This window comes from Amblyomma americanum, chromosome 2 (genome assembly GCF_052857255.1).
Source record: "Amblyomma americanum isolate KBUSLIRL-KWMA chromosome 2, ASM5285725v1, whole genome shotgun sequence".
NCBI classification, from domain to species: Eukaryota; Metazoa; Arthropoda; class Arachnida; order Ixodida; family Ixodidae; genus Amblyomma; species Amblyomma americanum.
In genome coordinates, this window is record NC_135498.1 from 83081542 (window position 1) to 83142489 (window position 60948).

Below are 60948 nucleotides of genomic sequence, written 5' to 3' on the forward strand. Positions count from 1 at the left end.
AGCGCATAGCAGCAGGTGCGCTACATACCGGAATCGTTTAAAGTTCGAAAGTGAAATTCTTTGAACGCCTTCAAACTTTGCTGGCTCAATGGCTAGCGCGCTCGGCTACTTATCAGGAGTTCCCGGGTTGCGAACCCGACCGCGTGGGCTGCGTTTTTATGGAGGAAAAACGCTAAGGCACCCGTGTGCTGTTCGATATCAGTGCATGTTAAAGATCCCAAGGTGGTCGAAGTTATTCCGGAGCCCTCCACTACGGCACCTGTTTCTTCCTTTCTTCTTTAACTCCCTCCTTTATCTCTTCCCATACTGTGCGGTTCAGGTGTCCAGCGATGTATGAGACAGATACTGCGCCATTTCCTTTCCCCAAAAACCACTTATTATTATTATTGAACGCCTTCAGGAACTTTCCGATACGAAAAGAAAAAAGGCTGGAAACACCATAATCAGTACTTCCTGCGTCGTTTCTGAGGCTCAGATCCACTATTATCAAAGCCTTTGATATTGCCGCCAATCATTGTACTTACAGTTTGTTTGTTCATTCTTAAAAGCTGTTGGCACGCGGCTTTATCGCTTTGGATGTGATTCATGACGTGACCTGATTTATCTGGATTGATCCTATCCTGGCGGAGACGATTGTACGTTGTTCTAGGATGTTACGGTAATTTGGCACGCCGTATCTCGAATGTTCGCTATCAGCATTAAATTGAGCACGACTTAGAGGATCCGGCATTCTGTTCGATGACTGCCGAGCAAGCTTGTTGCTACGCCACCGCCTAATCATTCAATTCTTTGCGGGCGCAAGTCACCCCAAAGCAGGGGGCGGTAGATGAAAGAGGAGAATCCCTTCCCTCTATGGTCGGGGATAATCCCTTCCCTCTATGGTCGGGGATTTTTCCCTCTCTTCGTTGTGGCGCCGCTCCCTGCAATGTCACGCTAGCAGGGTCATGAGAAAGGTTTGGTTTGGTTTATGAGGGTTTAACATCCCAATGCTACTCAGGCTATGAGAGACGCCGTAGTGAAGGGCTCCGGAAATTTCGACCGCCTGGGGTTCTTTAACGTGGACTGACATCGCACAGTGCAAGAACCTCTAGAATTTCGCCTCCGTCGAAATTCAACCGCCGCGGCCGCGATCGGACCCGCGCTTTTCGGGCCAGCAGCCGAGCGCCATAACCACTCAGCCACCGCGGCGGCTTGGTCATAGGAATCGGCTGACGCAATTGGCTGGAGGGGGTCCTTTGACAGGGAAAAGCCGCTGCGTTCTTGAGTTGTATTTGACTATATACTACTTTAAAGCTATTGTAAACTGTGCTGTGAGAAGAATGTGGGGTAGCTTAATCTCTCTTTTCTGTATACTACGAGCGCAGCCCTGTGCCCATAATGGCGGCGCCCATGGACCTCTTTTTGCAAAGGTCCGATACAACTCAAGAATAAACCGGCAAATGCCCTCCTAAAACAAGCCTCTGCAGCCAATGGATTGCACTCACTCTCCCTCTGATCGATTCTTCGTTTCTCCCCGTTGATCGCTATCCTTTGACGGAATGTCACAATCGCACGGGATGGCAGATGAATGGGGAACAACTATGGCTATAATCGGATTAACTGCGGCATCATGAAACATGATCACAATAAGAGAGACATTTGGGGCAGCCGAATTGTTCAGGAGAGCGGTCTGATGGCACATCTAGCGCAAAAAACTTCGTCGCCCGCCTCTAAATCGCACTGTGAAAAAGCCATTCCAAGTTTTTCGTTTAAGCGGCCCGTGGGTCGAAACCTCGCCTCACATAGTAGTGACATAATAAGTGCGACCTAAACCTTCCGTCTTAAGTACGGATTGTTTTGTTAGGACAGGATTCAATGGAATACAAGGTAATTGGAGAGACATGGGAGAGGCCTTTGCCCTGCTGTGGACGTAGGCAGGCTGATGATGATGTTTTTTAAGCAAGCTTAAGCGGTCAACAGCCTATAGCAGCAGGTGGTTCATACCCAAATGCTTCAAACCAAAGTTAAAAACAGATTTCATAGACCCCCATCGGGAATTTACCAAAACAAAGAGAAAAAAGGCTCGGTCTACCATTATCTCTGCTCCCTCTGTCATTTCTCGGTCTCAAAACTGCTATGACGAAAGGCTGTGCTACCAGCACTAAAAGGATTAGGGATCACAAGCGAGGAAGCAATGCGTCTTCAGGTCATGAATCACGTGGCGATAACGTGTTTTCCCACGTGTTTGGGGGTAATAGGAAGGCAGGTAGCACATGTCTACAGGTTGTAGGAAATTCTCGCCGTGGGGACGCTCAGTCGGAGCGGGTTTCACAAGCAGAACCTTAGAACCAGACCCAGTCTAGCCTTAACCTCGGTTGGACATATTACTATGAAAGTTTCATCCGGACCCAAAAATCGATATATTTTGTTACTTTTTTCCGTTCATCCCAAATTAATGAATGACTTTGTCGTGTATACTTCTCGTTGTGGATGTCGGCTTTGGCGTTTGTGAATGTCTGGTTGGGTGTGTTTACTGAAGCAGAACATCTGTTTTGCAATTCCCTCGATTGCGTCTCACGCCAATGTGAAAGACGCAGCTTTCGCGTCCAACAGACTCCGTCCAACAGTAACTGGACCCCACTCAAAGCGTTTTGTTAGGGTAAGTGCTGGCCGTGGATCTTCTAACTTGCAGAATTTTCCCAGCTAGCAAATTGAGCACCTTTCACGAGAGGCCTTCATTTAAGACAGGCGAACTGAATTTTTATGAATTCAACTTTTCCTACTATTAGCAGGGCTCTAATTGGAACAAACTAATTTTTCAGTTCTGGCCATAACGGCAACCAATCCGGCAATGAGCTGAAATTTACGAGGGTCGGAGACCACTTGCAGCCACAATCACAGAATGAATGAGGATGAGCCCTAGGGAATATTTAAATTTTTCTCTCAATATTTTCATATTTTTTTATCCGCATACTGATCCAATGATTGGGCGGTTTTAACGGCAAGCAAGACCGCATAGTTGGCGAAGCACAGCTCCAGCCTCCTTCATATGAAGTAAAGACACTTCAAGATGGATAAGGCTGAACCCTTTAAATCGAGCGGTGGTTTAAGCCACCTGGCCACGAGTTGTGAAATTTTACTCCTGTCTTGATTTCAGCCACCATTCAGACAACCTTCGCTTGGTTACTTCTACCCTCTTAAAATCTTCTTTCCCTTCACTGTCCCCAAACCCCAATGCCTTGGATAAATCAGCCCCGCTGCTTTCCACTGTAGGGTGAAGCCCTTTGCAGAAAAGTATCAAGTGTTCAGCCGTTTCCTCCTCTTCTTCGCACGCAGCGCACAACGTGTCTATCTCGTGGTACCTGGCTCTATATGTCTTAATCAGCAAAACTCCCGTCCTGGCCTCAAACAACAAAGAGCTTCCCCTGCAATTATCATAGAAATTTTCTTTGCAAATTTCCTCCTTTAACATCCTGGACGTTACCAGTGCCGATTTCGTCAGCATCCCTGTTTTCCACAGAGCTCTCGCTGTTTCTTTAACCTTTTTCTTAACTGATGATTGCTGATTTGCCCCAATCGGCCCGCTTCCGGTCTCGTAACGGTGCATCTGTCATTTTTCTTTCCATGGATATATACCAATATTTTTGAAAACAATGTTACAAACAGAAATTGACTACTTCAAGACATTAACAAAACGAAGACAAAAAATTAGAGGACGCTTAAGCTTCGCCTTGAAGAGTGGAACACGACAGCGTATAGCGGCGCTGTCAGGGAGTCCACGGAACGCCATCTACCGTTCAGCGCGACGCATTGCCCGTAAGAGAAATCGCTGTGCTATATACGGTGAAACGCACGCGCGGATCGGCAAACAACGTAGAAGCGCTGCCAGGCGCCTTGCCGAAACGCGCCCGGTACTCAAGTTGCAGTGGTAGTTAGTCGGCACATCGTTCTCGACAAACCCGATGCCACGAACGCCAGCATAGCTTCCGCGCCGAACGAACGGGCAGGAAGCCGCAAGCTTCGCGGTGAACGAGGCTTGGATGAGCGCTGCGTAGTTCGCCGCTAACCGCGTGATTCCTGCCTGCCCGAACAGCCCCACTGCGCCCGAACGAGACGAGCGGGAGGAGCTGCCTTCGCGCGCTATCTTTTGGGGCAGTGGCGTGCATTGCGAGGAGGAGGAGGGATTGGTTTTAGTGGGCGCCGCCTTCCTACTCGGTTTTATTTATTAATGCTTCTGGGATATTTCGCTCACGGCCGACGCCGACGACACCTTGCTTTTTCTGCCACACGTGGTACTTAACGCTATCGCGTTAAAAATGCTTCGACCGCAATTATCCGTGCTCCCTTGGCCATCTGTAGCTCAAAACTGCTATTATGAAAAGCTTTGCTATCAACACCCCGTTGATTAAGCATTAGATGCCAGGGAGCAAAGCGCCTTTCCGGCATGAATTACAAGAATGTGGTAATAACATATTTTCCACGTAGTTGAGGGGAAGAGAGAGAGTCGTCAGCACAGATTGACAGGGTGTGTGTAGTAATGGAGAGGGGACATTAAGTGGGAGGGGGTTTCACAACCGGGACATTAGAACCAAACGCGGTCCAGCCTTCACCGCTGTCGAGCTTATTTATTTCCAAGACAGATTAATCCAGACAGCGCTCAAGAAAATGTGATGAGCTAACATTTTGGCCATGTCGACACGGGAGGTGGAAAGTTGACAAAAGGAGGTTGTGGTATAATTATTGTGTATCAATATCGTCGTTCAAAACTCAAGAACTACAAGGCGAAATTTCCTCAAAATATGTGGGTGCCATAAGTACACAGGCATCTGAAATCGAGGGAAACTTTAAACTATCTTTCTTTGACTTCGGTCAGCAATACTAAAAAACATATGAAAACAGGCTAAGACGACAATAACATGCTTTATCTCCCATTTCTGGCCCAGAGAATAGTGAAGTTAGAAGTTTTACTTGGAAACTGCACTTTATTTAGGGAGTGGCAAAAGGGGGGCGGGGGGGGGGCGCTTCTGGGAAGTTACAGAAGACCTCAAATAGAATTTAAAGACCGGAAATGACTGGCTTGAAGCTGTTCAGCTGCTAGTAGCTTAATCCGGAGAACTATCAACAAAAGGTGGCGATAACGCTTTTGTATGAGCGGAGGAGGGGAAGGGGAAGCTGATGGAAGGAGGTTGCAGGGCTAGGGTGTGGACTGCCGAGAGAGGGGCTTTTGGCGAGAGAGAGGGGATTGCCAACCACTGCGCGCTAACCAGACGACGCTCAGCTGTCACATCAGTGACACGTGTTTCCTAGGTCGTATTCCTGCTGCCCAGCCGTGGTCATGAAGCCCACCGTGGATGCTAGCCAGCCTCGCCCCGTGGATGTCGCCACGAGACGTAGACGCCGCCGCGTTCGCTTTACGCTCCCAAATGGGCACATCGTCTGCCCGCGGAGAGTCGAGTTGGCCCTGCGTGAACCCCAATTACGCCTATATGGAGCAGCAGTGGAAGAAAAGCACAGAGCTGAAGAAGGCGACATTGCTCTGTTTGAACCGAAAGATCTACGGAAGGTTGTCATCAGGGGTGGTGAGTTGCTCCGTTTATTATCGTGCAGCGCTTCTTCTTGCCCAATGATGTTTCCAAAGATACAGTGGAAACTTGGAGTACTGACCGAGAGTTTCCCCCGTGTTTTTCTCGCAGGTATTCCGCTGAGACGTTTCAAGAGGTTCCACTGCATCGACGTACCGAGCCTTCTCTCCGACTCCGCAAGCCACACGGCGTTGGTATCCGGGGATTCTAGTTCAGGTGCAGATCTCCGCTCGCCCTCTGGCCACGACGCCCCGAGCCCGGACAGCGGCACCGAACCGTGTCCTGATGGCTTCATGGACGAACTGCTAAACGCTATGGAAGACGAATTTTGACTTATGAGGAGTTCCCAATCAGCTCGCATGACGCCTTCCTAGGGAAAATTTTCAACTTTTCCAAAAGAGCGGCTGGTTAGTGAAAGCCGTGCTAAGGAAGGGCTCGATCCACGGCGTTGGTTTTGAGACCGAAAAGAAGATTTTCGCTCTCTTTGTAGCGCTTGCAGGCGCGGCAACATTCTTTGTATTACGTTTTTCCTTTCGTCCGAATTAGTGAGTGTCCTTCTCGTGTACATCCCCTCTGTTGATGTCGGCTTTTGAGTTTCTGAGTGTACACTTTGTCATGTTTACCGCAGCAATACATGTGCTCTGCGATTTCCTGGCTTATGCCTCACGTCGGTCTGACGTACGCAGTGTTCGCGTCCCACAGTTTCTGTCCAGTAAACTCTGGACCCGACATGAAAAGTTTTCCTTAGACCACTGTCGCCCACGGAAATCATAAACTGCAACAATTGCACAGCTGATGACTTCATTGGTTAAGAGAGGTCCTCCTTTAAGAGAGAGCCGCCGCGGTGGCTGAGTGGTTACGGCGCTCGGCTGCTGGCCCGAAAGACGCGGGTTCGATCCAGGCCGCGGCGGTCGAATTTCGATGGAGGTGAAAATCTAGAGGCCCGTGTGCTATGCGATGTCAGTGCACGTTAAAGCACCCCAGGTGGTCGAAATTTCCGGAGCCCTTCACTACGGCGTCTCTCATAGCCTGAGTCGCTTTGGGACGGTAAACCCCCATCAACCAACCAACCCTTTAAGAGAGCTTCCAGGACGAAATTTTGACCACTGTGGGAGTTTGTTGAGGTGTACAATATTTTTTTACCTCTGTACTGTGTACCTGCAGGTCGATATTATTCGTATTTACATATGTCCAATCTAACGTCTGCACTTAGTAAAGTTCTCTCGTTGGCTGTTGGCGTTTGTGTATATGCACTTTGGCATGTTTACCGAAGCAATAAATGCGTTTCTCGATTCCCTCGCTTGTGTCTCACGAACGTCTGACAGACGCAGTTTTCTTGTTCCATGAATTCCGTGCAGCGGAGACAGGACCTCTCTTCAAACACTTTTTTAAGATAAGTGTTGGCAATGGATGTCCTAAACTGCTGAAATTACACCGCTGGCAAATGTAGCATTGTTGAGCAAAGGCCTTCGTTTAACAAAGCCGGCAACTGAACTTTTTCGAATGCACCTTTTCGTACCCTGAGCGAAGGCTCTCATTAGAACTGTCTAATTTTTCAGTTATTGCCAGAATGCCTACCAATCAGGAAATGAGCTGAACAGTATAGGGGTCGGTGACCACTTCCAGCCACAAGCGGAAAGTGAGTGAGGCTGAGCCCTAGCTTAGTTTTTTTTTTGTTGTTGTCAGGATTTTTGATCGCAGGAGGGGTATCTTAGCTTTGTTACACGTGGTGCGTAGTTTTTTATGTTAACTGATATTCTCACAACAACAGCGTCTCATTGGTACTGAGTTCTTCTTGTGTCGTATTAGTACTGCTGTTGTGCTCATTTGCATACTCAGAAATGCAGCGCCATGATGCCCCGAATTATGTCTTCGGGGGGTAATCGTTCTTCGGCATAATTTTAAAAAAACTTGAAGGATATCATGAATGGCTGTCAGGAGCGGGCAAATTAAGTACTACTTAGGGTGGTCACGTGATTTGACTGCACTGTCAATAAGAAAGCGTAGCCGACGCTGCATCTGTTTCATGAATTCTGGGTATTCGTCGATATTTACCTTCAGATTAACTTTGTTTGTAGGCTTCTTTCGAATGTGCAACGCTTGCAATGAGTAATTCTGGGATTCTCATTAAATTCGGAGTGCGCACAGAACTCTGAGACACTGGCAGCAGCAAGCATTTTTGGCACCTGGTAAGTATTATATGAGCCTTTTCTTGCAAGTCATATCTACTTTGCTTCTCCGCGGTCACAGATGCTCGCAAACATTTCCGTCAGGGATCACTCAGGTTTTACATCAATCAGAATCGTTTAACAGCGCTGCTACTCCACAGCAAGTCAAGACAGACCGGAAACCTTCATTGCTCCTCTTAATCCTTCTTTATTTTTTGTAGTCCCGGGAACTTCTTTAGATACATATTTATTGTGGCAGCTAGGTGCGACATAATACCTGCTGTAAAGCAGAAAACGACCCCAGTGGCTGTGGGCTTGGCTTACATGTCGAACGTGAGCGACTGGTGAATTTTAGATATCTTGAAATGTTGTAGACTCTAATCACCGCAGAGCGGTGTTAGCGTTGATAATTTTCTCGCCATCATTGCTTTCTTTCTGCAGCTTCGTAATTAAAAAATGAAGAAAAGGATTTGTGTTGGTATTTAAACTCGTTTCGCGAAACATAACCTTGTATGCGTCTGTGCTTGTTTTTCTGTTATCTTCGTGTGGTGGTTCCAGCCTGTTTTCTAAGCCGTTTTCCTTAGTTGTTGCTGCGAGAGAAAAATTACCGAGTGCACCTAATCTTTTGCGGCCGACCGTGCCGAATTCGCGACAAACCGTCTCTGACCTTCTGAATTGAGCTGGAACGCACTCACCACAACACCTCGGTATCACACACATGCTGAACGCGTCCAGCAGCCATACAGCAGCGATGTGTCATCTCACGTATCATAAACGAATCCCTGCAGGTCGTTCCCACGAAACGAACACTGCTGGAGCTCCTCTCGTTTTTATCACTTTTAATAGCATTGAATTAAAGCGGTTAACTATATCAATTGCAAAAAATTGCATTTTATTTCACTCGCGTCTATACGAAAGCTTTGTTTAAAAAATAAAAATGCTGTTGCGATTTTCGGCGCTAAATTACGTCGGGAATGGTAAGTCTCGTTTCCGCATCAACAGGCTATAAGTGATTGTTTCGAGCCGATCTTTTTGCTACCATATTTTTCTTTCTGCATCGAAAAACCACGTTACATTAGCAAAGATGCAATGTTTTTTTTGTTTGCAGATGGACCTGAGGACTTTTATAATTTAAGTGTGCCGTGTGGATTCGAGCGCGAAAACCGCTTTCTTTGTAATATCGACAAACATTCGGACTACAATCCTGCTTACAGAAAGGATGCTACAGATGAGGGAAGATGTCACATCGGAAGCACCTGAGAGGGAACTCTCAGCTGCAATTTGGCAAGTGTTGCTGAGTTGAAGAACACAGGAAGACTAAATTATGAAGTAAAAGAAGACTCTGCCGAGGGAGTAGATGTGAGGGTCTCAAAATGGTGCGACAAATAAGGAAGAACACTGGCCTGCACAAGCGATAGTGCGGTGCCATTAAGAGAGCGCAAGAAGTGTAACAAGAAAAATCGGCTGGCGGTTTAGCATTGCTAAGCACAAAATATTGTCTGAAAGCACGGTTTTTAGCAGGTGGACACCACTGCAACGTTTCTGAGAGCGCGATTTAGGTGTCCACTGACCTAGCGAGCCAGTTATGCAAGTGTTAAACTTCATCGTAAATGCCAATTTATCCAATGTACGCCGACGCCTATGCTCCAGTGCCGCGTTCCTGCAGCAATGTTGTCAACGCCAGCGGGTATTCCTCTAATGCCTTGTTTCTGCCACAGCGTTGTCCCCACCAACGCATGCAGCCACATCTCTCTGTCAACAGCCACATAGCTCAAAGCGCGAATATTAGTTTAGTAGTGGTATTAACCCAAGAATAAGAAGATGCGCAATGCACAGCGCGATAGTGTGTTGCAGTTTAACACGAGTCGTGCACGGTTGAGACGATCTTCTAGTGTACTCGCGAAGTGGCCGGCGAAGCTAATCCGCCGCGCCGCCCCGGGTTCGGATCACAGCCCCGAATATCTATTTGTTTTATTGTTATTTACTTCTTCCCCATTGCACAAATTTCGCTCAAAAATCGCGAACCCACAACTATGGCCAGATCTTGGTCCGGCGTTGCCCATTGGTATGGGGCTTTCGCTCTGATAGGAAATCCGGGATGTTACTCAGACAGCAAATGTAGCCACGTCGGGGTCACCAGTTTGTGGAAGAATCATCCCAGACACAAGCCAGTGGTGTCCGCATGTTGTCCACAAACTTATTCGCAAGATGTCTCGCTCAGCCAGGAGGGAGCGGAGCCTTCGGAGAGCCGAGAAGGCGCACCGCCGAATACGCTAACCGAGCACGCTTGTTTATGTCGTCTTCTTAGGGAGTCGGGCACAACGCTTCACGCTAGAAACTAATTTATGGGTGGTGTTAACTTACTTGGTCAACTGATGGAGTGTTACAGGATTTCTATGCAGTAGTAATAGTAAAAATAAATATTCAGAGGGACGGAAAAAAACTGCCGGAGAGAAGTTGGTATTTTAGATTAGGATTCTAATACTCAGGGCCGCACAGCGTAGGACAGTGCCCAGCCATAAAGGAGAAATCGCAGCGCTTCAAGATGCCGCAATGGAATCGTCAACCATGGCACATTAGTGCAAAAACCAAGTGTCACCTTAGCATTAATAACAGCTGCTTTACAATTATTGCACGAGTTGAAACGCTGCTCGTCCAGAATAAAGGAAGCACGGCACTAAGCAAAACTCACTGAATAGACGTATTTTTTTTTTGCCTTTTACGCGTGTGCTTACATTTTCACGACAATCATACAACATCCATACCTTAACAGGAAATGGTACGAAAGTGGTTTTTCATGTTCCAAGGAAACAAAAAGTTGTGTGTACCAATGATCGTTTCTTTTAATAAAAAAGATCAGGTCACAAGTTTTTAAGATTAATGATGTGCTTTGAATGCGAAGACGTTTTTTTATTTTATTTTCTTTCGTTTTATATTTATTTATGTTTATTTTTTATCTTCCTTTCGAATACACACCTACTCATTAGCACACAGTCGTAAGGCGATGCATATACTCGGTCGACTTTATTTCGCTGAGACGCGAAGTGGTTTTCAGGTCTATGGGTTGCTTGCTCGCCTTGCAATCTAAAGGCCCTGGGTTCAAATTCGCTCATCTTAGGAAGAAATTCTATTTTTCTGTGATACCACGGTGACGACATCCGATATTTTCCGTGACTAACATGCGGTCAAACACGACAACGCCAGTGAGCCATATTATGCTTTCGCTCTAAAAACTACAGAAGATAGCGCATGCTTACACGGTACACATCTTCCTACTTACGGACAGTGAGCACATTTAGATGTAATAAAATGCTGGATCCGCGAGTAACACGCCACTGAAAAATTTTCTCGGTATCCTTGTTTCCTATCCGCGGCTTTTGTGTAAGAAAAAAGAGGCACACTACTGAATATTTAAATGGTTCAACTTGCATCCCGACCCAAGAAGATATTTTCCTACGGTGTTTTTGTTTCTACGATTGTGTTGCGCCCGTTGAGGCCAGTTTGCTAAACCGTTTTCTCTCTCTGCTCCTGTCGGACATATCAGCGAATGCTTTCAGTATTGGCCTCTGCTTGTTTGTGAACAGCGGGATGTCAATCGATACAGTTCCGTGTGCAAAATGGACCGTTTTTGGCTCCGGAAGTATCTGAAGTTCGTGGCACACGTTCTTGGCAACAGCGCGAGCGCCTTGAGCGTGAGTATATCAATCAGCACGTGCGTAGTAGCGGGCCACGGTAAGTGGTAGGGTAAGCGCTATGCTAAATGTATCTGGTATTGCACCTGCCACTCCCCGCGATCAGCAGCGGTTCACATGCACGCGAAACGCTCGCGAATCGCGCCGCTGCGGCTCATACACCCTCTCACGAGCGGCGGCGACGGAAGCTCCAGAGTTTGGCGCGGCGAGGTTCAAGGAAGTTGGATATTCTTCGTGGTGGCAGCAACGCTTCTGAACCAATGACGGCCCGGTGTTGCTAGGTGACCAGTATTACCAGAGCGTGTAGGCGGCACGTAAGATATTTTGTATCAAACAAGGAATTATAATAAGTGGTCTTGAGTGCTTAAAAGCAAGATTTATATTTATTTAAGTAAAATATGAGAATAAATGACAAAATAACGCTTACATATTACGCTTTCTGGTGTTTTCAGACCACCAAAACCAGTTGCAAGCGCATATATTTTGCCAGCAACGGTTTACGCCGAGGTGTAAAACGCGGAGCTGCGAAGCATGTGAAACGAAAGCTCATGAAATGCCATAGCTACGGCCAAATTTCTGGATCGAAACACGAATTGACATGCAGGCTCCGACGTGTCACGTTCTTTGAAAAAAAAAATTAAAAGCATGTGATTATTTAAGGCAAACTCACGCACAATGGTGGCAGAACACTGCAGCTCATTAAAGGTAAACAAACATGCAAGTACTCGATAAATATGACTAAAGATGAAAAAGACTAATTTCTTATCGAAATTCAGAATGAGTAATGAAAATACAGCACAAAGATGATAACCAAAGTACCACGGACAATGCGAAAAAATATTATAATTATAATGTCAGGAATCGGACATAAATTATGCAAAAAATCAACGCAATTACTTCTGCGTAAGAAACCACAAGACGCCATACAGATAAAGAACAATATAACAACGAAAATCTATCACGTCAAAGTAATTAAATGAACTTTCAAAGCATAAAAATGGATTGTAGACAGCTGTTATTCACGGTAGAGAGTTTCTGATTTTGATAGCAGTTAATGGGATTTAGAAATTTCACTTATTGTAGGCTCAGACAGCACAATACAACAAAAGTGTGGCACATTCCTACATAGTATCCTCGAGCACAATCATATCTGAATTTCAGTGGCACCCCCTGCAGTCCCTGAGGGTTGTGAGAATAAGCCCCTTCCCCAAGCCCTAAACTGATATGCGTGCCCATTGCATTAGTCACAGTCGAGGATAAACTGAAGAAGCGGGGTGCACACTTAACAGGCGCTTGTGTGTGTTTTCGCAAGGCTTCCAATTCTCTAGTTGTCGGCTTCCTCCTTCGCGCTATATCATAACCCATAGTTCCCCTTACATAAGGGTTGAAATGCGGGCCAGTTGGTTCATAGTAACTTGAAAAAAACCAGTCACAAAAGACAAGGGACAAGAGAAGGAGTGTACACGCCACAACGACTGGACTGTCAACTGAGTTGACAGTCCAGTCGTGTTGGCGTGTACACTCGTTCTCTTGTCCCTTGTCTCTTGTGACTGGTTTTTTTTTTCCAGTTCCCCTTACATCTTTGGTAAGGAAACTTTTAGATGGCAACACATTTATATTTTCACGCCCAGGGCGCAGTGGATAAGCGGGCCACGTGCTTTCACGCCCTAATTTGCTCCAATGTCATGCTTGAAACGCGCATACTGCAAGGCACGAAACAGACTAAGCCCCAGTGGAGATTCCTTCTTTAGTTAGCAGCCATCACAAATGGAGCCAGACATTGCTGAAACTTCCCGGAGTGGAGCAACCGGAGCGAGTCAGAACAACAATGTACGGCACTCGAGATGAAATGAAATCACCATCGACTGCCGTCTACGGCGCTGCAAATTATCCCGCGGCAACACATCGCCTTCGGATTACACCCTCCCGAGTGATGTCAGATTTCTGGCCCGCTTAGCCTTTGTTTTTGTTTTGTTTTGTTTTGTTTTTTTTTGAGGGGGGGGCTAAAAGTATAGTATTTTTCAATTAAAAAAAACAACGATATGCTGCTTGTCCTGAATGATGTTTATGTTCCCGCAAATATCTAAGCGGCTAAAAATTAAGCATATATGCAGCCAGGTGACACACGGGATAAGTGTCCTCTATTCTTAAAACCTCAGCGCTCACATTAATGCAGATCGTGCTCGTAATACGCCGCGCTGCCGTTGAGGCTCTTAATCGCTTGTGCGTGAGCTGGCAAAACTGCCCCCGGCACCTGCATGCATTACGAACGATTCTTTCGCTGCTGTAGAGCTGGCGTGTTTCCTTAAGCTAGAAAACGCCCTAATTTCAGAAACTGAACCATTGTGGATGTCACCAATGCGCACTGGTAGCGTGCGCTCCCAGGCACCCTTACAGAATGTTAGGGTAGCTGATCTGGTATCTAAGGAGATGTCCTCGACTCAGGCGTGACAAGCTCAGCAAGGAAAAAGCTACCGAGTGGCAAAAAAGGAGCGGTCTTTTGTGCCCAGCTTTCGCCGATCGCAAGCCGGAGAATAGGTCGGCATCAAAGGTTAAAAAACAAAACAAACTTTATGTAGCAAAGAGACGATACAGATGAATTTTAATCACTCGTAACAACACATGCAAAGGGATCAACAAACAATTAAACGCATGCAAAAAAACACTCGAGAGAGACTATAATACAATAAGGATCTTGCACCTAAAGTGCCCTAATGCACGAGAGAGCCAAACGAAACAGAACACAATTTGTTCACCAGGCACAGCGACAGTCCGACGACCGGAGGAACACGCTGGGGCCCTCCCGAAGAGCGGCACTCGCTCCCGCGCTGGGAAATGGTGTCGACCCGGTAGTCGAGCGGGAGCGCTTCTTCGAAGCCAGAATGACGGCACGGGCTGACCGACGATGCTGAACATCCTTCATATATAGGGTACACAGCGTGTGTTCGTTTCTTTGCGCCAAGGGAGGCACGCAGACACACAGTGCGTCCACAATACAGTCGCTCTCTCACCAAACCCCGAGGCTCGCACCACCATTGGTCAAGCGAGGAGAGAAGCTTCTAAAGAGTCCGGTTCACTTTCCCCCGACCCGGCGCAGCCGCGCACGACCGAAGTGGAGAGGGCGTCATTTGCGATCTTTCCTTTCCCTCTCCCTTGACGTAGCTGGGAGAGGGGAAATGTTGATGACTGTAAATATTGTAGAACGTCTTCCAGATTTGATTTCCTCGAATTACTCGAAGTCAACTTCGGGATAGTTAGCTGTTTGTTTATCATACTCAAAAAAAACAAATTAGACAAAACAGATGAACAACAAGCGGAAAACTATGCACAGATGCTTGCCTCGCAGAACGACCTGACGAAACCAGCGCCGGTTCCGGCGAAACAGCCTCTTTAAACACCTACGTTCCCGCCCTCAGTGGGGACAACAGCCATTTTGGTAACTTCCCAAAAGCTCGATCAACCACAGGTTGGGGAAAGGACGACACACAAAGTCAGTGATTTGGGCAAGAAAATGTCTTCCCTATTCAATACTAAAGAAGCAATTTCACTCTCCACTGCGTTACCAAACACTCTTCCTTTTACATGTTGCGGCATATCTACAGAATCATAAAAGACAACCATAGTAATACACAAGTTCATCGAAAACCCGTCCCCAAGGCCTACTACGTCATCACTCAAGACCTCAGCGACCCTCGCAAGCACTGTCAGCGGGTGAACTGAACACAACCTATCGGACAAAGCGCGCCTCTCTTGCGTTCACTCCCTGTGCGCCTCACCTCCGAACGCCGTGCGCCAACGAGCGCTCATAGTCACCTGCGAAGCTACCGTAAGAACCGTCTTCTTGACGAGACGCCATCCCGAAACGGCTCAAAAGATATTCGCATCCATTCTAGTCGTTGCAAAATGGGCCCTTACCGCGTGTGGCAGCGCTTACGGTCAGGACATCGACACAGAATGCTCCCTCTTGGTTTCGTGGAGTGCTCGGTAGTCTCAATACGCCGCCAAGCGCAGTGACAAACACTGTTCTTCGTAGCGGCTGCGACTCGTTTCCTTGTTTTGCTGTCGAACTGAAAGCTCGGTTCAGTTCCAGTGCCGAAAAGGATAAAAAAACAGGAGGGGGCACTTAAGATCCGCCTTAAGGGTATGACGCGATAGCGCATTGGACTAATTCTCATATATGCAGAAGTTCATTGTCTACTTTACATTCATAGATCCCTGGGAGTACTCATACCTGTCCTGGTGCTGCGGCTAAGTGATGCACCACTGCCCTGCGATGGCAGATGCTCTCAGCCGTGTACCTTGTGCGGCCCAGTTTGCTCTTACCAAGCGACCAATCATTAATTTAACTGACACCTACCACTGTGGGTAGTTCGCTCATTATTCGATGGGCAGGTGGTGTTCACTTCGCAAGGTCACGGGACCTCGATGCCCACCTGCCTCGTAGGTTGCTCTCTGGGGAGCCACATGCCAGAGCCATGCTCGTGATTTATCACTCGCAACGCCGACACTCGATTTTCTGGATAATGGGGTCTTTAGAGCTATTGCGTTAATACCAACACACAAGTACATGCAGCACACAAACATGTGGCACTTTGCACGTCCATACTTGAGGCACGGAGGCGCGAGGGATTCTGGTCGGACATATGACACCTCCCTTCCAAGTGTGCTGCATACAATGTTGGAATGAAGCATACATATACACAGCTCTGGCTACATCCGTAAGCGGGGTACCCCTACTGACGCGCACGCCAGCATCACTCAATATACAAGTGCAAGCGCTCTCCTTCGGCAATGGATGAAATCTTTCTTCTAAAACGTTCCTGAATTGTCTACGGCACGCGCGGGCGAGATACGTTCCGAACCACCTTTCCACATGTGCATCGATTTTTCTGACGGGGTCCATCCTAAGTTTTTAACTTCTTCCGCATCTCTAGGGCTTTAAACGGTAATGATTTTGTACAATGAATCGAAGTCTACACTAACGGATAGTGTGTTTGTTCTAAGGGACGAGAAAAAAATTTCAGAAGTTATTTCTTGCACTCATCACAGACCTGCCTTTTTCTCTTAAAGCATTGCGTGTCCTCACTTGGATCCTTGAATCTTCTATTAGGCACGATGCATAGATGGCACGTTTGCGCAAGAATTGAAGAGAAAGAGACTTTTAAACTGGAAATATAAACTACCCATTTAAACAGTCGAAAACGAGCTGGAAAAAAAAGTTATGTATGTGTCGTTTCGAGTGCTTAGGACCATGCCCTTAAAACTCTTAGTGACCAGCACCACTTGGATAAGGCATACCAGAAAATGGGATAAGATGCAAGGAAGAAAGGAAAGTGAGAAAACAGGAATCAGTGCGCCGGATATATCTGGCCTTCAACTGTTATACCCCCTCCAATTTAATCAGGCCACGAGTCTTTAAAATATCGCGATAATGTTTTTATCCCTCTTATCGAGGGCGAAGTACTATTGAGAGGTTGGGGTTGTCAGATGACTGTATGGAGTACTGGGAAAGGGATCCGTGGGCAGAGAGATGCGATTAACAACAGTGGCACGCTAACCAGACGAAGTTCAGCTGTCAGATCAGTCGGACGTGTTCCCGTGATCAAGTGCCTGCTGCCCCGATGAAGTCATGAATCCCGTCGTAGACGCAAGCGACGCTCGCCCCGTGGATCTCACCATGACTCAGGGGCGCCGGAGTGTTCAGTTCACGCTTCCCAGTGGATCCATCGCCTGTCCTCGGAGAGTAAAACTTCCCCAGCGTGAAGGCCAAATAGAGCCATGTGGAGCGGCCGTCGAAGGAAAGCGCAACAGTTATCGATCGGAACCCAGATATCTACATGGCATAATCTGCACAGGCGGTGAGATTTTTGTTTATTTCCATGGTGCGCTTATTCTCGCCCAGTTCGCATTTCTCGCCCAATGATCTTGGGGAGCATAAGCTGACACTTGTAACCAAGACTTTTCCGCCCCGTTTTTCTTGCAGGCTTTCCCATCAGGCGTTCCATGAAATGCCATAACATCTATGTTGCAACACTTCTTGCCGACTCCACAAGAGACGCGTCGTTAGTATTCGGTGATTCCTGTTCGGGTGGAACTCATCAGTCGCCCTCTGGCCCCACCAGCTCGAGCCCGGACAGCGGCGCCCAATCGTGTTCTCAGAATCCACCTGAAGGCTTCGTGGACAAAGTGCGTGCACGGTTAAAGTGGAGACACGCAGTATTGAGATTTTGCTGCCCCAATATTTTTACAGGCTTACAAGCGTGAGATGTTTTCATCACTGACGTTTCTTCGGCGGCGCAACTCTAGCCATGGACACCGGACAGCTGGCTTTGTTTTCATCCGGCGATGAATGTTTAGGAGCCACTATGCTCGCGCCCATTTGACACTGCGCATCGGGCACCCCTGCGTGCGAAGACTTTCCCTGGCTGCTTCTTGGGCGAGTTTTTGATTTGCGCGGAAAGCAACTAGTGGAAATCCGGGAACTGCCTGCCGAGGGGCCGGCATACTTGAAAGTGGCTGATCTCTACGGAGCTCGCTTTACGACGGACTGGTATTAACCTGCTGTCTTTGTCGTATAGAGCTCATTCTGCGAATGGTTGCAATTTTTGTCTGCAGTCCAACTTTTTACCAATTAAATACACGCGTTTTGCTATTTACGCCCTTAGTCGTGTAAGTTTTCGTTTGTTCCTTCGTTTCATTTCTTGCTTGATTTTATATCGGTAGCATATTTTAAGCAGGAATGATAAACGACAGGTGTTCAAGGAAGCCGCCAGTAAATCTTACAATTATGTTCCAAGGTAAAGAGACGCTGTTTGCGCTGTAGTAATATCGGTGTTAGCGGATGTCTAAAACAGGCTAATTGTGTTAACTAATGAAGTGGCTAACTGAAGTATAATAGTTATTTTTTTATTGAGAAGCACCTAATTCAACTGACATCATAGACGGCCGTTTATAAAAGCCACCACCATTTCAGAATTCGAAACGTGATTACCCTCCCCGCTCATGCTCAAGAAATTTGTGGCATTTGCCCCTGCATTCCAAACCGCGCACGGTAATTTTTTATATTGTAATTAATTATTATTTCTGTATTTATTATTATTTTTTATATATTTTTAAACAATGGCTGTAAGTCAGGAAGTATTGTGCAATTAACCTTTTATCGATACTATTCGTTAATTCGCTTCAAGAGTTTTGTATCCGCCCATGAATCAGGCTTTCTCTTTCCAGATATCGCTATGGTAATGCGCCTTTTCTTTTTTTGTTTCTGCTATGACAAATTATTTAACTGCCTTTTGCCTCATCATTTGAGATAAATTGGTTAAAGTATGCTGAGTCAGAGACTGTTCCGGTCGGGCAATTAAAGTTTTTATTTTTTTCTTGGGCTGCGTACCAGTTAGTGAATGCCTCTCGTTTATTTAACCGGACGTGCTTCGCGAAAGGTTCGCCTTTGGCGACATTTCGGAGGCCAGGTTCTGCTTGTAAGTCGTGTTGCGGGGCTTCTGTAGCAATATTAAAAATCCTTCCAATCGAAGCGGGCCGGATCAGAAATCTTCATACTTTCAAGAGATATGGAACTCTCAGGATACATGCGAGCCACACGGTTTGGCTCGGACACAGTCGTCCTCAGCACGAAACTTTTGGCAAAAGGGGTGCATTCCGCCTTACAGGGACGTAGCAGGATAACCAGATGCACGTGCTTTTTCCGTCACAGCTAGGCGGGTGGGCCTCGCAGGCCATCATTTCTCTTCCTACGGTATCAGCGGCAGAGCTGTTTGTAGCGATTCAGGAGCAGCTAATTGTATTCATAAATATTATCTAACAATGATTCCTGCGTTGTTTGTTTCGTTTCTAAGAAGCAACAGATTCTCTTCGTGCGACAACAATATTGCGGCGCTAAGAGCTACCGAAGGTCTCCGCCGTAGAGTACGCTCGCGCAAAGTTACGTTCGGTGACTTTTTTACAAGTATAGAGTTTTATATTTTAAAACGGCGATATATATGTCGGTGCGGTCTGTGCAGGTAGAGTGCACAGAAAAGCGGACACTATGTACGTGGCAGAGCCCAGTATACAAGACATTCTAGTTACTTGAGATTGATTAAGGTCCACACTCTCTCGACAAAAGGTTTCGATAGTGCTCTAAACGTAACCAATCCTCAGAAAGCGGATTGCCTGGCATTAGCGGGTCTCACTGTTTCGCATAGAAGCCTCTTTCAAGGCCAAGCTTGAAATGCACATTACGCAACGGAGAACACTGACCTTCGGCGCGATTTTTATCGTTAAATCGGCGGCAACGCTAATGATGTCAGAAATTGGTTTATCTTCTTTGAGTGCAGCTGACTGTAGTTAACATGGAAAAACGTGGCTCTCCACGCAGCTGCAAATATTTTTTGCGGAAACCCATCGCCATTGCAAAACATCGTCCTGGGCGATATGAGCCCAATCGCTGGTTTTTGTCTCGCTACAACAATAGAGTTCCTTCTGGCAAAACATAACATTATTTTGCTTTGTGAGCGTATTACGCGCGGGAGCTTACCTTCAAACAGGAATTGCGGAACGGCGTTTGTAATTTTTTCTTTGAGGAGTTGTCGAAGTGGCTAGGCATTTAGAGCCAAATAACACTTAAGAACGCCGGGGCTTTTTCCCGTTAAAGGATCCCATTCCATCTAATGGCTTCCCCCGAATCTCAAGGTCGTGCTGAGGGACAAAGTTGATAATCCCTACCTTTGTGGTCGGCAATAGGCCCCTCTCTCCAATGTGGCGCCGCTTCCTTGATTATCAGGGTGGCAGGGTAATCGGAATGAGCAGACGCGATTGACTAGAAATACGTCCCTTGAAGGACAAAAGCCTCTGCGTTATTAAGTTATATCCGACAAAAGCAACATATACTGCCAGCTGACACACGACCCATGTCTCCTCGGGTTCATAAAAGATAAGCGCTCTCGTCGCTGTAGATGATGACATAATGGTCTTAAAATCATGCCGACAACACTGCCGGACGAACTGCGATATCCACATTTCTCTTCAATGTCGTAGGTTGAACGCAAATAAAATTGAGAACTAAGAGCGTGATCAAAATCACTGAACAAAAATTTTATTCATCAATTGAAATAATTATCCTTAACCAATGTATATGTATAAATATTTACAATTCATAAAGTCACATGTGGATACTCTTGTAAATTGTGAATTCGCGGATAACACAAATCGGCGCAAACTGGGAACCAAAAATAACTAGTGCCCGACTGTTGCAGCACGTCGTAATATTACTTGCCATCAGCTGGTGAGGCAACTGATGATTTACGTGAAGTGTAATTGTACTCTGGCAATGGCAGAATTTGCTCGTAACCTGATGCCAGTTTTTATTTCGCTGTAGACAAATCACGTTAGTTACAATTCGACGACGATAAATGAATGACTCATCCCTAAAATTATTTCCGGTCGATTTGTTCCTTAAATGCTTGTATCATCGGGCACAAATTATGCAAAATTACAAAATTTCTTGCCACATTCCTGCAGAATGCCATTCATGAACGAGGGATTTTTCGGAGGGTTTTGTGCAATTTCTAGATATTTTGGTGATTTTATTGATTATAAGCGATTAGGTAATTTCTTATGCCATTTATATTTTCCTCTTACACTCTCCTGTTTTAATACGGAGTATGACTTAGACTCACTAATAAATATGATCCCTGAATTCATATTGGATGCGCAATAACAATTATGCATTTCCCCTGATGCGTAAGTTTTGGCGAAGACGAAGCAGAAACTAGCCCAAAACTCCGAGGCTTTTTCGCTGCAGTATTCCAGGAGCGCTTTGCTTTAGCGGAAGAAGGAAGGTTTTTCAGAAAGTGGATTTTCAAATTTATATTGCACTTGATAAGCACTCATTTTACACTGTTATAGTCGGATAAAAGACCATATTGCAGAAGCGAATGTGTTTAAACACAAGCGGGTAGCAGATTTACAAAAGAATTCGAAATTGGAAGGATTTTCAACCTTTGTTTTCTTCATCTCTTTCAGTAAAAAAAGGAAAACGGGTTGAGGAAAGAGGCTAAGATGACAATGGCCTGCTTCACATTCCATTTCTGGCTTAGAGAACTGTGACATAGAAAGCATTATTCACCAGCAACACTTGAATATTGAAGCGGAAAAGGTGATAAGCTTCCGCGGCAAAAGGAAAGCAAGATAAGAGAAAGGAAGCTGGAAGAAATAAACAGGCTTGGGACTACAGGTTACTTCCAGCTGCTTAATCGGGACACCGTTCCAAGAAATGTGGCGATAAAGCTTTTGTCAGCCTGAAGGAGGGAGAGGGAAAGCTGACCACAATAGGTGGGGCTGCGAGTGAATGGATGCTGGGAAAAGGGTGCGTCCCGAGTGGGAGGGTGTTGGAAAGCTGGCAGCGCGAACCAGACGAAATCCAGCCTTCATATCGGTCAGAGGTGTTCTCTCGATCGGAGACCTCCTGCCCTGTCGTGGTGATGAAGCCTGTTGTGGCCACTACCGAGCCTCGCCGCGAGCATGCCGCCACTATACGGAGACGCCAGCGTGTTCGTTTCACGCTCCCCAATGGGCACATCGTCTGTACGCGGAGAGTGGAAGTGGCCCTACGTACACCCCAACTGCGGCTGTGTGGAGCAATGGTCGGAGGAAATTGCGAACCTCCAGTAGACGGCCGTCCTCCGTCGCGACCCGGAGCTCTACACGAGGTAGTTTGCAGAGGTGGTAAGTTTTTTCTTTGATATTCACGGAGCGCTTTTTATCGGTCAGTTTTCATTTCTTGGAATATGCTCTTGGCGAGAATAAATTAAGAGCTTGCAGTACTAACCACAGTTTTCCGCCCTGTTTCTTTTTTTCTTCAGGATTTCCCCTTATGCGTTTCAAGAGATTCGCCTCCATCGGCGTCGGGACCCCCCATGGTGATTCCAGAAGAGACGCTGCGTTGGCACCCGGCGAATCCTCGTCAGGTGGAACTCAACAACCGCCCTCTGACCCCAGCAGCCCGACCATGGAAAGCGGCACCCAGTCGTGTGCTCAGAATCAACCTGATGGTTTCATGGATGAAGTTCTGAATGCAAGCGACGGCCAATGGTGACTGCTGGTAAGTGCCCTTCTGGCAGCCAGAAAAATTGAGTTTAGTCTAGAGCTCTCTGAATGGGCTGGATGTCCTGCGGTTTGCATTCATACCTATATCCATCTTTTACAATAAGCAATGTGTATTGCTTTGGTATAAAAATCATCTTCATCATTTGTTGAGAAAAAGTTTGAAGTCTGATCATCTGTAACATACTGGTATAGGTATCTTGAAGGTAATGGTTCGTTATTCCGATAGGTATAAAAATCTCTTTTCTAGTGTTGCCACCACACTGCATCGAATAGTTAAGACTGACAAGGAAAACCAATGGAGAATGCTTGTCGAGAAAGAAGAAATGTTGACAGCAAACAAATGCAAGCGTGCAGACGGCAGATATGCGAATATGTTGGTTGTTATAGTATGAAAGCTAACAGTGGATAAAAATCTTGCGCTGATCCACTTCTTCTCGCTCAAAATCCTTTTCTTCAGAATAGTCGGGTGTGGGTTGGCTTTAGGCACATCATATTCAAATGTGTACAATGGACAAAAACATGCACTTGATACGGGTGTCATCATATGGAAGGTATAACATCCAGCTATTAATTCAGGATTATGGACTGATGGTAAACTAGGCACTAAATAAAAAAAACACCGTGGACGTTGAAAAAAATCTTGATGCGAAATTTTCACCTTGAACTTATCCTCCAGTAGAACATGTTCGTCAAGTCAGTCTTATTCTTCAGGCATGGAATTCTGGTGCGGAAAACAGGCGCACAAAAGCATGGATACATACCGACCGCTACAGAGTTGCCGTTTCTCTCCCCAGCATTTTTGTTCTTTCAGACAGGACACACGCAGCGGTTATAGAAACCATGAAATTACGGCTCCTTTAGACACAAAAGTTTCTTTTCCATTTACCCTTCGTTAGAAAATGTGCGCTGGCTTTTAAGAGCTACTGTTTCCTTATAGAGGAGTGATTTCTGCTGCAAGCAGTTTATGTTTTATAGGTTTGGTGATCTACTGTGACTGCACTCTTTGCTCTAATACTAAACAGCATGGTTACGTATTAAGCAATTCCAAAAAAATAACAGGTTCCCGATAGTGGTGTCTGGGGTGTCATTTATGACTGCTTGGTTTCTTTCTCATTTATTTTTGTATGTATGCCTTGATTCCTTGTTGCATACAGAGAATGCCTACGTTGACAACAGTGCGGCAAAAAACCGCTGCCAGGAGATAAGTCATGAACACAGCGACGGCTGTGTTCTTCGCGGTGACATTAGTGGCAACCTTGGGAAACATTTCTCCAGCGTAGTATCCATCTGGCGGGCTGCTAGTTCTGTACATTTTATATATTCCATAATGTGCCACCACCATGTGTTAATGCAGCACGCGGAATGCTGCAATGCAGCACTGCCAAAATGAGTACAGGCTGCACAAACTCAAAGTAACGAAGGTTTAAAAACACACGATTGTTCGACCCGATTATAGCCTGCGTATTACCGTTATGGGCCACCTCGCCTTGCCTGGCGACGTTTATTTTGCTTACTCTCAATAAATACAATTTACGAGCTAATTATTTTATTAAGTGTTCAAATCTTTCACTTCACGAAACGTTTGTCGGCCTTTATAAATCTACCTGCAGTTTTCCTCAGCCCACACGAACATCATGAAATTAGCGATTTTCCGTTCATTATTCAGCAAAGAATAAATGCGAACACACGTTAGACCAAAATTATAACAGCCAAGCAAGTAGCCTGAGCCAGGTTTGTGACTGATCACAAGCTCATCTTTTTCAAACAGAAAAACTGCCGAAAATTGTTGTCTGAAGTTAAAAGCGTAAAAGAATACCAGCAAAGAAAATGAAAGGTTGCTATCGCCCATCAGGTTTAAGCCAACCTGACAAGTATTAAAAAGAGTGCGATCATCGAAGTTGTGTTTTCGGCGCTCAAACTTCTGGCTTGCGTTGTCAAGAAAGCTAACAAACATGACACCACTCCACTACTAGAAAACCCATGCTGAATGATTTGTGAGTTTCCAGAAAGGAGCACTGTATTCATTGTCCAAGTATTGCTGGAAATAATAGATCGAGAATCTTGCCATTGTCCCAGCCAAAGACCTTAATGATTGTGATTACAACTTCATGCATGTCCCAATACAGATCACGTTAAAATCCACTGCAGAAATCACAAAAATGAATAAGATGTTCATGACAACTCCTGCGACCCGTTCTATAAGGAGTCCACTGGCATAGGCAGAAACCGCGAATCGTCGGCAAGGGAAATAATAGAAGCCCATATGACAGGGAGGGTCCAGGAAGAATGTATTACAGCCCCCTCTGTGGAGCTATTTGAAGACAATAATGTTGCATTGGCCTGTGATTGGTGCAGACGGACCCGTGTCTGAGCGAGATGGTGTGACATACTCTGGAACACCAGACAACACAGAGAAGCCACTTAGGAAGAGACACACACCCACACATGAGGCTGACTAACTTGAGCTTTTATTTATGCGAACGAGCACGTGTATATTGAAATGAGAGGAAGGGGCTATCAATGCGGAAGGTGTGTTACGGAATGGCGGGCTAAGAAAAGTAGTCACATGAATAGCGTAAAAAAATTTTATTAGGGTAAAATTAAACAAACAACAAAGAACAGGGAAAAAAGGGGGGGGGGGAGTCCACTTGCTGGTTTTCGTTCTTTAGCGTGATCCGTCACATGTGAGATTGGAAGTTGGCATATTTATCTCCTACGCGTGACATATGTGCCTAGTTTCTAATTCTGGCAGCCGGTGAAGTATTCAGGTGGGCCGGACAAACAATAAAGATTTTAAATGCCAGTCAGCGCCGTGGTCTTTCTTTTCTTCAGTATCTTGTCCGTCGGCCAGTAGCAACGAAATAAAGCTATTAAATTGCTATACAATATTCTTGCGGCTACTAGCATTGCCAATGCGTTCACTAACACTAAACAAAAGGAATTTGCAAATCTTTTTTTTTAAACGTTCACGGCAATTTTTTAAATATTTTCAGTTTCTTGCAACCACGATCATATTTAACGCATTTGTGTCTTGGGGGTTCATAAATAAAAAAAAATGAGCTTAGTCCAATGTTGCTGTTCGTTTCACTGTTTTTCTCTTTGATTTCATAAGCCTAGCGTGTCTAAGAAGGAATGATATCTACCAGGTTTTGAGGGAATCCCCCAGACATTTTTTTTTTAAATTTGGGTTTTAAGTTTAAGAGGCGCTTTTTGCGCCATAGTAATAGCTTCTTTAGCGGACATCTAAAAAGATGCTCATTGCGTTGCCTAATGAAGTGTTTAGATAAGTTCTGATACTTGTTTTTAGTGAGAGGCGCCTGATTGCATTTATATTGTAGGCGGCCGTTACTACTAGCCAGAACAATATTAGATGCCTAAAAGCGACTACCCTGCGGCTCGTGCTTACCAAATTTCGGCCATGTTTCGCTCCGCTCAAACCGTGCACGCACCTTTTTTCAGTGTAGCTTTTTATAACCTCAGCAATATTAGCGTTTTTGTTTTATTTCCGCAATGAAAAAGTGTTAAGCTGCGTTGTGCCTCGATATTTGTTTATTTAGGTTAAATTCCGTTGGGTCAGAGGCTGTTCCGGTCCGGCAACTAAAGTTCTGATTGTTTTCTTGCCCCCCCCCTCCCCCCCCCCCCCCCCCACACACACACTTAGCGGCTGCCCCTCGTTTGTTTAAACGGCCGTGCTTCGCCAAACCACCGCCATTGTAAAAAAACTTTCGAGGCCATGAGGTTCCGCTTCTAAGCCATGTTGTGGGGCTTCTGTTGCTTTTTAAAAGTCCCACCCGTTGGAGTGAGCAGATCCAAATATCTTCACACATTGACGAGGTTTTGGAACACTCAGGACGCATTACGCGATACACGGTTTGGTTCGGACGCAATCATCCTCAGCACGAAACTTCCGCCAAAAGGGTCGTGTTCCACTTCACAGGGACATAGCGAGATAACCAGATGAGCGTGTATTTTTTCCGTCACAGGGCAGGTGCTCCTCGCAAGACATGATTTCTCTTCTTACGGCATCAGCGGCAGTGCCGTTTGTAGCCCCTGAGAGGCAGATAATTTATTACTAAATATTTTCGAACAGTTATTTCCCCATTGTTTGATTAGTTTTTATTGATCTAAAAAGCAACACTTTCTCATAGCGCGACAAAAACGTTGCGTCGCCGAGAGCTGAGAAACTGTCTCCACCGTGCGGTACAAAAGCGTCAAGTCATATTCGGTGACTTTTTTAGAACTATAGATTTTATATTTAAAAATCGGTGATAATACGTCGGTGCGGTCTGTGCAGTTTGAGTGCACACAAAAGCGCAAATTATGTGAGTGAAAGAGAGCAGCATACAAAACATTCTAGTTACTAGAGGTCGACTGAGGTCCACTCTTTCCAGAAAAGGTTTCTATAGTACTGCAGTTGCAACCTATGCACACACGTCGAATTGCCAAACATTAGCGGCTCTCGCTACTTCGTATAAAAATCTCTTTCAAGGCCAAGCGAGAAATGCGCCTTTTCCAACGCGGAAAACAGACCGACCTGCAGCGCCATTCTGTTCTGTCAGTGGTGGGCAGCTATAATGAAGTCAGAATTTGCGGGAACTTCATTGAGTGCAGCCGACCGTAGTTAGCATGGAAAAGCGTGACGTTGCAACCACGAAAGAATAGAAAGCCCGAGCAACGGCTGTACACGCAGCTGCAATTATTTCCTGCTGAAACGCATCGCCTTTCGAAAACACGCTATTGAGGGATATCAGCCTCTCACTGGTTTTTGTTCAGCAACATCAGCATGTTTCTGCAGGCAAAACATCACATTATTTTGCTTTGTCGGCGATTAGCAAACATTATCTTAGATTGAAGCATGAATTGCAAATCGACCTCTTTCTTTCTTTTTTTGGCAAGTAAGCAAAGCTGCTAAGTACGTATACTCAGATACCACTGATAACGGGGCCGTTTTTTCAATGTTACAGGACCCGCTTCCAGCCCATGGCATCGGCCAATTCTCATGACCCTGCTAGTGTGACAAATCAGGCTTTAGTGGATGAAAGTTGATAATTCCTTCACTCTGTGGTCGGCGATAGACTCCCATCTCCATTGCGTTGCCGCTTCCTGCATTGTCACGCTAGCCGGGCCATCAGAATACACCGACGCCATTGACAGGAAAGTGGTCCTTTCAAGGGGAGAAGCGGCTGCGTTATTACGTTGTATGCGACAATAGGCACATATACAGCCAGCTTATACTCGATCCATGTTTCCTGGTATTCTTAAAGTGTATATGCTCTCGTCGCTGTAGATAGCGACATAATAGGCTTAAAATCATGCCGAGAAGATAGCTGGACGGTTAGCCATTTCCACAGTTCTCTTGAATGTCATAAATTAAACGCAAAGAAAACTAAGAACAAGGACCGTGATCAAATTTACTGAAGAATATATAATTCTCAGATGAAATAATCACTTCTGAACTTATCTACACTTATAAAAAATGTACATTGCATAATGTCACTTGCAAAAATTTGTGCGAAGTGTGAATATCGCGAAAATACAATTCGGAGCAAACTGGACACCAAAAAAAACTTGAGCTCGAGTGTTGCAGCACATCGTCATATTATTTGCCTGCTTGCTTTCACATGTTGACGCAACAGATGGATTACGTGGAGTGAATTTATACTTTATGGCAATGGCAGCATTTGCTGGAACCTGATCTCAGTTTTTATTTCACTGTAGAGAAAGAAGATTAGGTACAGTTTGACGAAGATAAACTTATGACTCATCGGCAATATTTATGGCTGTCGATTTGTTGCTTAGATGCTCGTATCATCGTGCACAAATCATGCAAAATTACAAACTTTCTTGGCACATTCCTCTAGAATGCCACTCAGGAACTACAAATTTTTTCCGTGTTTTGAGCAATTTATAAATATTTAGGTGATTATATTCATTTATAAGCGATTATTTGCTTTCTTAAGACATTTCCATTTTCCTCCTACACTGAATCGTTTTAGAACCGTGTGTGAGTTAGACTCACTAAGAAACATACTTACTGATTTCATATTGGACGCGCAACAACACTTATGCAGTTCCCTTGACGCGCAAGTTTTGGCGAAGACTCAGGAGAAACCAGCCCACAACTCCGGGACTTTTTCTCTGCTGTATTCCAGGAGCGCTTCTTTTAGCAGAAGAAGGGAAGTTTTTCAGACAGGGAATTTTAAATTGATATTGCATTTCTTTTACAACTCATATTGCATCCTTATATTCGGATAAAAGTCCAGAATGACGGGGCAAATGTGTTTAAACACTAGCGAGTAGCAGATTTACAAAAGAATTCGAAAGCGAAAGAATTTTCAACCCTGAATTTCTTCGTCTCTTTAAGTAAAATAGGAAAACGGATTGAGAAAACAGGCTAAGTTGACAATGACCTGCTTCACGTTCCATTTTTGGCTTAGAGAACTGTTCCACGGAAAGCATTATTCTCCTGCAACACTTGGATATTGAAGGGGAAAAGGTGATAAGCTTCAGGGCGAAAGGAAAGCAAGATGAGAGAAAGGAAGCTGGAAGAAATAAACAGGCTTGGGACTACAGGTTACTTCCAGCTGCTTAATCTGGACACCGTTCCAAGAATATGTGGCGATAAAGCTTTTCTCAGTTTGAAGGAGGGAGAGGGAAAGCTGACCACAATAGGTGGGGCTGCGAGTGAGTGGATGCTGGGAAAAGGGTGCGTCCCGAGTGGGAGGGAGTTGGAAAGCTGGCAGCGCGAACCAGACGAAATCCAGCCTTCATATCGGTCAGAGGTGTTCTCTCGATCGGAGACCTCCTGCCCTGTCGTGGTGATGAAGCCTGTTGTGGCCACTACCGAGCCTCGCCGCGAGCATGCCGCCACGATACGGAGACGCCGGCGTGTTCGGTTCACGCTCCCCAATGGGCGCATCGTCTGTACGCGGAGAGTGGAAGTGGCCCTACGTGCACCCCAACTGCGGCTGCGTGGAGCAATGGTCGGAGGAAATTGCGAAGCTCCAGCAGACGGCCGTTCTCCGTCGCGACCCGGAGCTCTACACGAGGTAGTTTGCAGAGGTGGTAAGTTTTTTCTTTCCTTTTCACGAAGCGCTTTTTATCGGTCAGTTTTCATTTTTTGGAATTTGCCCTTGGCGAAAATAAATTAAGAATTTGCAGTACGAAGCACAGTTTTCCGCGCTCCTTTTTTTTCAGGATTTCCGCTCAGGCGTTTCAAGAGATACGTCTCCATAGACGTCGGGACCCCCCTTGGTGATTCCACAACAGGCGCTGCGTTGGCACCCGGCGAATCCTCGTCAGGAGGAACTCAACAGCCGCCCTCTGGGCCCAGCAGCCCGACCATGGAGAGCGACACCCAATCGTGTGCTCAGAATCAACCTGATGGTTTCATGGATGAAGTGCTGAATGCAAGCGACGGCCAATGGTGACTGCTGGTAAGTGCCCTTGTGGCAGCCAGGGAAATTGAGTTTAGTCTAGAGCTCTCTTAATTGGCTCGATGTCCTGCGGTTTGCCTTCGTACCTATATCCACCTTTTACAATGAGCAATGTGTATTGCTTTGGTATAGAAATAATCTTCATCATTCGTTGAGAAAAATTTTGAAGCCTGATCATCTGTAACATATTGGTATAGATATGTTGACGGTAATGGTTCGTTATTCCGGTAGGCATAAATATCTCTTTTCTAGTGTTGCCACCACACTCCATCGAATAGCTCAGACTGCCAAGTAAAACCAATGGAGAATGCTTGTCGAGAAAGAAGAAATGTTCATAGCAAAACAAATGCAAGCGTGCAGACGGCAGATATACGAATATGTTGGTCGTTATAGTATGAAAGCTAACAGTGTATAAAAATCTTGCGCTGATCCACTTTTTCCAGCTAAAAATGCTTTTCATCAGAATAGTCGGGTGTGGGTTGGCTTTAGGCACGTCATATTCAAATGTGTGCAATGGACGAAAACACGCACTTGATACGGGTATCATCATATGTAAGGCCTAACATCAAGACATATTTTAGGGGTATGCACTGATATCAAACTTAGCACAAAATAAAAAAAAACACTGCAGTGGTTGAAAATTCTTGATGCGAAATTTTCGCCATCAACTTATCCTCCAGTTGAACGGAAAGCAGGCGCACAAAAGCAAGGATTCAAAACGACCGCTGCAGACTCGCCGTTTCTCTCCCCAGCATTTCTGTTCTTGCAGACTGCACACACGCAGCGGGGATAAAAACCACGAAATTGCGGCTACTTTAGACACATAAGTTTCTTTTTCGTTTAGCCTTCGTAAGAACATGCGCACTGGTTATTAAGAGCCCTTGTTTCCTTATAGAGGAGTGATTTCTGCGGCAAGCAGTTTATGCGTTATAGGTTTGGTGATCTACTGTTACTGCACTATTAGCTCTAAAACTAAACCACTTGGTTACGTATTATGTAATTCCGGAAAAATAACGGCTTGCCGATAGTGGTGTCTTGGGTGATATTTATGACTTCTCGTGATGACTGCTTGGTTTCTTTCTCAATTATTTCTCTATGAATGTCTTGATTTCTTGTAGCATACAGAAAATGCCCCTACGTCGACAACAGTGCGGGAAAAACTGCTGCGATGAGATAGTCATGAGCTGATCGACGGCTTCATTCTTCGGTGTAACATTTGTAACAACCTGGGGAAAAATTTGTTGATCCTAGTATCCATGTGGCGTGCTGCTAATTTTGTAAGTTTCATATAATCCATAAGATGCCACCACAAAGTGTTAATGCAGCATGCGCGGTGGAGTGCTTAGCCCAACGCTGTTCCACCTTACACTTGTCGGGCTTGTTTACATACTACCACAGTCGGCGCAGCTCTCAACCTATGCAGATGACACCTGTATCTGAGCAGCTGGTGTTCCGTGCCCACAAGTTCGAGCAAGAATTAAAAAGGCGTCAAGTATTCTTGCGGCCCACCTCCGTCTGAAAGCTTACAGATTTCAACCGAAAAGTGCTGGCTTGTTGCCTTTACACGCAAGAACATGTCTCATTATACCGTATGGAAAAACTGCACATCAACACCCTACGCAAAGAGCCATCGGTTTCTGAGAGTAATCATCGACCGAAGTCTGTCATGGACCTCTATATTTCATACATGAAAAAGAGACTGACAGCGATTTCTCACGTTCTCGCCTTTCTTGGGGGAAAGTCGTGGGGAGCGTCAGTGCGGTCGATGATGCAGCTCTACAAAGCCTTATTCCTGGGATTTCTTCGCAACATCCTCCATGCACTTGGTAACATTCGAAAGACAAACATACGAAGTCTACAAAGCGTTCAAGCTCGAGCTCTCCGGACTTGCCTAGGATTGCCGAAATCTCCCTCTACGGCTGCATCTGTACTCATCGCTCAGGAGCATCTAGTTCCTACCAACCTAACAGTCGACGCACTGAGGGGCCGTGAGGACACAATTTCGACACATATCCCGGGTTCCCTCTCACTATCTTGCCAGTCTACCTATTACCAGGCCGCGCACATCGTTTACAAACGCCATTGGTGTACATCGCGCCATTATGCCGTCCCAGTTTACACCCGCCTCTAGACCATCCTTGCCGCTTTGGAACCTGCAAAATCCCCGTGTGCTTCTTTCAATACCTGGCATCAGGAAGAAGATCAATTTATCGCCAATAGAACTAAAACAGCTCACCCTCAATACTTCCATGAGCACCATGCAAACCGGGTGCTCGTCTGCAGCGACAGCTCAGTGAACCCTACCAGTTCCTCGGGCTCGATCCATGGGTGTAGAACTCACAGCTCTTCGTGTCGCAATCAAACACATCAATTAGCAGCGTCCTCGGCAGTGGTCCATTTTCACCGATTCCAAAGCTGCCCTCCAAGGCTTACAAGCTTCACTTCGCCGTGGAGTTCATGAACAACTGGTCGTGAAATCCGACAACTACATCACTGTGCCATAAATAAAGGGCACGACTTTATCTACCAATGGCTACCGGGAAACAGCGGCATAGCAGGCAATCACCGCGCGGATGAGGTCGCGCGAAATGCGCACCACGACGGCCATTTTGTGTCAATCCCCTTTTCGAGATCAGACGCAGCGGGCAGGCTTTGCGCTCTTGCGCGGGACCTAACGCTTGCCGCGTGGAATTCCGGCCTATTTCTCAATTCACGTTTAAAAGCCTTGGACCTAGACCTGAACCTCCGGCTTCCATACGGCCTACCACGACGTAAAGAATCTTTGCTGTGTCGCCTGTGGCTTGGTGTAGCTTTCACCAGCCATAGCTTGCTCTTAATCGGTATGGCTGATAGCCCTGCCTGTGCCATCTGTGGGCATGACGAGACTATATCCCACATTCTTTGTGACTGCCCTGCCTAGAGCGCAGAAAGGCAGTCGCTCTGCCGTGCGCTGGAGCGTCTATAGATCAACGCACACTGACAGAAATGAAGATTCTCGGCCACTGGCCGCGGCGATCGTGGGCGGTGAAGGCCTCCTAGGCACTGCTCCGCTTCTTGCGAACTTCTGGCCTGCAAGATAGGCAGTGACTTTACGAACGCTGAGTTTTCATAGTGACTCTTCTTTCACTTTCGGTTCTTATCCCCTCACCCCTTTCCCTCCATGTACGGTAGCAAACCAATTATTCTTCCGGCTAACCTACCTGCCTTTACTCCTCCTCCTTGTCTCCAGCATGTGATGCAACTGATGATTCACGTGGAGCGTATTTGTGGTTTGTGGAAATGGCAGAATTTCTTGGCAACCTGATGTCAGTTTGTATTGTACCGTAGAGAAATAAAATTAGTTACAAGCCGACAACCAGAAATAAATCAATCGTCCCTATATTGAATGTTAGCGCTTAGCTACTTTCTTTAGCCATTTCCGTTGTCCTCTTACATTCTTGCCACTCCTAATTGAAGTCCATTTTGACCGTTTGAATAAGGGGTCGCTTTACTCTCTTCGCCTGTGGGACCTCCTCACGTGTTATATAAAGGTGTGTAACTTTGACATGCAAATAACTATATTCTCCTAATTCATATTGATCGCGCTACAACATTTATGCAGTTCGCCTGATGTGGAAGTTTCGCCAAAACCCCAGCCGAAATCAGCACATAACTCCGACAATTTTAGCTGCTGTATTACAAGCGCGCTTGCGTTAGCGGAAGAAGGCCTTTTTTTTTCAGAAAACAAACCATAGAGGATTCAAAATCAATATAGAACTTTCTGCAAAATTCATTTTGTCTCTTCATAGTCGGATAAAACTCCAGAATGAAGGGACGAATGCCTTTCGAAACAAGTGGACGGCAGATTTAAAAGAGAATTCGAAAGTGAATGGAATTCCAATCTGTAGTTCCTGACCCCCTTGAGTCAGCACCTCAAGATGTTGACATCTTTATTAGAGCAATTAAATATAAGAGGAATGCGCATGGAATGCGAGCAGATACATTAAATAAAACCAGGCCAAAAGCATTCTCAATGTTGCAATTAAGAGTGCTTCTTTGAAGCCGATAACTTAAGGCTCTTTTATAAAGCTTCCCTCTAAATTGAATCTCGAAGCCATTAATTGAAATTACGAGCGGAAGGCCTGCCAGTGCCTCTTGCCTTTTTGATGGCAAGGTTTTACGTAACGTCCTTAAATGACCTTATATACCAGTGTTGCGAGCAGTGGCGTTATCTTTAGCTACAGGTAAGTAACCGGACAATCCACCACCATGGCTACTGCTTCTTCTTAGGCGCTAATTTTTAGTTTAGCACTGAGGCTGAGAAACTCTGCGATAGCGTGAACTGCGCCTGTTCTTAAATCTGTGAACGCGTATCACAGGAAATTCACGGAATTTTGGAGTCGGACACAAGATCATTGCGCTTAAGTAGTACCCACTACCGGTGCGATCTATTGCGAATGACCCTCAACACGACAAATGTCTGCCCTTTATTTTTAAGACAAGGTAACGATTACATTTGGTTCTTTGCTGAGTTGCGGCTGAACGGCTGTCGATGTGTTAGACTAAAAATGCCTATGACGTAGACGTATTTGTATTTTTTTCTTTCCATCTTCTAATGTCTCCCGGATTAAATGTTAACGCGAGCTGAATAATTTGCACAATTTATTGATGCAACGAACATTCATTTATGGCTTCAAACATTGTAATGGCATAATTTCTTCTCTTTTTTGAAGCATTCAGAATGAGACAGTTCCTAGCATAAAGATAAACCTGCAGAAGTAAAGAAAAAAAAAGCTTTCATGGTGTTCGCTTACTTCACAAAACTTAAGTTCACCTAGCTACCAGGTCATACCGGTTAAACAGTGCTTTCGAGCACCTTACTTCATGCGCTGAAACAGAGCGGTAGTGACTCACGAGATATGGTATTTGGCTCCTCATTACGACTTCGCAGGTGCGTCACTACATGATCCACATTGGGCATATAAAATCGAAGCTGTGACAAAGTGCTGCGCGCAAGCTGTATTCCGGCCTGATGGTGTTTTCATAAAGAGAAAAATATCGACAGAGAGGAAGTTCTCTCAAAAAAAGAAGCCCCGCATAGCTTGTGCACACACTCAGCATTTTTCCAAACACGGAAGCTGTGAGGACGAGCAGCAATCGCACTCATGCGCCCGTAAACGCAGCTTTTTCCCTGACGCAGCTGTGTTTCATTGCGATGTGGGTGCGGGAGTGAATCTCAACTGGCCAGCGAAAAAATTGGTCTTCGCGAAAAGGAATGGCGCAGTATCTGTCTCACATCTCGGCGAACACTTCAACCCCGTCGTAAGGCGAAGAGATAAAGGAGGGAGTGGAAGACGAAAGAAAGAGGTGCCGTAGGGGAGGGCTCCGTAATAATTTCGACCACCTGGGGATCTTTATCGTGCACTGACATCGCACAGCACACGGGCGCCTTTGCGTGTCGTCTCCACTGAAACGCTGCTGCAGCGGTCGGGTTTGAACCCGGGAACTCTGGATCAGTAGCCGAGTGCCTAACCACTGAGCCTCCACGGCGGGTATCCAAAACAAAGTTCTCGAGCCAGTATCAGTCCACCGCCTGAGGGAGAACTGAACAAGGGAATGCCGCTTTCATCATAGGCCGGAGTTGTCACGCCAGTTGTTTTCATCCTACATAAATAAATAAAAATCAGCACCGCAGGCGTAACCATTGGCCTCGTGATCGAGCAGAGCCGCCAACTTGTGGTGCTGCAGTGCACCCTCCACAGTGTGGGTGCCCACTCGCGTCGTCTGCTAGCCAGCAGTGTTTACATGCGGGCGTACGACAGACATTCTTCGTGACTGCTGTTTGTTTCGCGCTTTGATTGCGCTCCTATTTGTCTGCTTCTTACACTGCAATGAAGAAAAGAATTGTTTATATCTAGTACGCAATGCTGTATTATGACAACCTCCGTCTGTCTTTGGCACTTCAGGTTCTTTGGTGCGCGGCGTCTTAAACACAGCGACAATGCGGTTAAGTTCCTTGCCGAACACAATGAACAGGTCGCTGCCGTGCGTACAACTGAATGGAGCCGCCCCGCGATTGCGTATCCCCATCAGCCTTTTGAACAGGCCATTTATATGCCCACCGTCTGCATGATCAAGTTGAGTTTATTCTCGTCATGTTAATCGGCTTGAAAAGGCGCGTGTAAGGCATTTATACATTTTTCATTACCGTGAAACTTTAAGGCTAGTAGGCATCCGCCACACCGCAACTGTGAGCAAATTTTGCAACAGAAATGTGCGAAATCATTTGAGGATTCGCATCATGCCCAGCAAATATTACCCGGTCTATATGTGCGCCATTGGCAACCAAGATACGTTGGTATTCTGCTAAGTGCGAGTGTTCTCCCACGTAAGCTCACTGCTCCTGACAGGGAAAGATTTAAGAAAAGAATACGTGCGACATATATACTACGTCAGTCTATGAAGCGGAATATAATATAAAATATATAAATTTGAGGACTATAATACTTCTATCACATGTCTAAACTGTCATTTTTAACGAGTGACACTTACGTTCAGAGCCATTCGCGCACGGCACACGATTACTTTCACTGAAATTGGCTGCAAAATTAATAACGTTGCAGTAAGTTCGGCGAGCTCACTTTACTCGGCTGAAACTCTCATCACACGGGATATGTGAACAGTCAGCTTTCCAGTACAGCAAAAATTCTTGTACAATTTGGGCGTGATTTACTTTCGGGGAACAGTTCGAAGAAGAGCCTGCGTCGTCTAGCCACACCAGATATGTGCGCTCACATATGGGGACACACCTGCCGGGCAGTACGCTGCCAGCGCTACATTTAATCCGCTTATATACTCGACCCAAGAGCGCTAGGTAACCAGACTGTGTCTTTCTTGAAGTAGATCAGGGTGGAAAGTAAATGCACCTCTGCGTGGGCTTACAAAATACTAGCCCAGCAACTAATGTATCGTCCGAAAGTTCGTGTGTCTCTGCCCAGAGAAGCGGCTGTCGTGGGAGACGGGCGCAGCCGCTTCGCCTTAGTAAAATTGTGGCGGGAATGAGCATGCATAGTATGATGCTGGCAGATGTGCGTTTCGAGAATCACAAAACAGGGCTTATGTGGTAGCCTGCCAGTCCCATGTTTTCTTACAATTCGAGCTTCTTTTAATGCGAAAGTATTTCTTGTCTCATGAGCCTCTGGAACTTGTGGACGCGCGCTGTGTACGGAAGTTGTGAACAGAAGCTGTGGACAGAGCATGTCCGCACGAACTGAATAAAAATAATAAAAAGAAAACGGCGAAGTAGGTGGGAAACGAACGCGAGCCTCCGCCGTGCAGAACGGGAACGCTTCCATTCCGCCGTGGCGCTTCGACGGTGGAAGCTGAATAAAGGCGAGTCTATAGTGAATGCACAGGTTTCTCAGAAACGTATCTTCGAGGTATGCATTGAGGCATACATGAGTAATTATGAGCACCTCAATTGTACTTTTCCGGAAATTTTCTCCTTGCTTTGAGGGCACTCGTAGCGCCATAATCCGGCACCCACTGAGCTCCTCCACCACCCCTCTCCCTCCCTCGAAATGTACGGCGCTGGTCCAGTAGATGGCGCGCGCATGAGGGAGGAAGGACGCGCAGTAAGAGAAATGCTTTCGCATTGCTGCACCTAAGCGTACTTAAGTGCACCTCTAGAATTTTCTTTAATTTATTTGTTTGCGCAATCCTGCAAGCCCAGAAGGTCCAAGCGTGAGTGGGGAATAATACAGGGGGGCATCATTACACAATGAAAATTTAGAGTTTGACAAGTGGTGAAAAAAGCACAAAAAGGGGATTACGGAAAACAAATTCAGACAGTGAGCAACAAAGGTTAACAGTCAAAAGGTCGTTCAGTTGCAGAGATCACATTTTCTGATGCAAAAACCTGAGATGGTAGGTTATTCGAACCGGATACAGTCATTGGAAAGAAAGAATATTTGAAGATTTTTGTGCGGACGAATAACGGAGTCACTTCAAGAGCATAAAAATACCATGCAACTCTAGACGATAAAGACTGCAAATATGTTGAAGGGTTAAGTGGGAACTGGTCATAATATAGTATAAAAGTAAATTTAACACGCTAGTTTTCTGACGGGCTCTAAGAAATTGATGTCATTCATTGTCATTAACTCAGATGGGGAATCATGTCGATGGCAGCGACTGTATACCGTAGCGTTTGCCGATTCTACGCTTTTATGTGCGAAATCGGAACTTTTTAGGAAGTATATCACTCATTTATTGTAGACGGAACGTTTTCTTCACCAGAATACCCTCCGTAAGCTTCGATGCGAACCGCCGCGCGTCCATTTCAGCGGGCGCCGCCGACTGCCGATCCACACTAGTGGAGCGACGGTGCCGCCATCGATAGGTCGGTCTCCCGGCGACGTTTTGCAAGGCCACCGACGCAGCTGCGGCGCGGCCGGCCGAAGGTCGCTTCACGTAAAGTTGATTGGGAGGCTTTAGCTCCAGCTCACCCTCGCGACGAGGTATTTCCATGGCCTGCGCTTAGAAGCTCGTCGGCTGCCAAAACAAAACAGGAACTCGCAGGCGTGCCGGCGTGTTTATCTCTCTCTCTCACTTTCTCGCCCTTTCGTTCCCTCTGCACCGGAGAAGTAGGGCGCACCGCGCCAGTTCAAGGGACAAAACAACTCTGGCTCTCTGAAAGCAGCGCGCCCCAACGGTCTGCCGGCTGCTATCCACGCGGATTCAAGATTCACAGTCGCTAACAGTCTGAAGGCGGTAGTCACGAAAACTGCGCGCACCTGAGACGCATTCGAAGCCTTCCTTTTTCGCAAGTGCCTTTCGCCATGGCTCCGACCCGATGGGGAATCGTGGCAGCCGGCCGCATCTGCAACGACTTCGTAGACTGCATCAACAACATGCCTCGCGAAGAGCACCAGGTGAGCAGAATATCAGCGGAACTGTATGGCACCCGATGACGCAGCCGACAGAGTGGACATTGTCAATGCAAACGTTCGCGATCCGCGTTGTTTTCTGTTTCCTTTAGAGCTGCAGATACACAGCTACCCATGAATACAATGCAAGGAGGCTGCTCGCAGAAAGCGTTGCGATCGCGGACACCATCGCTCCTATTTAATGACACGCTACTTGTGCCAATTTCCTTCGGACGTCCTTTGCCTAGCGCCAGTGGGCTCACTGTAGAAGAAGTGACAGCTTATTGAGCAGAGAACGTGCTTGTAAGCAGCGCATCACCAAATCGCCCCGCAGCGTGTTTTATTATGTTTAGAATCAAGAGACGAGAAAACAAATGTGCGGCAGCGTAAAGAGATATTGTTTGCAGAAATATTACGCTGGAATCAACAGCTCTGGTTTGGTATACTTTGGTGTAGTGAAACCATCAAAGCTAGCTACAATACATCACGAAATTGTGAAAAAAACACTATACAACGTAATGGACACCCTCCCATTTTCTGCGTCCACCTAGCTGGAACGACGCGTTAACGCGCTCCATCGTCAACGCTGCGGCTGGCAAGTTTCCCTGGCCCTTGCACTTTCCCAGCTTGTCGTTTGCTTCCACACACACACACACAAAAGAAACAACATCTGCGGTAGGCAATAACTGCACAGATTGTAACGCTCCTGGCACATGGAGGCGGCCCGTGAACAACGTCCATAGCGATCATATTAGACGCTTGGCATAAATGACATCGGAAGTTAAACGCTGCCCAAATACCTTGAATCTAATATTGGATACATCCATAAATAGTAAGGCAAAAGTATGGAGACACGCAACAAAAAATGGCAAGGATCTTCACGGACATTTATTCTTTGCCGATGCCCTTGAAGTTTTGGTTTTTCTCTATTGAATGAAGATAATCCGTTTTCCTTGAGTCTCACTTTAACAACTTAGAGGTGTCGTAAGGCCTGATAACGTGGATCGCCAAATGTGCCAGCACAGCAGCGGCAAATCTGGGGCACAGTAAGTGATTTTGACATTGCAGCTTTCCACGTTAATAACAGTGTTAATAGCAGAAAATTCAGGAACTGACTTTGCAAGTATGGTAGTTTCTCGATACCACCTGGTACTGCGTATAGACGCGGTAAATCTTACTCTACACAGACCACACATTCAGCGTTGTCATCGCGTGACTTGCCCAAGCGAAGCCCATAAAGATAAAGTACAGCAGCGTTCGCCATTTAGGGTGCTGTTTGGTTTTCGCGCAAAGCCGAGAGGCCATCTCCAGCAGCCTTCAGTACTAAAAGTACACCCAAACAATTTAGGTGCCGCCAGGGTAGCGGAGGAGGCTTAATGAGGGATAATGAAAAAATAAAAAATAAACAAGTATGAAGTTTTTAATTGTTCCCGTTCACCTTAAGTAATCCATTGCTGCAATTCAATACGCTAATATTCAGTTTCTTCGAACATTTCAAGCGTTCAAAAGCATTTAGCCAGTCAGCAGGCCTGTGCACTTTCCTTTTCTTTCTTCCTGGCAACAGACAGACAGACAGACAGACAGACAGACAGACAGACAGACAGACAGACAGACAGACAGACAGACAGACAGACAGACAGACAGACAGACAGACAGACAGACAGACAGACAGACAGACAGACAGACAGACAGACAGACAGACAGACAGACAGACAGACGGACGGACGGACGGACGGACGGACGGACGGACGGACAGACAGACAGACAGACAGACAGACAGACAGACAGACAGACAGACAGACAGACAGACAGACAGACAGACAGACAGACAGACAGACAGACAGACAGACGGACGGACGGACGGACGGACGGACGGACGGACAAAAAGCCACTGGTTTTTGTCGGAAACTTAATCATTAAGGTGCGGCCAATGCTTTTTTGAAGTTTATACGCATTGTAACATAGTACAAAATCAACAAAGGGCCAGAGGGAGGCATCACTCCACTAGCCTGCACGTTTCGACAAAAGGGCTTTTGTCTAAACGTTTGCATCTTTTGTCCTCTGGGAAACCCCATCTTCCTTGACCCCCGCCTACAATGCGCGAAAACACGCAGTGTTCAAAATCGCTGCCTGCTACAGCCTCTTCAGATCATCACCAACCATTTTTCATGCGCCAGGACGTGGCTCTTCAAGCTGCATCTGCGAAAAAAAATCCTCCCATACTTCTCGCGGTCCCTAGGCGCGATGACAGTAATGGTTTTACAGCGCAAGATGACCTCACCTCGTAAGTGCACACGCTCCCATGGCCAGGCGACTTAAAACCGCACGCTCTTGGGGGCCCCAACTCTCCAGCTTACTTGCTCACTTTATTTCGTAACAGTTAAGCCTTCCGCATATTACCGGGCCGAGGCGTAGAGGGCAAACTCACGCAATGCTGCAGGTTTTCATAACGCAGCTGCTCAAGTAGTACATTTACGTTAAAATATTTATCAGAGAACTGCGTGCTTGTACACGCTTTCTTCCCATAAGACTTATGGCCAGCGCTAGTCAACGAACCAGTCGTTAGAGTTAATTTCAATATGAAAATTTGCTGCACGGGATGAGTCGATTCAAACAGCCCTCGAAGGATCTTGTTTTAGTCTTCGTTTGCAAATTTCTCATTGTCAAGTTTTTTTTTCTGCCTTCTAGAGTGTGTTGTTTACCTTTGACCTGAAATAAAAATATTTTAATGAGGCACCCTCACCGGCCAGTATTAGGCGAGACAAACGGTTATTTTAGCATTCGAATTTGGTAAACAACAAAATGATGTAACTGGCTGTCATGTAATTCGCCTGGGTAATCAAATCGTCAAGAGGTGGCCATGCGTTAAAGTTCCTTGTTATCAACTTCTCTCAGGTTGTCGCTGTCGCTGGAAGGAACTTCGAGAATGCCAAGAGGTTCGCTGAACTGCATCGCATCGCCAAAGTTTACGCAACGTACGAAGAGCTCTCGAGGGATCCAGATGTCGGTAAGAAAGAGGGCAAAGGAGGAGGAGATCACTTCCTTTGATAACTGAAGACGTCAACCTCGTAATGCACCTACCTGCAGCCTACTTCCGTTGAAGATGCTAATGAAAAAGTGACCCAGACTAAAAATTATGCGCAGAGATATGCACACGCAAGTTCCTCACAGAGTACGTATTTATGATTCGTGTTCCTAAAAATGTTTAAGATAGCACGAGTCAAACTGGACAAAGAGAACGGGCGAAAGGCACACATAAACACAGACAAACACTGCGCCTTGTCTGTGCTTATGCGTGCCTTTAGTCCCGTTCTCTTCGTGTTGTTTTAGTCGTTCTGTTCAAATGAACCAACTAGACCGCCAGAGCCTCCTACATCAGTACATTTAGAATAGCCTTTGCCGCACGTGACGGTGGGGATGCATCGCTCCAACGTTAAAGCCGCTCTCAGTGGAGCCGTAGGGGTCGCTAATTCAATCAATTCGCCTCCATGTTTCGGTTAATTACTCGGGATCTTTAAATTGTAAATATTACTGAGCTACTTGCGCACTTTCACATGACGTTCTCTTGAAACGTGACTGAAGATGGCTTTACACTATCCGTGGAGAGTGCGCCATGATCAGAAGCCAGCGTTAGCGGCACCGTGTCGCAGAAAAACCGGCGTCGGCGTTGTGGAAGCAACGCGAAAATCACTAGGAAGCATATAAATATAATAGAACTCCGTTCTGCAAACCGCGAGGCGAGCACACCACCACTCAACCAGATAACCGCGTTGCTCCTCTGCGAATAAAGGTGATCCTAATGAGTGCATCGCCTTGCGTTTGTCAGCTAATGACTAGGTGCGGCACTATAAAGAAAGTAATTACGCAAGTATTAATTAAGCAAGTAGCAAAGTACAATTCTGCTGATCTTCCGCTTTGCTTACCTGCGATCTTAGCGCCGCCACGCAGTGTTCAATAGAAAATCCCGAGATCGCATGGCACTTCCGCAACAGACGGCGCAGTAGATGTGCTTCTGGTAGCTTCTGGAAAGCGTGTGCGATGGGTGTCGGCGTCTGCTCCTGCTCGGTGACGGGTCCCCCACTTGAACTTAAGTCGAGAATGAAGAAGGCTAGGCGTGCAGAGTCGATGTGGGTTAGGAAGTGCGAAAACGCTGAAATATGATGATGATGACTTTTTATAGCGCAAAGATGTCTGTGGCCAAAGGGCGCCATGGCACGTGGTATTTTCTTCTACTCAAGTTGGGATCAAAGACCCATTTCCCAAGCATTTCACTCCAAATAAGCCGAGCACCAGACCAGGGGAAAGCTTGTACCTATTGTATCACCGGTGGGTACCTGGTGGTCCTGGCGATGAAGCCCCGCACCTTCTGCATGCAAGGCGGGTGCTCAGACCCCAAGGCCACCGCGCTGCCGTGTTCAAGTGTTAAAGTCGGAGCTTCAGCGTCGTGCCAATTTTTTTTTGCGTCACTCTTGGTCTTTGACGCGGAGCTCCTGTGGTTTCTGACGACGTTGCATGGTGACAAATCTTTTTTGTTTGTTTGTTTTTGCCGAACTACGCTGCATTTCAAGCAGTTTAGGCTCACCAAGCCGACCGGTGCCTTCAACTGCGCAGTTCGCGAAAAGGCCCGCTGCGCGGACGCTTCGTGATCTGCCGGCTGTTCCGGCGAAACTCGTGGCCCTCCTGCAGTTTCTGACAGTTGCAACTTCAGAAATGTTTTGTTTTTGGCGAGCTGCGCTGCTTTTCAAACAGTTCAGTAGACGGCCGAGCTCGCCGCTGTCACGAACTGCGCAGTTACAGCCCGCCAGCAGCTGTGACGAAGTGATTTCGCATTAACTCATAAACGGGGACGCGACGTTTCTTATCGTTTATGGCAGTGGCAAGGTAAAAAATATTGTGCAACTATATGCTGCACTTCCTGAATTCTGACGGCACTCTGGCCCTGCCGGTCAGTGTCAGCCACTACGCAGTAATGGAATGCGCGCCATGGCGCGCCTGCTGTTTGGACGCAGGCAGTTTTGCGTTGACTCTTATAGGGACGTGCTGTTTTTTTGTGACCCTGATGCATAATTTGTTTTAAATAACTAGCTGACGCTAGGGCATACTGTGGTCAGGTTTAGGTAATGGACAGATGTGTCGAAGGGAAGCGAACTGACAGAGAACTGGGTGCGCTCTTTTCAAAACAGCCGGAAAAAACATAATTCGTAGGACTAATAGCTCTAAAACCAGGAATTTGTGCGTCGAGAATTCCGTTGTGTGCGCTATTGGAAACGAACACAACACACCCGCATTTTTTCTGAGTCCACCCAGGAGGCGTTCTGTGAACGTCTGGCTGGGAGTCCGTGTTGCTGCCGCCTCTGTAGCAAATATTTTCCCCGAACAAAACGTGTAATAGGCTGTCCATCTAGCTTTCACGAGGCAGAGGCTAACGTCGGGGAATAAAGGAATACGTGTCAATCATTGGGAGAAGTCTTCTTTCTGTAGTATTTTGTATGGTGCATCAATCTTCCGCATGCGAGCTGCGTCAAAGCGTACCAGTGTTCCTAATTTTGCCGCTTTCGCGCGTTTCGCCTGTTCGCACAGTTTTGGTATATAGTTGATCGCAATGACACGTGCTCGTAATTTACACTTTTCAGCTTACAGTGCCCGGCGGGAGTGAGAACCACTGCTATGTGTCAGAGTGCCGTAACAACCGACGCACAGGAACACAGGAACGAGCTTAGTGATGTTCCATATGGCGACGCCAACTGTATTGGTTTGTTTTGGCGTTCATATGGAGCAAATCTGTTGCATATATTTGTGTAGAGTGATATGTACTGGACCATAATAGACACAGAACTGTGTAGAGTTCAAAAACAAATGTGTGTGTTTTTTTCTCTAATGCTGTCGAAACTGTGTGCGGAGGGAGGGCCTCGTCAGGCTAGTATAGCCTTTAACTTTCCCTTCGCTTTTTCCTTGCATTGGAAAGAAATCAATAACCAATCAAAATCACAAAATAAATATTCATTTCACAAAGCATCTGGTGTCTTTTCTGAAATACCACTGTTTGACAAAGGCTGTGGCGCTGCTGCGTTGATGGCCGGTCAAGAGCAGTCGGAAGGAATATAATTATTTTCTTTTCGCTGTACCGAAAATGAACAGAAAAAAATGATGGTCGATTTGGGTATTTAGGCAAAATTGGAATTACGTGTGCTAGCAGCTCGCTTTTCACTTGTGATCTGATGATCGGATCCCGTGTTTACGGATGGCAGTTGTTCGGAAATCAGAGGCCCAACACATTTTAAACATCTGTATTTACTGGATCAAAAGCCAGGATTATCCCGGGCTCAAACTTTAGCGTCCCTGTCGCGATAGGGAATAAGTCAATAGCTGAAGATTTATGCAATGGTTTGCCGTCACGTCTGGCCTGTCATGAAAATCAGGCCGACGGTACCGACCAATACCGACCAATCACGAGCCGATACATTCTGACTGACAATATCCTGTTTACCACTGTCTGATAAGAAATGTTTTGTGTATTGATTCGGATTGCGTTCCTTGTTGACCCATTTCGTGCAGACGTCGCGTACGTGGGCTCGCTTCACCCTGACCATTATCCGACGATGAAGATGCTGCTGGAGCACGGCAAACACATCCTCTGCGAGAAACCGCTTACCATGAACCGTCGGGACACGGATGAGATCTGCCGGCTGGCCAAGGAAAAGAAGCTCTTCCTCATGGAGGTGAGACAATGGGGAACGTCTTTGCGATTGTGTGTCACGGCCGTGGAGGCTTGCAGAGTGGCGGACCCGTCAGTGTAGGTGCCTGCTGTTGACCATATTCTTTACCCTCAGACGTAGGCTGTGAGTGCGCTCCTACTGTTGACGCCAGGCGACATCCCTCTGCGCGCACGGCCAACTGGACTGTGGGTCGGGCGCGCGGGATGCATGATTATTTACCGTGTTGTTCATTACTGTCGTTGATTCGCTCTAACGCATAACGCAAGATTATTCGTACCATGCATCACATGTGACACTTTCCATGCTCCCGAAAGTCCTACAGCTACTTGGCACGCATTGTTCATCGTAGACATGGTATCCGAGGGTTGGGCAGTCTGCAAAATGGAAATAGGCTAGGAGGGACCTGGAAGTGGCGCGTCGCGTCGTGTGCCTTTTAACTTTGATGCGCAACTTTGACGGACGCCCTGGCGCTCTGAGGGACAGGGCCAAGCAATCGCGTGTTCAGCCTAAATGTGGACGACCTTGTACATCACAGTACGACCCGCCCCCCAGAGACACAGTTGTTGCAGATTGTTGGGATGCAAGATACGGCAGGTTTTAAAAAAATGACGGAGGGAGGCGCTCGGTGAGCAGGAAAGAAAGGAAAAAAAAAGAAAACTGCATGCAGAGTAGTTATTTCGCCTCGTTTCATTATGCTTTGGAAAACGCAAAATTGCCCAAATGTTCAGTATGGTCCGCTGTTAAAGGGAACATGCGACCGCGTGTCGTTGGCTTTCTGGGAGGCGCTGCCGCGGAAAGCCGGAAAGAATGCCGTGCAGATTATGGACCGCAGTTTTTTTCGGCATTCTGTCCCCTTGCATGGATCTCATTTTTCACACCCACAACGCATCGATTACCTCTTCTCGCTGCTGAATTGGCTTTTTCCATTCTGTGGTCGCGTTTCGTGTGAAATAAGCAACATATTCTCTGGACTAGATCATCCCCGTGTGAGTGCCTTGGTTCATATGCCACTCAACGCGTGCTGTACACGTTGAGACTTATTGTACTGTACACTTCACTGACTGTACACTTCTCAGATCACAATGCATTCTCAATGTCTCTCAAGGACTGAAAGAGAACTGCTACTTGAGGGAATATGTCTGAAGGACCAGATTAGTGGTCTATACCTGTACATATGCCTGTAGCTCTCATATCTTTCCATACCGCTATAGGAAGCTGAAGTTGCAAAATGGAACCGTCCGCTTAATTTCATTTATCGAAATTGACAGGGATGAAAATAAGATGATTTTTTTTCCTACCAGGCAGAATTAAACATTCGTATTACCAGGGTGACATGTATTTACATGTTGCTGAGGAGAATGGCTACAAGGGGTAAAGCGATCGACTGGCGTACATGACGGCGCAGGCCCTATGGAGCCGTTTCCTGCCGTCGTACAAGCACATGGAGGAAGCCATCAAGAACGGCGCCATCGGGGATGTGCGCTACGTGCACTCGACCTTCGGCTACCCGATGCCCCGAGAGAGCCGCTTTTTCCGCAAGGAGTGCGGAGGATCAGTGCTGCTGACGCTGGGGAACTACAACGCCAACCTCGTACTGCAGCTGTTCGGTGGCGAACGACCGGTGAAGATCAGCGCTTGCGGCGAACTCGCACCAGAAGGTTTGCCTTTGCCAGACTATAGTACCAAGTGTTTCAGGGAAGAATACTTATTTAAAAAAAATAGGCTTTTTGCGTAACCAAACGGCTTTAGCGCCATAATATTACCAGTGCTGGCGGACACCGGAAAGTTGGTGAATGGTCTTAATTAGTAAGCTGCTTAACTAATTTCTGATAATTAACCTTTTAACTATCACAACTAAGCAACTGGTTCGAATTCATAGATTTGCAGCCGGTTGTTAGTAATAGCCATACCAGCTATTAGAATATCGAAAATGCGATTATCCTCGGCGCTCTCGCTCAACAGAATTTGGATATATTGTGCCAAAGTACATGCGCTTTCAGAAAGCATGCAGGGAAAGCAACCTTTCTAGTGCGGTTAACTAGTAAAAAAAAAAGCGAATTCTGTTGAGCCACAGCGCCAACGGTAATCGCTTTTTCTCAATTCTGAAAAATGACGTGGCTATTAGTGAGGACCAGCTACAAATCTCTATCGGCAACTAAGCGCCTAAATCTAATAGTGATAAAGTTTATTATAAATCAATTAACCAGCTTACTACTTAAAACGAGGCGCCGGTTTTCTGGCGTCCGCTAGTACTATAATACTATGCTTAGAAGCTATATTTTTACCTCAAAAAACTGCTTTTGAGAACTACTTAGTCTTCCCTGTAACACCTGATATATGCTATATAGGGAATGGGGTCTACGAGCCGCGGGTCCCGACCGCCGAGTGACACACCCACCGTCAGCACAAAAAGACCGGATTTTTTTCCGGACCAAAACAGCGCTTCAGAAGAGACACATCACAGAAGAACGGAGCCAAGCATGCGCTACCTATCAGGACAGCGCAAGGCTAAGGTTACAAGAATACAGACGCTACACCTGAGCGCGGCACAACAAAAATACAGAGTCGAAAGGGCAGTTAAAAAGAACTACACAGAAAGTACAGCAAGGCGCCGATGAGACCAGGCGGCTGCGATGAGGGCTTGAAACCCTACATAGAACCTGGCTGCTTGCGTAGCAGCCACTCACGGCAAACAGCTACTCCATCCTTGCAGACATGCTACTTCCATCTTGGCTCCTCATCCCGGTACGGTGCCGCGCCGCCGTACGTGTGTACATCCTGCTGGCTCGGGGTGTCCGCCGAATCCGTGGCCACACTCTTGCAACGCTGCCGCAGGAATCCCCCCACGCGCCGCTTCGCTGGCCTTGTCAAGGATTCACAGCGGCGATCGCCACATGGGGCGAGCAACAGTTCGGTCATGCGCAGTTACGCGACCTACGCGCGCACCTAGATGACGGGAAGAGCGCGCACAGTTTAAATGCTAAAAAGGGGCCGTACAGCCCTACAATGCATAACCAGGGCATAAGTTGACCATGCTTTTCCCTCTATTAAATACAAAAAGATGACCTATTGCACGCCGTAGTGAAGAGCTACGCATATTTTCGACCACCAGAGGTTCGTTAAGGTGCACTGAAATCGCACAGTACACGGGCTTCTAGCATTTCACCTCCATCAAAATGCGACCTCTGCAGCCTGGAGCGAACCCGCGTCTTTCGAGCCCGCGGTCAAGCACCATAACCACAGAGCCACAGCGGCAGCGACGCGTCGCTTTGAAGAAACAATTAAGTAGCATTAAAAGCTTTCTAGTGCAAGACTATGTCAAGACGCGCAGCCGGTTCTTACGTGGTGTTATAAAATGCGTAATTGAATTCAAGAAAATTTACTCGAAATGCATCTGACTTTAAAGGGGGTACAATAAGCATAGCTCGCTCAGTTGTGAACCGAATGTCCAGTCCTGGCTAAAAGCAAGAGACGAATTTAGTGCAATGAAGAGCAAAAATATCACAGGGTTTCAAAGTAGTTAAGCCTCGTCACGTCTAGCGACGATATTACTTCGTTAGTAGTGAAGGGTGGTTTGTTGGGACGTAGAACGCCCCTGTAACAAAGACGCTTGTACGTGCAATCGATGAAACATCGGGACGAGAGGCTGGGTCAGAAGGTGCAGTTCTCCAGCACTAGCGTCAGCCGGCATCTTGCAGAGCTTCATCGTCGTTGGCTTTGACGCATGATCATCATCTTTATTCTAGTAGTATTAGTTGATGAATACGACGATGTGCAATGCAATGCGCGAGAGTGTGTTGCAGTGTAACGCAAGGCTTGATCGGCGGCGGCGATGCCTATAGTGCTCTCGTTCAGGGGCCAGCGAAGCTGATCTGCTCGCGCCGCCCCGGACTCGAGCCTAAGTCGCGGTAGTATTTATTTTACTTATTTCTGCGCAGTTTGGTCAAGGTAACCCTCAAGGTCAAGCTGCACACACTCGGTCAGCCGGTCTTACCTCGTGAGGTAGTGCCTTCGCATTAAAACGTACTGGGTGCACTACGCGGGCCCCAATTCAGTTCATTGCCAACATACACCAGCACGGATAACGAGAGGTTTATTCGACTTGAACACAGCAAGTATAAAATCGAAAAAAAGGCCGGTAGTTCGCCGTTATCTCAAGTCACTTTACCGAGAGTACACTAAACATCATCATCTTCATCACCATCATGCTCACCACGTCAACTGCAGGACAAAGGCCTCTTTAATACGTCCCCAAATAATCTTTTAGGACATGTCCTGCGCCAGCTGCGAAAACCCCATCCCCGCAAACTTCTTAATCTCATTTTCTCATCTAACTTTTTGCCTCCTCCTGCTACGCTTGCCTTCTCTTGGAATCCAGTCAGTTACCCTTCCATCTCTTATCTTGCCTTCGCATTACTACATGCCCTGACGAAGCCTATTTCTTCTTGATTTCGACTACGATGTCTTTAACCTTCATTTGTTCTTCGACCCATTATGCCTTCTTCCTGTCCCTTAATGTTACACCTATCATAATTTCTTTGCATAGGTTATTGCACTGTCCTTAATTAAAAGTGAACCCTTTTCGTTAACCTCGAAGGTTCTGCCCCTAGGTGAGTGCAGGTAAGATACAGTTGTGATATATTTTGTTCTTGAAGGATATTGGTAAACACCCATTCAGGGCATCATTATATCGCTGTTATTCCCCGGTGTTTTAAGATGAAAAAAAAAACAAAGTACCAAACTCAACAACATACAAAGATATCACAAAAGAAGAAACAGCGACAGTGAGCAAACTGTCCTCAAATTTTCCAAAGGAGCGAATTGCTTATTTATTCTACTTGCCACGTAGTCGTTTCTTCTTTTTTTTCCTTCTAGGAGTTGACCAGGCAGACGCCGTGGTAATGGAGTTTAGCGGAGGCAGACTGGCGACGTTTGCGTTATCGGGAGTCGTCAAGCTGCCGGGAAGGGCTGAGATCGTCGGCACAAAAGGCACCATCACGGTGAGAGCGCAGCCGTTAAATATTTAAGTCATTTAGAGGGGCAGTTCAGAGTCCTCACGTATACAAAACGCAAACATTTGCCGGCATATCACCTACCTGAATTGACTTTTCAATGTACCAGTGACGTTCGTAATTTCTGCCGGTTTACTATGCGTTACTAATGTTCCTTCTTCTGTCTTGGTCTAGATACGGAAGAAACGAATGGCTATCCTTCTATTCATGGCCACTTCCTTTAACTTGCATTAACAGATATAAAAACTATTCCTATACCATGCCACCGCATTAATTGAGCCTCTTGCTTGTGTAGGCTGCAGACGCAGCTAATCAAAACCGACTACGTGTCTCGATGCTCTTTCTCCGTCATTTTTGTGCGCATTCTATCTGTAGAGGACAGTTCAGATGAGAACAGGTCTTATGACGCTTCTGTCTTCACCCACATCTTCCCACAGTTGCACCCTCCGTTTCATGCGACTACGTGCGTCGAGACACCTAGCGGAAAATTCGAGATGCAGCTCCCGCCGACCACTGTGCCGCACAACTTTCCCAACACAGCTGCTATGCGGTACGAAGCGGAAGAAGTTAGGCGCTGTCTACAGGAAGGTGAGCAAGCGACAGCTGGGGTGTCTGTATATGCAAAGCAACAGCGATGAAGTAAAACGACCTGCTGGATTCGAGTTTTGCTAGAGGCTACCTGTGTGTTCTTTCGTTCTCTCCCAATGTTACAGGCAAAGAGACATTCTCACTGAACTAAACAGTATAAACAGCGGTTTCAGAAGGAACGTTAGGCTTTCTAACCATGCAAGACGAACGCGCAGGTGCTCTGCTTTTTCTTCTTGAGGCCTCCTGGTTATGGGATTTGATCCACGTACGCATTAACATACATATTTAACATACATAAGGCAGGATTTGCTAGAACACAGTTTGAAGTGCAGTTGAGGATTCATTGGACGTCGTTACTAAAGCCACCAATAGAGTTAAGCGAACAATGAAAACAGATGGTTTACAGTTTATGGGTGTTTAACGTCCCGAAGCGACTCAGACTATAAGGCAGGCCGTAGTGAAGGGCTCCGGAAATTTCTTCCGCCTAGGGTTCTTTAACGTGCACTGACACCGTAGAGTACACGGGCCTTTAGAATTTCGCCTCTATTGAAATTCGGCCGCCGCGGCCGGGATCGAACCCGCGTCTTTCGAGCAAGCAGCAGCCCTGCGCCATAACCGGCAGACTGCCTGTTCGGTGCCTCATGTCCTTCTAAGATTTCACTTCGTTGTTCGCGCGCTTTACCCATGCACTCGAGAAAGTTCGCATTGGAATGCGAACAGAGTCCGGTGTGCGAATTTTGCTCAATCTGTTTTTTTTTCTTCATTTTTTCCTAACAGGTCTTCTTGAAAGTCCGACGATGACCCACAGGGATTCACTTCTCTTAGCAGAAATGCTTGACGAAATCTTGAAGCAAGTTGGTGTCAAGTATTAGCCCGGCAGCAGCCACAGCAGCCACTACATTCCAATATATTCATGCTGAGTGGCAACTGTTTATTTCTGGGCCACCAAACGCAAGCTGCAAACTTTCATTTCGTGCTCTTAATTGTCGCGGCCTTAAACCACTTTTCTCAGCTATGCGCTCTGCCAGCGTTTTAAGCCGGACATCTTGCTATAAAAAACGCTTCACAGCAACGCTTACCGGTCTGAGAGGCCTCACCTATAGAACACGACGTCTATCACAAAAGAACTTATCAATATTCAGTAATACGAATGAAGCATTCAGGATTACATCATCAAGAAAACGAGTTTAAGGGTTCGCTTGTAGAACTACAAAGGCGAAGAGCGGAGAAATAAAATTGGCGAATAATTACTCAGCCCTTTTCAGCTCTAGAACCTACGGGTTCTTGAGTGAGTACAATTCTCTAACTAAAAATTTCAGCACCACTCCGCCGTTTTCACAAGATGTGGCACCCTCTCGGTAGTGGCGAAAATTCGTGTGCCACCGATTGATTACAAAAGCACGGGGTAGAGGCAGGGGCGATCTGGTTCCACGAGGAGCAGGCTGCGCTTGCGAAGTGGCAAGTGTGTGCTTAACAGCTGCCGCCATCTGTCGCATACGTCTGTCACAAACATGAACTGTGCATGCGCAGTAGTAGCTGGCGATTTTCAAGCAGTGGAGCTGGAGAAAAGGCGCGCATTCGCAGTGTGGTCGTGTGTAAAAGGCGGATTGAAACACGGAGAAAAGATATGCAAAGTTGTTTGTAGCAAGTGCATTGCTTCCAATCACTTCTCTTTTCCATCGGTGCCGGTGAATTTTTCTCTATTGACTTTGGGACCATACTCGCTTAACACGAAATTTTCGTCATGTCTGCACAACAATTATTTTGTGTGTTCCTGTTTTTGGTGAACTTATTATGCCGGCACGCTCCCTCGAGACCTCCCTCGCGGCACGCGACCTCTGGCTGTACACGCTTGTAACTTTGTTTGGATTCCTTAATAAACTTTCAACTTCACGTGCATTCAGTGGCTTTACGCTAAAATTCTGTTTTAATTCAATATGCATAAGGCGCAGTGCTCAATGCAAGTGGTCGTTTTCTCCTTAAAGCAATCATGTCATTGAAACTGCCCACCTTAGGACCACAGAAACCCTCCGGTGCGTCTTAGCAACCAGGGCCTACATTTTTTATTGTTCTAAACGCGCAAATCACCTCCAAGCGAAGGATTAATATTTAGCGTGAGCCGTTTTCTTGAACTCAAAATTCTTTGAATTCTTCTTCGTCTCAGCCTCCGGGGGAGAGAAATAATGAGCTTTATTAGAATTTACTCCTTCCTAATGATAATCGGCACTGTAGCTACCAGGGTTTCCCCCAGCAAGTTCAGACGTGCTGAACTGGAAAAGAGGCACGCCTGAGTCCAAGCCGTACACGGACGTGGGTGCATTGTGTCCACTGTATCGGCGCAAGATTTCGGGATATCGGAGCATTCCAGCTGGGTTTGCTTCAAATACGGGAAACCCCTGCAGTGCAGACAGGTATGGTGGTCAGGATCGATTGTGAGTGATGTGCTTGTGAAAGACTATCTTTGGTGCCTTGAAAAAAGGCGCTAGTCTCGACGCTTCATGCCGCCTGCGCTATGTCAGCACAATGGTGGCGACAGAGCAGCTGCAAGAAAATACCTTACCTCTGCGCATCGTACGGCAATGCAATGCGCATGCAGTGTAGATCCTGTAATTCGGCGTGGATGTCTACGGCTGTGCACTCCTGTTGACCACCTGTTGTCCTGTTGAATCTGTTGACCAGAGCTGCATTGAAGATGCAGCCATGAGTTTTCCAAGCTTTGCTAGAGAAAACGTGCCGCGAATTTTATTCCATCAAGACAGTAGGTCGACTCGAGGTGCCTGTTGCGCATAAACTCCTCGGCAGCCATAATCGTCTCCCACGTTGTGTCAGGTCATTGTCTGTTTGTCTTTGTCTTCGGCATACGCGAGCTCATGACCAGCTTTCCAAAATATCGACGATACATCATAACTGGTCATTGACGGCATCTACGCAGCCTTCGCAACCGCTTTAGCGTCACGCCATACCCGCCCGGCGCTCCACCCAACCCGTCAGTTTCATCGCGGAGTCGCGGGCACCGAAAGTCTCATAGTTCCGCCGTTTAAAGGGACAACAATGACGAACTAATACTTAGTTCCTTTGCTTAATAATAATAATTGTTTTTTGGGGGGAAAGGAAATGGCGCAGTATCTGTCTCATATATCTTTGGACACCTGAACCGCGCCGTAAGGGAAGGGTTAAAGGAGAGAGTGAAAGAAGAAAGGAAGAATAGGTGCCGTAGTGGAGGGCTCCGGAATAATTTCGACCACCTGGGGATCTTTAACGTGCACTGACATCGCACAGCACACGGGCGCCTTAGCGTTTTTCCTCCATAAAAACGCAGCCGCCGCGGTCGGGTTCGAGCCCGGAACTCCGGATCAGTAGTCGAGCGCCCTAACCACTGAGCCACCGCGGCGGGGCTTCCTTTGCTTCCAGAAATAGAAATTCGAAGTGATCACATCACTTTCCTTCAATTCTTTTTGTCACCTATAAGGCAGAGAATACAGAAAAGAAAATCTCGTAGCAGGAAACGGGTTTGCGTTTTCTGCGCTCTCGGCCGTGCAGGTTAAAGCCCGACGTGACGTAGTTTCAGCAAAAATAGTAGGAGAGCATCCGCTCATAATGCAGCGCTCTGAAATCGCATGCTTGACGATAACATACCAGCGGCATCGGTGGCTGGCTAAAAAAAACAGGTTTGGACCAAGATTCCAAGTGTAACAATTTAGTTTCCGGAATCTCATGGCATATAATTATGGAGCCGATGGATTTTTCAACCATTTCTGCCTTTTCTGATACCTAATGGTTAATAAATTCTCAGAAATACGAATCGTACGTTATATGCAACCTGGTACGGTGAGTGGGGTCGCAGTCTAAAAGAGACTTTACTGGCCATCAAACTTTGAAAAAGCAAACCGAATGACCGCAGGTTCTCGGCGGCAGAATGCTTTTTACCTTATATCTGTGTGCTCGGATATTTGGGATTAGCTATACCACTCACGCCGGGGATGATTCCTTCGGACAAAACGCTGAAATTGCGGCTAAAGCACGATGTAGCTTGTTGTAAATGTGCCATCTTATCACTTTGAAAACGCTCAAATCACACGACTGTCACGCACTAACTTGAATCTTCTTCCCTTTCACCTTCAACCGGTCATGCTATATAATCCGGCTGATCGGTGTGAATAAACGATATCCTTCCCGAGCTTCCGTCTGTGTTCCATGGAAGCACGACACGCGCAGAGCGCGTACTACCTGCGACGTAACAGTGGTGAGGAGCTCAAAGCAAACAAACGACGTGAGCCAACCTCAAACGACGGGCAAGACTGAGCCGCTGGATGCAACCGCTTTGGTCATGGCGCAAAACCAGCTTCCCGAGTACGACGACCAGAGCGACAACTGCAGGGCGTATCTTACGAAAGCTGAACCCTGCTGCGAAGCAATCGTAATCGACGATTCAGTTAAGAAGAGGTTGTTCCTCATTTCTGCACTGAGCACACTGTCGCGAATTGGTAGCGCATCCCCGACTTTCCGAAGGGGAACGCTATCGCGTGAATAATATAATAATTGGTTTTTAAGCAAAGGAGAGGGTGCAGTATCTGTCTCATATATCGTTGAACACCTGAACCGCGCCGTAAGGGAAGGGATAATGGAGGGAGTGAAAGGAAGAAAGGAAGAGAGAGGTGCCGTAGTGAAGGGCTCCGGACTAATTTCGACCATCTGGGGATCTTTAACGTGCACTGACATCGCACAGCACACGGGCGCCTTAGCGTTTTGCCTCCATAAAAACGCAGCCGCCGCGGTCGGGTTCGAACCCGGGAACTCCGGATCAGTAGTCGAGCGCCCTAACCACTGAGCCACCGCGGCGGGTCCATTTCCTTCCCCAAAAACCAATTTTACTTTTCATTTTTTACCTTGCGTAGTGCCTAGGAGAGGAGAGCAAAGAGATAAAAAAAACGAAGCCGTATTTATAATTTAAAGGAAAAGGGGCCAATAAGAAACGGACACGAAAGCAAGAAAAACACACTCAACACGCGTACAACACTACAGAATAAAAGGAAAGAGTTCACCAGGTACCGAGCGTCCCAGGTGAAGCGGGGATGCCTTGCAGACAGGGCGGACGCGGGTGGTTGTAGTGCGACGCGTCGCTGGCGCTGCGTCGAAGGAAGCGACGGAATGGAGCCAGGTGGTGGTATGAGCGGAGAGGAACACAGGGAGACGCCGGTGGTCTCCCGTCAAGAGCCGGAAGAACTAGGCAGCAGCAGGAAAAACGTAGCTAGGTCCCGTTTACGGCGTCATGAAACGCCGGAGACTTAAAGCAGGGTATCCAAGAGTGCCTTTAGGCTGCACGGACCCTCAGTCCATCGCCTGCCACATCCACAATTGCAAAGAACGCAGGAGGCTTGCGTCGGAGATCCAAGGGAGGTCCACGGCAGCACGGACCCAACGTCCGACGACTGCCACCTCCACGCTTGAAAGACACGATCTCCGCTGCGTTGTCTTCCTTAGCACCTCGGTTTTCTTACACGTCAGCTCTCCGCTCCTGGTGCTCACCGCGCTCTTTGTCGCCGTCGCCTCGCACACACCCTTCGCACGCGCACACGCGCACCGCTGGGCTGGCACGCGCAGCGCTGCGCTGTACGACGCACCACTGTGGACGCACCGTGTTTACAAATCCACGATGATTTGGTGTTCACACACACACACACACACACACACACACACACACACACACACACACACACACACACACACACACACACACACACACACACACACACACACACACACACACACGCACACGCACACGCACACGCACACACACGCACGCACGCACGCACACACACACACACGCACACACACACACACACGCGCGCACACACACACGCACGCACGCACGCACGCACACACACACACACACACACGCACACACAGACACACACACGCACACACGTGCACGCGCGCACGCACACGCACACACACACACACACACACACAGTACAAGTGCTTTCAGGGAACGTCGCACCGATGAATCAAAATGCACTGAAGTACGAAGAAGTAATCGAAGTCTTTTTTTCAACCTGCGCCAGATTGAAGGTGAGTCTGTTCATAAACATATTGTTGACATTCGCCAAAAAGCGGACAGCTGCAACTTCAGATGCATGCTCGACAAAAGGCTTCGCGACAAGCTACTCGTAGCTTGTGGCGTAAGGTGAAGTGCCTTGCAAGCACAGTTGTTGGCGAAAACACTCACTCGGCAAGAGGCCGCAGCGACAGTGCTGAGTTCTGAGGCTGTAGAAAAAGGTGCCATCGCTATTAATTCAAACTTGACAGCCGTCATGAAGATGACAACGGGGCGACCGACATTCGACAAGCCAGTATTAGGGTGTGGACGGTGCGGGAGCACAAAACACAATTTAAACGCGTGTGGCTTGGTTAAATCTCGATGCTGCCGCTGCTGCAGGTACGGCCACCTTGAAAAAAAAGTGTTTTGGCGACAAAAGCAAGGAACGCCAGAAACCCCATGCTCGAAGCAGGCCAAGCCAAGCTTTAATTGTGACAGAGGAAATATTGGATGACACGGCCAGCCGCATGTACATTTGACTTTAGTTGCATCTCATCTCGGAAATATCATTCGGAAATCTCTGATTCGCCGATACTTCACGTGGTGCGACAACGGCATACAGATAACCGTCGATACTGGTTCGGCTCTGTGTGTTGTGCCGTGGCAACTTTTTCAGCTGCACAGGAAACGGTGCCCACCATTGTCTCCGTGTCATATCAAACTTTCCTGTTACCTAGGGACCTTGTCAGTAGTGGGGCAGCTCTCGTACAACAGGAGTGTCGTTGAGGGTTCGTTAATTGTTCCCGCGGCTGCTTAGGGCCAAACCTGTGCGGGCGCAACTTGATAACAAAGCTCAGCGATGAACGGCTCCAGTCCTCAACGTCGGGGCGAATTTGGAGGAAAGCTCAGGAAAGAACTGCGCATCATATGTAGACGACGCGGTCTCGGACTTACAGGATGTCTTCAGCACAGAATTGGGCCTGACAAACAGGACGCCAGTGCATTTGCAGCCTACAGAAGGAGCCACATTAATATTCTGTAAGGCCCGTTCTCTTCCATTTGCTTTGCGCAAGAATGTATCCAAAGAGATATAAAGGCTTGAAACCATCGGAGTGCTGTGCCCGGTATCACACGCACAGTGAGCTACACCAATTGTGCTGGAACTGAAAAAGGATGGCACTGGTCGACTCTGCGCAGATTTCAAAGGAACCCTAAACCCTTCATGCGAGCTGGAACAGTACCCACTACCTGTTATTGATGACATTTTTGCGTCTTTGAATGGTGGAGGGCAATTCAGCACGCTTTACCTGCGCGGCACTTATAATCAGATCCCTGCCGATGACCAGTCGTAGAAACTGCGTTATCAATACTCACCTTACTTTGTTCGGCTACAACTACTTGCCCTTCGGTATAACTTCCGCGTCCGCTATTTTCCAGTGGAAAATCCACACTGTACTGCTGGGTTTATCAGGTGCCTAGGCATACCTCGACAATATTCTGGTGCCGGAAAAATACGGCCGCACAGATACATTAAGGCTTGCATTCCAGCACGGGGTTTAACTCAGACAGTAAATATCGCCAGCCGTCGGCTTCCTACCTAGGTCACCGAACTGACCGTGAGGGTTTACATCCGAAGGAGCAGCATATTGAAGCAATCATGCAAGCTCACAGTCCGAAAAAATGTGCAGGACCTGCGCGCATTTTAGGACATCATTACATTTTACTCAAAAGTTCATGCCAAACTTATCATCCGTCTATGCACCTTTGTACAAGCTGTTAGAAAAGAACACACGATGGGTGTGGGAACACGAGCAGGAGGCAGCATTTCCGCAAGCTAAAGAAGGCCTTCGTCGAGCAGGGGTGAATGGTCCATTTCAATCCAGCAGCAGCCCTCAAGCTGGAGTGTGACGCTTCGCAACACGAGATTGGCGCCATGCTATTCCCCAAGTATGGCAAGGCGGACAAGCCCAAAGGCTTCTTTTCCCGAACTTCATCAAAGGCAGAACAGAATTACTCCAATCTGGGACGCGAAGCCCTTGTCCTTGTATTTGGCGGAACAAAGTTCCGGGATTTTCCATTAGGTCGAGAGCTCACACTTCATTGTTAGCAACCACCAGACTGTCCTGGGATTGCTTAGAGCAGATCGGCCGACCCCGTCACTGGCAGCAGCTCGCATAAAACGTTGGTCTCTGTGCATGGGTGAGTTTCGATACAAGCGCCAGTACTTCCTGGGTAAGCAACTTCTGCATGCCGACACCCTGAGTCGACTGTCACAATGTACGACAGAGTTGCAACCACAACCTCCTCCCGATTACATTCTTGCTCTGGCAGGAATCGATGACGGAACTTGTTAATAAAAGAACTGAAGAAATTAACTGAAAATGACCTGGAACTCAAAAGGGTTTCGCAATTCACGAAGTATGGCTGGCCGTCGACCGCAAAATGTTTAGATGAGAGCACTGTCTCATTTTTCGATAAAAGCCAAGGGCTGTCCTTGGCCCACTGGCTGGTGTACTGGGGGCATTACGTAATAGTCCCGCCCCGAAGGAAGCACGGGATCGTGTTTTGCACCTGCTCCACGAGACACACCAGGGGACTTCAGCTATGAAAGCTGTATCCAGATTAAAGTTTTTTGGTGGCCAGGATTGGAGCGCGACATAGAAACTTGCCCATGCCAGCCGCAGCACCGCCAGAGAGCTGGCCGACTACTCGAGAACCGTGGTCCAGGATACATATTGATTTCGCCGAGCCCCTTGCGGGAAGCATGGTTCTCGTTGTAGTGGATGCGTACAGCAAGTGGATAGAAACAGTCCCTCTGAAGCAAGTTAAAGCAGAAACTACAGTGAATTGCTTGCGCAAGATATTCAGCAGGTGTGGCATTCCGAGGACTGTGGTCTCATATATCGGGACTCAGTTCTTCAATCATCAATTCGCTACCTTCTTAAAAAAGAATAATATAACGTGTCTTCGAACGCCCATGTTTCACCCGTAGTCAAATGGGGTCGCCGAAAGAGCAGTCAGAAAGATCAAGAATGGCGTCAAGAAGATGGGATCTGAAAGATTAGATGAGCACATCTCGAGACTGATTTTAAATTACAGAATCACAACTAACAGCTGTTGCAAATCTCCAGAAGCGTTTCTTGGTTATGGTCACCGGTCTCGTCTTGAAGCATACTTCCCACCCATCATTACAGGTTCAGTGTCGGAACCACAAGAATGGTCACCGCCTTCAATAGTCCCCACGTGACGAGTTAATCCCCCGCCCGTGTGCATTTTGGTAATCTGCAACTGCATGGGGTACTGTTGTGAAGCTTATGGCATGTACTGAACAGCTTCACCCAGCATGTCAAGTCATTCTGCAGTAAGTACGTGCATTTAAAGCTGCAATACCTAAGTAGGTAAAATGTCGCCTTTTGGTTACGGTTTCATGCGACACAGAGAAAACTAACCGTAGGTTTGTTTTGTCAAGCTTCGACCAAGCCTCTAGTGGCAGATCTTGAGATAATTCTGCGGCAGAACACGGCTGTTTATCCAGCTAAAGATCAGGTGCGTCTTGCTGAAGCTGGCCAGTGACCGGAGGCTTCGGGTCGGATGGTTCAGTGGGTGGCAGCTTGATGTCTTGTGAATTATCAATGGACATTGCTTCACGTGGAACCTCATTGATGATCTTTTCAGAAGCTGGTTCTCAGCACTTGTTTGTTCATCAGCATGCTTCAAGGTTTTTCTTTT

The 60948-nt window shown here is 46.8% G+C and overlaps 1 protein-coding gene across 1 annotated transcript; it reads left to right on the forward strand.

Annotated features, from left to right (window-relative positions):
- The first annotated feature begins 38613 nt into the window (after positions 1–38613).
- Positions 38614–53081, forward strand: LOC144121528 (trans-1,2-dihydrobenzene-1,2-diol dehydrogenase-like). Its single transcript, XM_077654779.1, has 7 exons — positions 38614–38872; positions 41762–41873; positions 45422–45585; positions 46988–47240; positions 50458–50582; positions 51032–51182; positions 51960–53081. The coding sequence occupies exons 1-7, from the start codon at positions 38780–38782 to the stop codon at positions 52052–52054; spliced, it is 993 nt and encodes a 330-aa protein (XP_077510905.1). The 5' UTR covers positions 38614–38779; the 3' UTR covers positions 52055–53081.
- Positions 53082–60948: the final 7867 nt, after the last annotated feature.

Coding starts and splice junctions, on each gene's coding strand:
- LOC144121528 (XM_077654779.1), top strand. CDS start 38,780: ATGGCTCCGACCCGATGGGGAATCGTGGCAGCCGGCCGCATCTGCAAC. Junction 38,873..41,761: donor TGCCTCGCGAAGAGCACCAG/GTGAGCAGAATA, acceptor AACTTCTCTCAG/GTTGTCGCTGTCGCTGGAAG. Junction 50,583..51,031: donor GCACAAAAGGCACCATCACG/GTGAGAGCGCAG, acceptor ATCTTCCCACAG/TTGCACCCTCCGTTTCATGC.